The sequence below is a fragment of the Solanum pennellii genome, chromosome 8, assembly GCF_001406875.1.
Source record: "Solanum pennellii chromosome 8, SPENNV200".
In the NCBI taxonomy this organism is placed as follows: domain Eukaryota; kingdom Viridiplantae; phylum Streptophyta; class Magnoliopsida; order Solanales; family Solanaceae; genus Solanum; species Solanum pennellii.
In genome coordinates this window covers 53,688,801-53,760,889 of record NC_028644.1, presented here as the reverse complement: position 1 = coordinate 53,760,889, position 72,089 = coordinate 53,688,801, and the positions used below count along the sequence as shown (strand labels likewise).

General features: G+C 35.1%; 3 protein-coding genes across 7 annotated transcripts; 1 reads left to right on the top strand and 2 right to left on the bottom strand.

The window, feature by feature from the left end:
* Window positions 1-29,153: 29,153 nt before the first annotated feature.
* LOC107028506 (F-box/LRR-repeat protein 15) lies at window positions 29,154-38,585 on the top strand. The gene is made up of 17 exons (XM_015229594.2): window positions 29,154-30,020; window positions 30,493-30,664; window positions 30,766-30,898; window positions 31,003-31,102; window positions 31,183-31,380; window positions 31,461-31,731; window positions 31,806-31,904; window positions 32,002-32,090; window positions 32,200-32,299; window positions 32,398-32,568; window positions 34,104-34,256; window positions 34,417-34,577; window positions 34,660-34,858; window positions 36,418-36,878; window positions 36,976-37,039; window positions 38,042-38,128; window positions 38,242-38,585. The coding sequence occupies exons 1-17, from the start codon at window positions 29,614-29,616 to the stop codon at window positions 38,320-38,322; spliced, it is 2,946 nt and encodes a 981-aa protein (XP_015085080.1). The 5' UTR covers window positions 29,154-29,613; the 3' UTR covers window positions 38,323-38,585.
* A 1,114-nt stretch (window positions 38,586-39,699) lies between these two features.
* On the bottom strand, window positions 39,700-71,461 carry LOC107028600. The gene is made up of 7 exons (XM_015229729.2): window positions 71,158-71,461; window positions 70,823-70,862; window positions 65,112-65,182; window positions 41,598-41,692; window positions 40,804-40,871; window positions 40,227-40,337; window positions 39,700-40,025 (listed from the first exon to the last, which is right to left on the bottom strand). The coding sequence occupies exons 1-7, from the start codon at window positions 71,369-71,371 to the stop codon at window positions 39,890-39,892; spliced, it is 735 nt and encodes a 244-aa protein (XP_015085215.1). The 5' UTR covers window positions 71,372-71,461; the 3' UTR covers window positions 39,700-39,889.
* On the bottom strand, window positions 51,261-62,401 carry LOC107028601 (polyadenylate-binding protein 1-like). Of its 5 annotated transcripts, none has more exons than XM_027919006.1 (9): window positions 62,253-62,401; window positions 62,068-62,166; window positions 61,525-61,603; window positions 60,822-61,230; window positions 60,604-60,665; window positions 57,658-57,779; window positions 55,966-56,033; window positions 54,866-55,057; window positions 51,261-54,782 (listed from the first exon to the last, which is right to left on the bottom strand). In XM_027919006.1, the coding sequence occupies exons 6-9, from the start codon at window positions 57,719-57,721 to the stop codon at window positions 54,654-54,656; spliced, it is 453 nt and encodes a 150-aa protein (XP_027774807.1). In that variant the 5' UTR covers window positions 57,722-57,779; window positions 60,604-60,665; window positions 60,822-61,230; window positions 61,525-61,603; window positions 62,068-62,166; window positions 62,253-62,401; the 3' UTR covers window positions 51,261-54,653. The 5 variants fall into 5 exon arrangements, with proteins under 5 accessions (XP_027774807.1, XP_027774806.1, XP_027774805.1 ...); XM_027919005.1 differs by having other exon boundaries at window positions 60,604-60,662; XM_027919004.1 differs by lacking the exon at window positions 60,822-61,230 and adding an exon at window positions 57,859-57,878 and having other exon boundaries at window positions 60,604-60,662.
* Window positions 71,462-72,089: the final 628 nt, after the last annotated feature.

Genomic DNA, 72,089 nt, shown 5'->3' with positions numbered 1-72,089 from the left:
CTTGTAAAACTCAATATATGAAAATGTCATCCCACTTAATAGTGGAGAAAAGATGTGGTTAAATTTTTAAGATAACATTCGCTTCCCCTACATTAATGCTTCCATGTCATTACCCTTTTTTCCCATTGAAGTCAAACACTAAACGACATAATGTTATCCCATATAAATAATATTATATGATTTTCCCCTCACATCTAGACGACTTCCCTCAAATATCTGGTCCCCAAATCAATCTGAGACAACCTATCTTGAATTCAGAATTTCCCTAAGTAGTGGCTCAAATGTAGAACCAAGTTCTTGAGTACATTTAAATTTTTGAGACATAGAACTTTGACCTTGATTAGTCATATTATTCATAAGAATTTTACTAAATGCCTCTGTTATTTTATTAAGGATTTCTGCGTCAACAATATTACATTTCTGATTGAAAGAGGAAGTTTAATTTTGAGGGTTTCTCTAAGAAACAAGAAAGGAGAATAAGGGTTGATTTACTTCTAAGATATTGAGGTTTTTGATATTAACATATAGAAAGGTTGAAAAGGGTATACATAAGGCATTTATAGATGAAATAAGAGGACTTTAGAATTTCTGTCATTGTCGAAGAAGGAGTAGTTTGAGTGGACACATATGTTCCATCATGTAGGATGTAGACATTTTTTAAGGTGAGTTTGGCTGAGGTACCATAACAGAAGATATCACAAATATTTTTGGTGAAAGAGAGGGTATATAAAGGAGAAAGTAAGGGGACCAAATAGAAGAAAGAGTTTTGTAGAGACTTAGAGAATAGGGATTGTTACTTAATGTGATTTTCAAATTAGGAATGATTGATATTGAGTCCTTTTAAAGAAGTGATACATAGTTCATGCCAAAAGAGGACATTATGATTTAGAATAGAAGAGACATGACAACATTTCAGATAGGCAGAAAAAGAAAAGATCCTACATGGAAACCCTTTTAGGTAGATTTCAAATTTTTATAAATGCAGTTAGTGATACTAATCTAGCAAAAGGACTTGGTTCCTCTTTTGAACTTCTAGGTACTATCTTAAAATTTCCTATATGGTCTTCATTGAATTTTCTTTCTCACCATGTATGCATACTTGCAACAGTATAAATTTGAGCTAGACAAGGTTAATGAACTCTTTACTTAGATACCTATTATCAAATTTTAGAAAAATTAGTGAGATATTAAAATAAAAACTAATTATTTCATTTCAACACAACCTAGATTTCAGTGATTTTGTCCAACCTGGTCCCCATTCAATCTATAATAATCTGATCTTCTATTTCGCAAAATCTTATATATATCAACCCCTTATCCAAAGATTCTTTGGTCCAATATCTTTTAAAAATTGTTTGATTCAAAATTTCTATAAAAAGCAATAAAAGCAATCTTATAATTTGTTACAACTATAGATAATTTAACACCTCCGAGGATCCTAAGCGATCATGATGATCTTAGGAGTGAGTGTCATTCTAATGTGCTCTCTATTTTCTCCAATTGTTCAGTATGATTGAAATCTTTATAACCATCCAAGTCAAGATTGTCACTCTAGTCTGAAGAGGAGAAGAGATTATGTATCAAATAAGGTGATTTAAGATTCCCTTTAAATAGCATTATGGATTGACCAAGACTTGCATCGTGTCTTTTTCGATGACTTCATGAGATCCTTCTCTTTTTTCTAAGTCATATCTTCAGCAAAATGATTTAGGAACTTTTCCAATTTTCTACACCAATGTTGCATCCTTTCTTTTCACTCCTAAAGGAGCATATCTCCTTTGAGGGCTTTAAGTCAGAGGATTTTTTTCATTCTTCACCTCATATATTTTAATTAGTCAATACTTACGAACTAGATAGCTTTGACTAGGTGAATTTCAAAATATTTGGGAACCCCTATTAGTTTGTGTCTCCAAAAGTGAAAGAACGGAAGAATGAGACTCATTATTGTCTAAATTGATAGAGCAGTTATTCTTAATTTTTGACTAGGTGAATTTTAATTGCACTCTTCTTCAACTTCTGGACTAAGTATCCTTGATATGCTTTTCAATTTTACGTGTTTCTGAACCTTCTTTTTAGAAAAGATTCTAGCATGACATGAATTCTTGTAGTGACTATTTCAACGATATTAAGTGCTTGATCGATTGTTGGGGTTGGAAAAATACTTGCTTTGAAAATTATAGGATACACTACTCTCTTTTAGAAGCCAAATCCTCGTCCCATTTTTGACCTCACATTGGTCAAATGGGATAGTTTTTTTAAAAATTTCATCCAACAAAGAAACTTTTCAAGTTCAACCTTGATTCTGGTCATGTCCCTTTCAAGGACTCGTCTTTTCAAGAAAGACTATAAGATCATGTTTGGACTTGCTTAATTGGGTTTCAATTTCTAAATGAATATCATCCCTTTTATCTTTTCTCTCAGCTTATTTTGGAGAACTTATGTTTTGAAGACATGAACTTGATTTTCTCTTCTAGCTCAAGGATTTTTTTGAGGCACCTTAGTGTTTTTAATATTATAGTTAAAAAAATAATTTAAGTCCTCTTTCCTAGATATGGTCCTGATAAGGTATACTAACACATTTTCCAAGCACCTCAACTCATTTGGTGAGTAATCCTTGAGATGTTATTGAATGTCTAGAAAACTTACCTATTTCGACTCTTCATCATATGATTTTTTTTATAAAGGCAAATAGTAAGTCAAATCTTGTGGTTTCATCTTTAATGACCATTATGGAGTTTTCTTATAGTCCTTGATCACCATCTGATTCACTGTACAATACCCCTATAATGCTAGAGCTTGCCTGACATCATTGTTTGTACCTTGTCAGGGGTTGAGTTCCTATATTTCTTTATCAAGATTACTTTATTATGTAATCTTTATAATCTTATATGTGCAGAGAACAATCCTTCATAATGTGTCTAGGTTTTTCGTACTTGTGGCAACAATCGTTTCCCTTTGGATGTTTACTTGAGTTTCCTTTGATAAAGTGCATAGGTTTTCCATGCTTGTGGCAACAGTCGTTTTCCTTTGAATGTTTACTTGTGTTTTTTTTTAATAGTAAAACCTCTATTTCTCCTCACCATCATTTAAAAACGCCTGGTGATGTGTTTTATCTCAACATCATCTTCACTGGAGTCAATTTTTACAACTTAGAGAGTCAGACTATTCTCTCTTTTTGGATCTTGCCTTTCTTAATCTCGGTGTTTTTTGAGATCATAGGTCTTCATGGTACCTATTATTTCATCCATGGTTAGAATTTGAAGGTCTTTAGCTTTGATGATGGCATTGACTTTACTTTCTCAAAAGGAATTTTCGTAACAACTTGTTTGTCTTCGTCAGTTCAACAAGATAATTAAATTTATTAATGATGGAGGTGAATCTGGTTTGTATCTATTGATTGGATTCAACTCCTCCATTTTGAATAGTAAGCATGTCAATTTTTGACTTAGTTAGTCTTTTCATGAGTTGTTTGTAAAGCTTCTAAATTTCCTAGGCACTTTCACAAGTAGAGATTCAATTGTCTAAGTTGGGTCCGATGCCCAAAACGAGAAGCTTTTTAGCCTTAATTTTTTCTTAACATCACAAATGACATTCCATAACTCATGGTCTTTATTCATGATAAAGTCGTGCATTCTTGTATTCCACCACTCATAATGTTATTCATTGAATCAAAATGGTCTAGTTGTAGATTGACCTTATTCGAGTTTTGGTGGGGCATCCATTTTGGCTGAATCTGCTAATTGTTAACCTATTAGGAGAAAAAACTCTTCTACCAATTTATGGCTTGTATGAGTCTATAACAAGTCAAAGGATCAAGTGCATTATTGAAAACTGCTATGAACAGAAGGCAAAGAACAATGAAACAACAAGTAAAGAACATATAATATTTACGTGAAAACTTTCTTTCTCAAATAAGGATAACTCACGACCAACCTTTCGAGGATTTCACCCAAACAACTTCACTAAAACACGAGCAATGATTTGATCATGAACGTTTATAATTCTAGGAATTAAAATCATAATGTCTTCCTGTCACGACCCGAGTTTTGACCCTGCATGTGGCCGACACTCGAGAACCATTGGTTGTTCCAAGCAAACTCTTATCATGGCTGACTACAAGCGGAAGACTAACTCAACATACATAAGCTTAAAATGAATTAAATTTATTAAAGTCAAATACTGAACTTTAAAAGTCTGAAAGATACTCAATAGATAAACTTAGAGTTTGTAAAACCAACTCAAAATAAGGTAAATATTGAAAACTACTCAACTCTACCACCTATCTATGAAGTCTCTACTATTACAGAAGGATATCGGGACAAGACCCACGATATCTCAAAGGTACTAACTATAAGGTAAAGGTGAAGTTCTATGGAATATAAGAAGGCTCACAAAAGTTGATTAAAATGTCACATGACCTCACAAAATGTTGTTGATGATTATGAATACATGTATCTGCATCATAAAATGATGCAGACTAAATGACGCTAGTACATTGAATGTACGAGCATGTAAGGGGAAATCTACATGATTTCAAAAGAATTCTCAATTTGACTCAAAACCCCACTTGAACCTTCCTATTAATTTTACCTTGATTTGAAATGTGAATTTAAGATTTATTATAAGGATATAGGATCTCTCAATGATTAATGAAGACTTAGATTGTTAGGAATAAAAAAGAGAGCAAAGACACGGTTTGAAGAAGCACTGGCACGATGCGGAGAAGGATTTTACTTTTTGGCAGCGAAATAATTTTTAAGACAGAAAACTTTGTATCATCTCCCTGACGTGGAGAGGGATGGTCGACTAGATGATGAAAATCTTAAGCGCCTCCGTGATGCGGACTTGGGCACAATTATTTGCCCGATCTTTTCTTTCTATCCCAAACTCAACTCAACTCATACCTAAAAGAGTTTCATTGCCCAAATTCATAAAATTTCACAATTACAGAGCAATTTCAATAAAACCCGCACATAACTCAATCAAGAAACTCAACTATTTCGCAAAATTGTAACTTAAAGGATTCAAGGACCTCCATTATCAATTAAACTCAAGAACTCAATAAAAATCTCAATATAGACAATCTCATGGATGAATTTGAAATTGGAAACTCATGATTGGCGTGAAGGTGAACAAACTCAACACTATAAAAACTTATATACATGGAAGAGCAATATTGTTGAGGAAACTTGAAGGAGAATCTTGGAAGAAGAACCCTAGCTGTCACGCCCCGATAGCACCCCTAGATGTGACATAGCGTACTTGACCCCAAAGGGGCCTCATACAAGCCATTAGCATGATCATAACATAAGACAATAGAAAATATGGAGGAATTTTGAAACTTTAAAATATATCATCTAAGACTTTATAAAAGAATGCGGAAACTTTCTAGACTATATCACAAACCATATATTACAACTTTAGAATATAAAATTTGGGATGCATCCCATACGAAGTCTTACACATAAAAGTAAATGACGTAAAGGTAAAATGGATGTTTTCCTCGAAGCTATGAGGACTCACCAAAATCTTCAATCTTCCTTAGATCCTTGAAACCTAGCCTCCAATAGCAACTCAAGCCTCCAACCCTACATTTAGTTAGAATGTAGGCAATATGTGTCAGTACAAAGGTAATAAGTATGAAAGTTAGCACAAAATCATAAAAGCATATTAAATGTTTAGTCAATATAAGACATAAGTATAAGAAATAATATGTTCATAAGAATAATCATCATAGTCATAGCAAAGTCTCCAACATAAGCTTCATATAAACATAAGTCAACATAAGACATAGTTAATGAGCATAGAAGAGAAGTCATAATCATATCAACATAATTGACCCTTGGTCATCCATATCATGATAACACCATTCTCAAGTAACTCCAAAAGCATACATAATTCTACCATAAGAGCACCATGATCATAGTTTACATGCATGGTTAAGTCATAAGTCTTTCTACCATAAGAGCACCGTAATTCTAAGGAACCTCAAGACACACTTGTGCAATGCATGAAAGGCATCCCATAATACACTTCACACTAAGCATAGCCTTGATATAATCTTAGTCATATTCACCCTCTTTTTGGTCTTACTAAAAGCTTACTTAATAAAGACAAGCGAACTACCACCTTAGTCAATCATATTTTGGAAGGAAACTATGGCAACACCAAGCTAAGTCATACTACATAAGGGAACCATTCAAAACTAGCCTCAAGTCATACTTGTTCCATGTATGGATAACATCTCATACTACTACCCACACTAAGTACTTCTTTAGACTGTCATGAATGCTCACTAGGTGGGGTCAAATCCCTCTATTTTATTTACCCTTTACAAGGCTACCAAGGAATAACCCTCTAATATGCTAGACCATGCTATCATCACTTCTAACATAACTAGGTTAAGCTAATTTAACTACCTTGGAAGACATATTAACATGTAAGTCAATTCTATTCTAAGAAAGGCACAAAGGTCCCATCCTAACTACCACGAACTAGTCCTAAACCAACTAATTCATGCTACCCTTACAAGTGTACTAGAATATAAATTCAAGCTATCCATATGAAAGTATCATTCTCAACCCTAAGCTATCCTTAGGAGAGTATGAGTCCTCAATCCCAAGCTACCATGACTAACCTAACTCAAGATATCCTTGAAATGCACCTTGCATGCAAGTCAAGCTACCCTTAGGAGAGTATGGATCCTCAATCCTAAGCTACCCTTAGGAGAGTATAAATCTTCTATCCCAAAGCTACCATGAAATCGCCTTGGCTAAACCAAGTAAAGCTACAATGGAATGCATCCCAACAATGCTAGTTCAATCTACCGATAGGAGAGTATAAATCCTCAATCCTAGGCTACCATGACTAATACTGACTCATGCTACCATGACATGCATTCTACAATTCTATGTCAAGCTATACTTTAGGAGAGTACAGATCCTTCATCACAAACTATCAAACTTGGTCTTATCCTACTAAGCCAAGTTATACATGAAAGAAACACAAGCCTCAACTTTAAGTTATACTATCTTGGTTTTGTCTTGCCAAGTCAAGCTACACATGAAAGAATCATATATCACAACTCCAATCTATTCTAGTCTAACATGTTTTGATTCATTTTAGTTTATTAAGTCAATCTAATCCTTCTATGTGAGGGAACTTGATTCTTTTGCTTGTTCATGTCTATGTATATAAAAGAAAGAGAATACTCAATCAAGATCACCTCATATTGACTTTATACCCCCAAAATCCCTAACAACAATGTCTAAAAGCCCTCTTTTCAATACTAACTTCATTCCATCATGATCCATGTCTAAATTACAAGGTATTCAAACATATTGTTCATTAGAAAGTAATTCTAGTCATATTTGATCGTCAAGGTTCAATTCTAACTTTACGAGTCAAGATCCTTCCTATTTAATCAAGTCTAGTTTAATTCGTATTTAAATGATCCTAAATATCATCAATTAGTATTGAAGACAATTGAATTAGGAAGATCAATTTAGAACCTATAACCTTGCCTTTATTTGCATAAACTCACAAAGATTACCTTCATCAACTTAGATTAGAGTTCATCATGGAATCTACATGAAATCGTCATATAAGAATCAAACAAACATAATTCAAACATAACTGAATGTTATTCACTAGATTGGAGTCACATTCAACCCCTACCCACAATGTAATCACAACTCTAGCTACAATTTTGGGTTTGAGTTCACAATAGGGAGAAACTATGGGGGGTTCCATGGGTGGAAAAACACATGGATGAATAAGCTTCACATACCTTCAATAACAACCCTAAACCAAGCTTGAATCCAATGTAGAAACTCGACCTAAGCTATTTCCCTCTTGTCTTCTCTTCTCTTCTCTTCCTCATCTTCTTCTTCAATTCTAGAGAGATGATTTTTGGAGAGAGTTTAGGGTTTATTAAACTTATATAGGTGGTAATTCAACTCATTAACTTACCTATATTAACCCCTAATTAAAAACCTAACTAATTTCCCAAATCCCCACTTAAAACTAAACCTGCCAAAACTGGCCAATGCTACGGTTTGGCCATCCACGATCCGTAGATTGATATAATGACCACGGTTTAGTCTCGTGGTTCAGACACGAGGCTCATATTTTGCAGGGAATTGCAGGCCTGACCTAAGCCCATGACCTATGGGGTGTAGGTTAATCTACAGAGCGTAGATTGCAATTGTAGGTCACAAAATTGACAGTTTTAGGGACTATTTTTGGGGTCCCCTTCAAGGACCCCTTGGGTGGTCCTTGAGGGGATCGTACCCTGAAATTAAACCACTAAATATGTTATTATAAGTACTTAATCATTTTTACAAGTTTTATCCCTCATATAACACTCCAAGACTCAACTACAAGACTCTACAACACACTAGTTGAGCTTACTAGTTTTCAAGTTTCTTGATGTTTGACCTCCAAACTCCTCAACCAAACTTGAAAAACCATTTTACATCATTTAAACCTTACCTTGGCTCAAAACATTCTCTTTAGGCTCTAGTTTCACCTACTAGATTCAACCAAACACTAGCTAGGTCTAACAAGGTTTTACGGGGTACCGGTGTTACACTAGCCTTATTGTTTCTTGATTTTTTTAGCATAAAATTTTAGGAGTGAATGAGAGGGTTTGATTATCAAAACTGATTTTTTTCTACAGGTTTAGGGTAATTTAGATGACCTCCTAAGGGTTTTTAGTAACAAAATGCCCTTAAAGAAATAAATTAAAGAAGTTGGAATCGAAATATTTTTCCAGCGGAAAATGAGGTCCTTATTGGCTCCGTAACGCGGAGCTATTGCCAGGTCAAAGCATCGATATAAAGTCATAACTTTTTACTCAGATCTTAAAATTTAGCAAACTTGGTGTCGCTGGAAAGAGGACTCGAAGACCTTTAATTTGATAGGTCATGAGCCACTTAACTCTTTATTTATTAAAGGAAAAATTATGTTGTTAAGCAAACTTTATACTATTTATTTACTCATCATAGCTATAGTTTGCTATAATTACCACTCGCGATTAACATTATACATTAATTATGTGAGCTGAGTTTGTATAATTAGTCATGTTTGTATATGTATAATTCACCATAATATACAAATACATATGTATAATATACAACTATCTAATCGATATACATATACAATTCACCTCTCTCCCACTCTCTGCCCTCTCTCGCTCGCTTCTCTCCTCCCTCTCCCAATCTCACTTTCCATATATACAAATGCATATGTATAATACACAATTATATAACCGATATACATATACAATTCACCTCTGTCCCACTCTCTGCCCAATCTCGCTTTCCATATATGCAAATACATATGTATAATATATAATAATCTAATTGATATACATATATAATTCATCTTTCTCCCACTCTTTGCCTTCTCTCTTGCCTCTCTCCTCCCTATAACATATACCTACGAATTATAATTATTAAACTATAACTATGGAGAGTAATGAAGCTAATTTTTAGTGTCTTTATGTGAATGTTCCTCTTTACTAAATATGATAGTTTGAAGTAGATCCAACACTTAAGAAAACTGATGGGTGACATAAACGAATTTCTCTATAGTTCTTTTTGAAACTAGAAGTGTTACACCTAGTGAATTTAACACCTAGTAAATTTTAAATCACTTGAATTTTTTTTATTAACAACGAAGAATGGTTCGAGTCTTGACTTTGAAATTTTCGGGGTGTTCCACTTTCCCCTTGTAACAACTCTTTAATAAGACTTCAATGTAAAAACTTTAATATCCTCTTACTACACCATTTAGCTCTAGTTGTTACGGACTCCAAAAAAAAACACTATAAAGAAGCCACCTGCACAAACTTCATGGAGAAGATTTTGTTTACATTGTTATCACAATATACAAGACCTAACAAAAAGATACTAAATGACAACTTCAATTGGTAAAAGCAGGTCCCTTGCTATAGAGATTTTCCTTTTTATGAAAGCTAAGACAGCTTGTACCATTGAGACAAGATAAAAAAAATTAGATTTGCAAAAGCTAGATTTTTCTCTTTGTCATGTCCTATTATCTATTAGAGATAAAGGGGAAAATCTTCAACTCTTCTCATTGGTAAAGAAGGAAAAGGACATTGAGATCCTATTGCTGGCATTGTCTTGTTACACTATCACGCTATGCAAAAATAGTACTCTTTACAACTATGTTGTTGAATTTGAATGAGAGTATTCAAGGTATCAGGTCACTTCATATGATTTTTCAATCAACAAAATAAGAGTTTACAATGATAAAATTAGAAATTATGATAATCTTCTCTTTCTTCTATCCAACCTCTCATATTTTCATGAAATTTAATAAGATATATGCAGTCATCTTTTTCTAATTACTAGAAGGAGTCTATCTGCACCACCACTTATTAAATATAAGTAAGTTTAAAGAGAAAATGATCAAAAAAGTCCTTCATGTATAGGGGTTAATTTATTTTGGTCCTTACTATATATCACCTTATTCAAACAGTCCTTAATATGTATATATAAAAAGTGTATCATTTTGGTCCTTAGCCTTAAAAACTAACCGAAAAGTTTTTAAAATTGGTAAAAAAATCAACGTGGGTCCCACACTTCTCTTCCTCCCTCTTTCTTCTGTCATTTCTTTTCTCCGTCATTCTTAATTAAGGGAGCTTGTGAAAAGGGTCTTCTATTTAATGAAAAATTTGTGATGAAAATGTTAACTGATTCATAAATATTATAATGTTATTGAGATAAGAACTGAACGGACAAAGGTAGAAAAAAATTAACAACCATTTTTTGAATTTTGAAGAAAACTTTGTTTGTTTTAGAGGATTTTGGCAGTGAATAAGAAGAATAAATCAATTGCAAATTTGACAAAAATGGCGGAAGAAATAAAATGGGAAAGGAGAAAGAGGGAGGAATAAAGGATCAACCAAATGTGGGACCCACATTTAAGTTTAACACTTTTTTTTTATTTTTCAGTTAGTTTTAGGGCTAAGAACCAAAATGATTCACTTTTTATATACATTAAAGACTATTTGAATTAGGTGATATATATAAAGGACCAAAATAATTCAACCCCTATACATGGAGGACCATGTTGATCATTTAAGAAGATGAATACCAAAGCAAAATGAGGTGTTGTTTAATAAATCTCAAGATTTACTAGTTTTTAGATAGTGAGGAAATTAAACAAACAAGTGAACAAATGTTTCGTCGATAAAGTTTTGTCACCTCAATTGGGTGATGTTCATTTTAAACTCCTCATGTAGGATCTCGTTGTGTCATTCGACACTATTTTAACAATCATCCAAAAATACAAAGTGACTATAATACACTTGTCGATGACGTGTCAAAGCGACGAATTAAACAAAGACACGTGTCATATATGTAAAAAATAATTCTCAACTAACGACTTAATAACCACTCACTTGATGACATGTGACATTTAAAACTCAAATAATAAATATTTTTTTTAAAAAAAATTCAACACTTCTAATTTTCAAGAAACTCACCCTTATCTTCTTCACACACACACCCCCAAACCAACCCAGGCGTCTTCTCCACCCCACACATCCCAACCCCAACCGCTTCTCCACCCCCATTAGAGCATCCATCATCTTTACCCCACCCACCCCAACTTCAACCCGTTTTCACTCTATCAACTTTTCAAGAAACACTTCCAAAAGAATTTAATTACATTGAAAAAATTAGTATATAAAAATACACTTTTTCCTTTTCTTTACTTCTAAAAAAATCAGTTATAACTAACAATGGAAGAATTTTTTTTTCTTTCTTTTATGTGCAGAGGATTCAAATATGTGAACACGAAATAGAGTAATTATTTTGTGGCGCTGAAATTTAATTGTTAGATCTAAAGAAATAAAATGAGAAGAAGATAATGGTTATGGTGATTTTAGATCTGAAAAATTAAAAATTATTTTGATTTTAATAAGATTAATGGTGATGTTACAGTAGCATGGGTTGATGGTGTGTGGTGGATGAGATAGTCAGAAAGATTGAGGGAAGAAATGAACAATGTTTCTAAAATAATTTTTTGGCCTGAAAAAATGCTCCTCATGCGCTAACTTTGAGTGTATTACACTCACCATGTTATGTCAGCGAAAAGTATCAAAATGACACAACGAGATCCTACATGAGGAGTTTAAAATGAACATCACTCATTTGATGTGTCTAAGTGAAATTTTGTGCCAAGTTTAAGGGGTCACCGATGGATTAGGCCTTTTTTTTATTGGGTGTGATTTTACGAACGTAGAAATATTTGCGAGCTTATCTCAAAACATTTGGTGAGGCTTTGAATTGAGTTCTAAATTAAACTTTAAGTGGAAGATCAATAGTCCCATATATGTCACTTGTATATCATGTGTAGTTTAAATGTATAAATCTTGTATATCATGTATATAATATTTATAGACATAAAATACTTAAGATTTATACATGATATATATAATATATACATAAAATGAAACTGACCATTGTTCAACAAAAACCCGTTACCCCTTATTTTCATATATTATCCACTACTTTAACCACTAGTCATCCCACTGTAATAATGTAAAAATTATTTCAATACAAAAAAGTAAAAGAAGAAAATGAGTGATGTTATACAAGCACTACATTGTCATTTAGATCTGATCCATTTTTTGCATATATTGTTGCATGTTTAGAGCCTGTTTGGCTCAGCTTAAAAGCTGGTCAAACTGACTTAAAAGCTGATTTTTGACTTATTTAGCTGTTTGGCAATACTCAAAATAACTTATTTTAAGTTAAAAAAAAAACTTATTTTAAGCCAAAAGTTAAAAGCTGGGGTAGGGGTGCTTTTTTTTTATTTTAGCTTATAAGCTGTTTTAAGTTACCACATTTTTATCTTTTTGCCTTTAATATTTTTATACAATCTCCAAATTACCCACATAACCCTAACATCTCTTTCTTCCATTTTTCCCTTTTCACGTTTGGCATAGCAACTTCAGCACTTTTATCCAAACACATAACTGCTTATTTTAAAAATAAGTTTCAGCACTTTCAAAAGTACTTTTTTAAAGCTGCTTTTATTAAGCCCATCCAAACGGGCCCTTAAGTATTTCTTAAGCTTCTTGTCTTTCTTCTTCCTATAAATATATGCATACTTATATATTATATGTATAGAATTTAGAGAAAGAGATTGATTTAAAGAATATAAAAACACAATGAAGGGGGAGAGATTAATAAAAATCAAAATTCTAATGATCTTTAATTTCTTCTATCTTATCTCTCACATTCACGAAATCTAATAAGATATATGCAATCACCTCTTTCTAATCACTATAAAAAGTCCATCTACATTAATTAAATGTATGTAAGTTTAGAGAAATTGAATATTAAAGCAAATAAGGTGTTGCTCAATGTATCACAAGGCCTATTAGGTTCTAAACAATGGAGAAATTAAACGAATAAGTGAATAAATGTTTCATTGATAAACTTTGTAGACTCCAAGCTTCAAACTAAATTATGTATTAGGTTTGCAAAATTGAAATTATTTTTATAGGGTGTGATTTTAAAAAAATTGAGAATACTAGGAAGTTTATCTCAACTTGTAAATATTTGGTGAGGTTTTGGGGTTGAATTTCAAATAAACATTATGGTGGAAGAGGAATAGTCTCATATATTTTTCTTGCATATCATATGTAGATTAAATGTATATAACTCTAATATANAGCAGAAGTACTATAATTTCTACTAAGGAAATCATATAAGATGATATAAATCTGAATTTCGTAAAAAATAATTTAATGAAAACATGGATAACGAAATCACAAAGTCTCTTGAAGAATCTTTTAGAGTTGATTACTTTATACATGTAGAGAAGATCGAACTATTTTTCATTTCAAAAAATATTTGAACCAATTGAAGAATATGAAGAAAATGATTTCTTATTTAGTGGTAAAATTTTTGAGATTTCTAGATGATGAGAAAATTTAAAAAATATTGTGTTTAATTTCTGAACTTTCTTTAACACGTAACATTTATTCTGATATTGATGGTTTAAATTTATATTTTGAATTAAAAGTGTAAACAGAAATAATACAAGTAGAAAATAAGGATCCAATGAAAATACTCATTCAAATTAAAAGACTTGATTCTTTTTAAAATACACATATCGCTTATAGAATAATGTTAACAGTTCTTGTAACCGTTGCCTCATTCGAAAGAAGTTTTTTAAAAATTAAAATTGATTCAATCTTCTTTAAGATCAACAATGTCTCAACTCTCAAGAGAGATTGAATAAATTAGCTATATTATCATTTGAAAAAGAATTATTAAAACAAATTGATTATAAAACAATACTTAATGACTTCGTTGTTTGTATCTAAAATAGCTAGAAAAGAACATTCAAATAAAAGTATATATGATTTACAAGAAAAAGTATTAAGGCCCCTCTCTTAAATTTCGCTTTAGGCCTCAATATTGTCGAGTCGACCCTGATCAAAATACACAAAACTCTTCCCTTTATTTTTACATATTATACACCAATTAACCACTTGTCATTTCGCTGTAATACTGTAAAAGTCATTTCAATTAAAAAAACATAATAATACATGATTGATGTCTCAAAGCACTACGCAATCATTTGGATCTGACCCTTTTCTCGCATCTACTGCTCCATGCTTAGGTGCTTCTTAAGTTTCACCTATTTCTTCTTACCATAAACATATACATATTTATATATTATATATAGAATCTAGAGAGAGATTTATTTAAAGAATATAAAGACACGGTAAAGGGAGAGTACTTTGTTCTAACTTCATAATGAATAAGTAGTTGTTGTAATGAAATAGGATAAAGGGGAAGGGGGAGAGGAAGAGAGGGAGAGAGGGATCTTAGACAACATTATACCTTTGAGACAAGAGAAAATATTTTAGATTTGCAAAAGTTAGATTTTGCTCTTTGTTATGTCCTTTTATCTATGAGAGAGATAAAGGACAAAATTTCAAATTATTCTTATTAGTTGAGAAGGAAAAGGACATCGCGGTTCTATTGCTACATCGTCGCACTATGAAAAAATAATATACTTTATAACTGTGTTGTTAACTATACGTGACAAGGTTGGAGGTACCAGATCCTGTCATTTGATTTGTCAATTATCAAAATCAGAGTTTACCACAATAAAATTTATAAATTCTAATAATTTTTTCTTCTATCTATATTTTCTCTCATATTTTTACGAATCTAATAAGATACATACAATCATCTCATTTTGATTATTGGAAGGAGTCTATCTAAACCACCACTTATTAAATGTATCTAAGTTTAGAGAAGATCAATACGAAAGTAATATTAGGTTGTATACAATGAGAAAATTAAATAAAAAATGAAAAAAAAAATTATTGGTAAAACTTTGTAGACTCCAAATTTCAAATTAACTTATGTATTAGGTTTGCAAAATTATTTTTTTTATTGGGTGTAATTTCATAAAGTTGAGAATATTTTAAAGCTTATCTCAACTGATAAATATTTGGTGAGGTTTTGGAATGAATTTCAAATTAAATTATAATGTGGAAGATGCATAGTCTCATATAGATCACTTGTATATCATATGTAGATTAAATGTATAACTATTGTATATCATGTATATAAAATTGATGCACATAATATAGAATTTATACAAGATATGGAAAGGACATACATAACACAAATACTCACCCTTTATTCCACAAAATGTGTTTCCCTTTATATACCATAAAAATTTAAAGATACAATTATAGTGAAGGAGAAGTTCGTTGTTATAGCTTCATAATGAAAAAAGTAGGTGTTTTAAAGCAATGAGAGGGAAGGGAAGAAAGAGAGAGCGCAAGGGAGGGGAAAATAAAAAGAGGGGGGGGGGGGGTGTAATACCCCAATTTTTTTAAATGTAAGACTCGAATCACTTCATATCACCTCACAAGTCTACACTTAAAATATAAATAGTTCGTGTAATGCCTCAGACTTCGAAAAGGTCTAAAGGAAGGGTAACAGGAAAATCAATAAACCCAAAATGGACCATGTTCACGGCACTCTATACAATCCATTTAGGGGACACGACCCATTTAGGGCATGGTGGATTACCATCCAAGGTTGCCAAGGTGGGAGTCACCTAGACGAGACTCTAGTTTTCCTGTAGTGACTTGTACGATCCGTTTAGTGGTTTGTACAAGTCACCCATAAGTTTTTTAAGTTTTAAACGATTATATCTCTCAGCATAAAATAAATTAGGTAATCTCTTTTACCTATCAAATCAAAGGTCTTTGAGACCTCTTTCCAACGTCACCAAGTTTGCCTCAGTTTGAGATCGGAGCAAGAAGTTATACCCGTTTTAGTGAAGCATAGTCGGACAGGAGAAACTTCACGATTGGCTAGATGGGCTGTGAGGCCTTAAATGGTCCATGAAAATGCCTGTTTTAGGCCTCATGACAGTTTTAAAGTTGGGGTCATTTTAGTCTTTCCCCTTTGTCCTTTTAGACCCTATTGTAAGCCATTTTTCAGTATTTTAACCGAGTATATCATTCATTTAACTAGTTTTCAACAATCAATAGATTCAAGTATTTATAAATTCTATTAAAACTCACATTTGTTCCTCTTCTCCATTAAGAACTTTCATGTCAAAAATTCAAGATATTAAGAGGAGCCTTCAACCTAACGTTTTCTCAAGTTCTTCCACTCTAAGAACTTCATAAAAGAGTTTGTTTTATAAGGATAAAGCACCAGAATTCCAATATTTAAGGTTTTCCCCAAAAATATAATGGTCTCCCTAAAGCTCGAGATAAATTAAGTTTCCACCAACGTTTTGATTCTAAATTCTTCATAAGTGTAACGCCCCAAAATGAACTAAGGTGAACTAGAGCATCGTGAGTGTTTCTTGAGTAAATTTTGTTTAAAATGAGTTACTTTAGTGTTCTTAGGAAGTGTGTGAAGTTTGGTTAAGATTGGAGGTCAAACGTCCAAGAATGTCCATGACGTTCGGTAGATATGCCTTAGAAAAGCACTTGTGTGTCTTGAGGTGTTTGAGTGAGTTTTACGTGTTCGTTTTGCTTGAATTTAATGTTGGATGTTCATAAGACCTAGAAGACTTAGTTTAGGGATTTAACGTCCGGGTACGACTCCATCTAGGACCCACGAGGGGCCTAGAAGAGGACCCAAGACTTTGCACAAAAACTTCCAAATCACTGCTCTATCGACAGAGGAAGTCTACTGGTCGTAGACCTATCGACGCCCCTTCGACTGGGGGACGTAGTCCCATACTTAGTGTTAAGTGTAGCCCCCAATGAATCAGCCTCTGAAGCCATCAACGCCCAGCAGGACGGGCCGTCGACCAAACGACGCCCAGTAGCTTGGGACGTCGATTGACTCCTTCAAAAGCTGCTAAAGTTTGCTGCCAACTTGGGGTGTTTTGTGTAAATTCACCCCAATTCTTTTATAAACCTAAGTCAATATTTTTAGTGTTTTTAAGTTATATTAAGTTAGTTTTAAGTCCTAGACCTAGACAAGACCCCTCACTTCAAATATTCAAACTCCCTCTCTAAAGAAATCTCTCTCAAAGTCGCCATTGGAGCAAAGACTCAAGGAGGGCAAGAAGGGCTGGTTTGGACGTTTATCTTCATCAAAAATTAGTGGGTTTCCTTCTCTTTGAGGTATGGTATCCATCCTTGAACCCTCTTCCATTCAGGGAGTCATTTCCAAAAGATTTCAAAAAGGGTTTTCAAACACAAATTCCTTCTATCTTTGATTTTAAGCATGGGTCTTCTTGTAAAAGTGTTTTAATGATTTAAATGTGTTTATTCTAGTATTAATTGATGATTTTAATTTTAAAAACCTAATGAACTCATGTATATACATATTTCAAACTTTTGGTAAGAAATGGGCTAAATGAGCATGGTTTGGGTAAGGTATGAACTTTGGTTTTCTTATGTTGTCATTTTGGTTTAGCTACTACCCTAAGGGCCTTAGCATGGTGAGTTGCTTATATTGTGTAATCCTTTTGATAAAATTGCTCTTGAGTGGTATGGTCCACCTTCTTGGTGGGAGTGTTTATTTGATGAACTTGATATTACTTAGTATGTTTTGTGAGTGTGGCTTTGAAGTCCTAGTACATGAAATGAGGTGATATTGAAGATAAGTCTTGTCTTGTGTTTTGTGAAGTTGAATAGCATGTTTGGCTTAGATTATGCCTAAGTAAAGTATGTGACTTTGTGAAGCATGTAAAGAGTGTGAATTGATGAATGTAGGTCTAAAGCATGTATAGAAGCTAATGTGAATAAAATGATGCTTATATGCAAAATGTGATCACAATTACACACACATACTTAAATGAATATATAAAGTTAAGTTGAGTGAGTAAAGGAGTTTTGGGGTGAACACTCTTCGTGAGTTGAGATGAAGTGTTCAGTAGCAACCTCACTACATCCTAATAGCTTTCTAAGATAGGTCGGAGGATGAACGCGCTTCTTGAGTTGAGATGTGGTGTTCACTAGTTATCCTTAACCTATAGTTTAAAATGTTTAGAATCTGTAGGGGTTATGTCTAGCACTGAGAGGATATGAAGAAGAGGTGGTTACACTTCGTGAGTTGACATGTTCTACTCCAATGTACCTCTTGAGATGAGTACTCCTCGTTAGTAGAGAATGAGTTACTTAGTAGCAATTTCCTTATCCCTTAACTATGCGCCCGCATAGGTGTAGCTATTAGGAAATCCATGTAAAAGCTAAAAAGAATGACCTTACTCTAGGCAAGTGAGGATCCCTCATCCGATAGGGGTTAATGTCGGGATTCCATGTCTAGTAGTCATGGTCTATGTCGGTTAAGATAACTCCCACAAAAGAAACGAATCTGCTAAGTCTTCTAAAGAAGTGTTCTACTTAGGGTAGGTAGTTAAATGGGACGCTATTTATCCATTGCACTAAGTAGGAAATCTGAAAGGGGAGTCTTGGTGAGTCTTATTTGAATTGATTGAACTAAATCTCCTAAAAAAATGTACTACTTAGGATAGGTGGTGGTATGGGACATTATCTATGCATTGCACTAGGTAGGACCTTCCGAAAGGGGAGCCTTGGTGACAAGTCTTCTAAAAGAGTGTACTACTTAGGGTAGGTGGTGGTATGGAACTCCATCTACTCATTGTACTAAGTAGACATTTAGAAAGGGAATTCTTGGTGTGTTATTGGGTGTTATTCTATTGTATTGCCATTGAGTGGGTGCTTGTTATCCTGAGGTGAGTATGCCAAAAGGAAGGAAGTCTTGAGGGTCGCTTTGTTGTGTATTGAAGGAGGTGTATGTGTAGTTTCTTCATGTCTTACCTTAGTGAGTCTTAGGATGACCTTTGAAGGGAAACTCCTACAAAAATGATGTTTATTCCTTATGGCAATGCTTGGGAAGTTTCACCATTTTGGAGTCTAAGTAGTTCACTATAAGTGTTAAATGAACTTACTGTAATGTTTGAGATGCTTTACTGTAAAGTGCCCTTTTTAGTTTAAAATTAAGAAAATCCTCCTCTAAGTGTTAAATGATGATTCTTATGGTGTTTTACTTTTATATTGTTGAATATTTTACTTATTTGGCATGAAATGTTATTTTACTAAAATGTCCCTTTTCGCATGTTTTTGCATGTGACATACTTAGTACATTATTTATACTAACCCCGTACTTTTCTATACTATAAGCATAGGTTGGAAGCTTTTGAAGGTTTGAAGGCGAAACTTGGGAAAGTTCCTCTCAAGACAAAGTATGTCCTTATATATTCGAGGGCATAGTCCTTTCTTAGTTTTCTTTTTAAAGACTTATGATGTATTTTATTTCAATTTAAAGGGCCGTGTCCCTAAGATATTATGTCGTGTCTTTAAGATGGCTTGTGACGATGAGATTCTCTAAATGTTTACGAAATACTAGTTTTTATTAGATGTTCTTGAAAATTCCGCACTACTTTTCATGTCTTATGTAATGAACGATAGTTAAAGGGTTTGTACAAGACTCCAAAGGATCAAGTACGCCCGGTCATGAAACTAGGGTTTTCCCTAACTTCTAGGGGGTACTTTCGGGTCGTGACAATAAGCAGGTATTTAAGGTTATTCATAATATTGGACTAGTTCGCCTTCACGCCCTACATCTCAATTCAGTCAAAAATTGTTACATCAAAAGGAACTATTCATAGTTCTTGGTATTTTAATTCAATTATTTACGGTTGAGGTCTTGATTCCTATTTTTGCATGTGCATCTTTTTTAATGTTGTTCATGCTTGTAGTTCCACTTTGATTTTGGAAACTAAAGTGAGTTTAAGAGACAGGTTTAAAAGCATTATTTTGAAAAAAAAGAGTTTAAGGGAGCTTAAAGGGTTTCGAATGCATCATGATTATATTGAAAAGGAGAACACTATTTTCAGAAAAGTATAAAATTTTCAGTTTTTATATATCGATCTGGGATTAGAAAGATAAGTCCATAAAAATGCAAAGTTTTAAACATAGTCTTTAAAAAAGAAATCAAATGATTTCATATGTACTATTTGACAATTGAAAAAAAATTATGATTGATATTTTAAAAAGTATTTCAATAATGTAATAATTCCTTTCTTTGTAAAGGATGATTAAGCAAAGTGAAAGGTAAAGTACTGTAATAGTCCCTTCCTTTGAAAAGGTTGATTGAGCAAAGTGAAAAGTAAAGTGAAGTAATAGTCCTTTTCCTTGTAAAGGGTGATTGAGCATTAAGTATATTGAATATTTAGGGAGTAGTGTTAACACCAAATTGGGTCAATATTTAGGGAGTAGTGTTAAGCACCAAATTGGTAAGAGTCTTTTATGACTCAAAAGTCCCAAACAAACCATGCAACCAGCGTAGTATAGAATAACAACCGATTCTTCATGCGATTCCTTACTACCTCTGAGAAGTCCTATTAGATGGATCCATTGTTATAGGATCATCCTATACTCCAGCAAGGTATAGGATGACCCTTGCAACATGGACGAAACATTGTATCATTGTTAGGCTCATAATAATGATTGTCGCTTAGAAAAACTGCCACAAAGTAAAGTATTTTATTTTCATATTACTTTTATTGCATATCCTATTGTAAAGCTCAAATGGTTTTCAGTTCACGTTCATGTATTGATTGAGTTTCTTTTAGTCCTTTACTTCAGTAAATTGTTTATTCATCCATATTACATACTCGTACATTCAAATGTATTGATGTCATTCAATCAACATCTTTTTATGTGACAGATATAGGTGTTTAGGATCATCAGCTGACATTCCATTGAGATCACTTTACACTCTAGATAGTTTTGGTGAGCCTTTTTGCACTGCAGAGGACTTCACATTTTCTTTTAGTTTAGTCATTTTGAGGCTTCGTGGGTCTTGTACCATCACCTATCTTAAACATTATAGGCTTCATATATAGATAGATTTGAGGAGTATTTCAGTATATACTTTTCCTTGAGATATTTTTTCAAACTATTATACTTGTGTTATTGTGTATTTTACAAACAAATTGAGTTGAGTATTTATTTTGAGTTTAAGTGTTCAAAATATATATTTTAAGCCTTTTATCGCTTGAGTAAGTATTATTTTAAGTAGTCTGCTAGGTGAAGGGTTCTCTTGGGAACCAATAATGGTTCTGGAGTTTCGACCACGTCCAGGTGTAGGCTCGAAGCATGACAAACTTGGCATTAGAGCACAAAGCTCAAGTGTTCTATGGTGTCTATCAAGTCGTGTCAAGTAGGATCTTATTTATGGTTTTGAGGGACCTACTTTTATAAATGAGGGACTACATATATTTAAGAAGAGTTTCCTTGTTTCATACTCTAAATCATGCAATAAAATTGTGTCATATGGAACTTATTCAAACTCATGCATTTCTCTAATCCATTCAACTACGTCTCATACTCAAGGTGATTGAAAAAAAGAAGACTTGATCATTATCAATGAGTTACTCTGAGTAAAAGTCATGAGACTGTAGAAGGGATTGAGAGAAGCTCATGTGTGCTTAAATTTGAAACAATGAACTCTTATTCATATGAATCGTGTGTTCAATCTAAAAGCAAGATGTACTCCCAAACTGTCTTCTCTAAACCTTGTTTCAGTTAAGACTTTTATGAGAAAGTATGTTTTAGATCTTGGGTAGTATTTTCACCTTAAAAGATAGTATGAGTTACGATGTTATAATCAGTAGTAGTAAAAGTGCATAGAGTTAGAAGAATGCATCTAGAGGTGTAGTAATCTAAGAAAGGAGATAGTGATGAGGCAAATTATGTTGTTGCACTGATGCACCATGTAATTTATTAATGAGGAGTTTTCCTTATGGGTAGACAAGTAAGTGATGAGTTTGTTTAGATTTAATGATAGAAGGTGGAATAAAGTTACTAGTCAGGATGAGTTACAATATACTTTAACCCAAATAGAGCTTATGTCAATGTAACATTGTGGTAGTTAAGGTCAATTACATGTGTTGAATAAAAGAATAAAGTAGTCATAAGGTGATAGCTCTAAGCTGAATTATGATATTTAAGGGAGAGCCCCATGATATTCAGAGGGTTACAGAACTAATTAGGCAATGATGTACAATGAATGAGTAAGTATTTAAGTTGTGAAATGAAATGTGAGAATAATTTGTAAGTTTGTAGACTGAGAGATAAAGATTGACTACTTGTCATGAGGTCTTAGTGGGTGAATATTTCTTAATATTATCTCGTAGTTGTAAGTTAGAACAAAAGTGATCAATTATATTGATATTTGTGTTTGTTACTAAACACTGAGCTTGAATTTGAGATGAGTGTTGTGATAAAAAATGGCAATATAAAGGTGACCTGATGTCAGTTTTGAGATTGAATCTGGTAGTTTTGACAAAGAGTACGTGAGGAATTAAGATATTAGTTGCAATGTATGTGAATGATTCAAGTGTAATACTCTTACCTTTAGACGAGAGAAATGAAGTATGGCTCAGTCATTAGATTAACAAAAGTATCAAGAGGGTATACTCGAGATGGTATGTAGTCAAATGAGGTTCTAACTAAGTTTATGATATTTTTCATGTGTGCCTAAATAGTATAATTGAGTTGTCAATGTGCAGTAGACTAATTTAAGCATTATTTATCGGTAGACTAATGTAAGTATTATTTATTACCCTTAAGATTTCAGTCGAGCGATCCAATATAGTCCATACGGGTAATATGATCATAGACACTTCTATAAAAGCATGAAAACATTAAGAGATGCAGCTTAAAAAGAATACCTAGGAAGAATCTTAATATTTGTACATGGAGAGTTCAGTAGCCATGAGATAAGACTTTCCCGAGTATTAAAATAAAAATGAATATATACTAGTTTATAAAAGATGGAACAACTTTAAAGCATCAACTTCAACCTAAGAAGGGGATGATAAAATAATAAACAAAGTCAAGTGTTGAGAAAGTGATATATTGATCATTCATACTCTAACGTATTCCTCAAAGTTCAATCGTTACAACATATTATTGATGTTTCTAATATCAATATTGTGTCTATGACCTATATTAATACACTTCATGTAGATTCACATATATGCTCAATTCCCAGAATGAGGGGTAAAGACTTTAGCCCTTTGATCTCAATCTTACTTCATAAAGTTATGGATATCAACCTCATGATATGATCATATTTATATAAGCACTCACGTCTCATAGTATGCTCATTTTCGTAAATTCATGATTTGATATCAATGGCTAGCAAAATAATGTTATGTCATGCATATTCTTATATTATAATTCTTGAATGAATCGTGCTTATGAGCTTTCTTCCTAAAGCTCATTCAGTGATCCTTTTTAATTAATGATGATGGCAGTTGAGTGATGATCGAAGGATAACGTTGTTGTTTCTTATGTTGGTAGCAATTGTGTGCTTATTCCATCTAAGGTTATAAAAGTGGAGGAAGGATGAATAAAGTTTTACTATGGGTAATAGTTAGGTGAGAGTAATTAGTTCGCTTATTGATAGTAATGTGTTAAATTTTAATTGATATAGATAACAAGAGGAAGAGAAGTTCTTAGGAGGATTGATTAGTTGGAGTCCATGATTGACTATAGTACTAAATTGAATGCGACATTGTTATATGTTGATGAGTACATGATGCATTAGATGTTTCTTGACTAGGACTCAAAGTTTTGTCAAATGTAGTGGTAAGGAGTAGTAATATTGGGATGAGATTTCTTATAAAGGCATAAAACCTAAATCTTGTGGTTTAGATAAGTATAACTATCTCATTTTTAGCACCTTGTGAATTAGAGATTTGGCTCGAACACTGTATGAACAAGTGATTTGAATTAGATATTTGTAAGAGTAATTGTATACACTAGTGGGAGCTAGGTGTTGCAGCTAATGAAGTGTAGTAATAAAAAAAGAGAGCATAGTTGAGAAGTGTTGCTAAGCTTAAAAGCTACTAATCAAATCACTGAAGGCATAGTATTCCTATTCTTACTTTATGTCACATCCTTTTATTTCATGTAAGATTACTTCAGATGGAGTGCAACTATGTTCAAAAAAGGTATCGTTCTTGACTTATGTGCTTTGGACACTCCCAAACTCTTAGTATGAATCAATTTTGCCTATGTTAGTAGGCAGGTTCAAAAGTCAAAAAGATAGTAAGAGTAACTCCTTTCCTTTCCGTTCTCAGTACCTATCATTCGAGGATGAATGTTCCCGAGAAGGAGATATTGTAATACCCCAGAAATTTCTAAACCAAGACCAAAATTATTCTATAACACCTCACAACTCTACTCTTAAAATTTAAATCGTTTGTATAACACCTCGGACTTTGAAAAGGAATAAAGAGGGGTAACAAGCAAGTCTACAAACTCAAAATGGACCATGGACCTTTCACGACACCCTAGACGGTCCGTTTAAGGGTCCACGACCCGTTTAGAGCAGGGTGGACAATCGTCCAAGGCTGCTAAGGTGGTAGTCACCTAGACGAGACCTTAGACAGTGTGTAGTGACTTGTACGGTCTGTTTAGGGGTCCGTACAAGTCACCCATCAGTTTTGAAGTTTTTTCTCAACTTCAAACGATATCTCTCAGTACAATATGAATTAGGTGGCAGCCTATAACCTATCAATTCAATGTTCATTGAGTCTTTTTTTCAATGCCACCAAGTTTTCTTCATTTCAAGCTTAAAGTAAAAGGTTACGCCCGTTCTAGTGAAGCATTATCGGGCTAGTGAAGCTTCACGGTTGGCTAGATGGCCTGTGAAGAGTTTTAGGGACGATGAAGCCTTAAACGGTCTGTGAAAAAAACCCTTTTTAGACCCCTTGAAAGTTTTAAAGTTGGGGTCGTTTTCGTCTTTCTTCTTTGTCATTTTAGACCGTGTGCTAAGCCATTTTTGAGTGTTTTTTAACTGAGTGTATCATTTAACTAACTAGTTTTCATAGAAATTCTCCTAAGACTCACCTAGGGTTCCTCTTCTCCATCAAGAACCCTAAAACTTTCATGCCAAAAATTCAAGATACAAAAATATGTCTTCCACCCAAGGTTTTCCCAAGTTCTTCCACTCTAAAAACTTCATAAAAGAGTTTTTTTTATCAGGATAAAGCTTCAATATTCCAATATTAAAGGTTTCTCCAAAAAGCTAATGTTCCACCTCAAGCTCAGGATAAATCAAGTATCCACTAACGTTTTCATTCTAAAACCTTCATAATTAGGTATGTAATACTATTCATAGTATTGGACTAGTTCGTCCTCATTCCCTACACCTCAATTTAGTCAGAAATTGTTATATATAAAGGATTCATGGTTCTTGGTATTTGAATTCAATTCCTTAACAATTAAGGTCTTGATTCATTTTCTCCTGTGAATCTTATAATGTTTTTCATACTTGTAGTTCCTCATGAACCCTATATACATTGAGTTTTTCTGAAGGTAATTTGAGTCAGTAGTTTTCCTTACATTGATTTGGGAAACTAAAGCGAGTTGAGAGAACAGTTGAAAAACATTATTTTCTTAAAGAAAGTTTAAGGAAATTTAAAGGGTTCTGAATGTGTCATGTTTTATAAAAAAGAGAGAGACCATTTTCAGAAAAATATAAGAGTTTTAAATTTTCATATATCGATTTTGGACTTAAAAGATAAGTCTATAAGTGTACGTTTTATTTGCAAAGTTATTAACAGAGTCTTTAAAGGAGGAATCAAATGATTTTATAAATTATTTGACAATTCAGGAAAAAAAGAGTATGGTTGATGTTTCCGAAAAATACTTTAGTAATGTAATTGTCCCTTTGTTTATAAAGAGTTATTGAGAAAAGTGAGAGATAAAATACTGTAATAGTCCCTTTTCTTTGTAAAGGGTGATTGACCAAAGTGAAAAGTAAAGTAAAGTAAAGTAATAGTGTCTTTCCTTGTAAATGGTAATTGAGCATTAATTTTATTGAATATTTTGGGAGTTGTATCGAGCATGGAATTGGGTAAGAGTTTTGATGACTCAAAAGTCTCATAAAACTACGTAGCCAACGCTATATAAGATAACACTATTCTTCGTGCGACTCCTCAATGAGCCTTTGAAGGCCTATTAGATGGATCGATGGTTACTGATCATGCTATCTCGCGACAAGGTATAGGATAACCCTTCCAACGTGGGTGAAACATTGTATCATTGCTAGGCTCATAGTAATGATTGTTAGTTAGAGAAACTTCCCACAAAGTAAAGTATATTATTTTCATATTACTTTTATTGCATATCTTATTGTAAAGCTTAATGGTTTTTCACTTCATATTCATGTATTGATTCATTTGAGTTGCTTTTAAGTTGTAATCCTTCAGTTTAGTTACTTGTTTATACCACCATATTACATACTCGTACATTCAAATGTACGGATGTCATTCGACTTGTATCTTTTTATGATACCGATACATGTGTTTAGCATCATCAATTAAGTGTTCTTTTGAGATCATTTTACACTCTAAATAGTTTTGGTGAGCCTCTTTGCATTGCGGAGGACTTCACATTTTTCTTTGATTTAGTTTTCATGGCGCCATGGGTCTTGTCCCGACACATATGTTAAACATTAGAGGCTTCATAGATAGATATAGTTGAAGAGTCTTTCAGCATATACTTTTCCTTGAGATGTTTTTGCAAACCATTATACTTGTGTGATTGAATATTTACAGACAATTTGGGTTGAGTATTTATTTTGAATTTAAATGTTCAAAAGTTCTATTTTAATGCATAAATCTAGAAAGAATAATAGTTTGTACTAGCTAACCGTATTGATAATATTAGCTCATAAACCATTATAACTAAACATAATTCGAAGAAACCTCTAACTAAAAGCATCATAATCATACAATTTAAGATTAATCATGAAGAAGAAATTGAAATTCATTAAGAACCCAAGATCACATAAGTCCTAGTTCTGGAAAATCTGTAATTTAAATAGAGGTTTTTTTGGGACTCAATGGATAAAGAACAACCCATTTATGGTGTTCTCACATACCTTGAATGAAATCCTATATAACTTGAATCTTGGAAGAAGGACTTGAAGTTTGAATCACTTTTTCTTGCCTCAAAAAAAAAACTTAAGAATAAAGAAACTTGATTTTGGGAGAAGTAAGAGATAATGAGGGATTATGGTTGTTAGGAATCCTTTAATCCCACTTACAACATGCAAAATACATAATTTAAAAATGAAAAGAGTGGAAAAAAGACTAAAAGACCCCTAGTTAAAAAACTGTTAGGGGGCTTCTACGGGAGTATTCATGGGCCATGATATCCTCTACGGTCCATAAAACCCTTTCCATAGTGCTCAAAGGAAAAAATTCCAAATTTCTGAACTTTGACCTATGAAGCCCTTTACGATCCGTAGTATGTCTTATGACCTGTCCTAGTCGTTAATAGAAAATATGTATCGAAATGCTTAGTTTTTGAGGAAGTATCTACGAGACCTAAATCACGACTCGTAGTCCATTACACGATTCATACCATCAAGTTGTAAAAGTATAGTCTGGAAAATATCCTAAGGTTTTAGGACTTTGGTTCACGAGGTCTTTCCATGACACGTATATTATGACTCGAAAATCACTCGTTCGTTTCCAATCCAACTTTCCAACTTTGTGAAGTTTCAACTACGATTCGTGTTTACGACCCATACAATTTTTCACGACCCATAAACTTAATCATAAATTCTGACCCAATTTTTCTGATTTTCGAAGTCTCATACATGGATGGTTCCTACGAATCATACTACCTTTCACGACTCGTAAAATCTGTCCATAAAACTCAAAATTCTGCAAGTCTATATTTTTCTTAATTGTGCAACTTTTGATACATAAGTTTAATTAGCATTTTGAGTATCTCTAGCACAAATAACATATGGGAAGTTAGAGCTTATAAATTTTCAGAATTCAATGTGTGTTCAAACAAAAATGGTTGAAAAACAAAGAATCTTACCTCAATTTTGTCGCTTTTTAATGAATTCTCTAAAAATGAGATCTTTGCTTGGACAGTGCGTAACCAACGCTCTAAACCCCTTTGTCAAGACGTTGTTGAAGAATACAAATAATTCATATGTTGCTACCCTTGAAACATTCGAGGATCTAAATCCTATTTATTTTTGTCTATACTCATTTTTATCTTTATTTTCTTTTTGAACTGGGCTAACTCTTATTTTGAATAAAACTTGGCACATTAAATCTTTTGTTTTCCATTTTATTTATTTAATGAAAAGAGATCTCAAGGTCTCACTTTAATTTAAAATAAATTAATTTAAAATAAAATAAAAATAAAATAAAATTCACTATATTTCATTTACAAAAATAATTTAAAAATATATACAAACACAATTTCAACTTTAAATAGTATTTTTATTTTTCAAATTTTATAATTTTCACGTTGAAAGTTTTAGAGCCCGTTTGAATTGATAGCTTTAGATCAAAAATAAAAAAAATAAATTAAAATAACTTTTAAGTTAAAAAATAAAACTTATTTTTGATTTATTTTATGTTATTTTTAGCTTGTCAAACAGTTTTTAACTTTTTAATGTTATTTCTTTATATTTATCAAATAATTTTAAAAAAATTGACTTAAAAATAGGTTTGATCAACTTTTAAGTTAATATACACGAACTACTTAAAGAAAAAAGGAGGTATAAATTGATTTTTGAGAGATAAAGTGGTTAGATACAGACATATATACAAGGCAAAATGAAGTAGCTCTATTGTCTCTATTATTTTTCCCACAAATCTCCGTTTGCCGATCTTTCCAAAGCTCACATCCCAGAAAAGCGTCACCACTGCCAGCCTTCGATCCTTCGAAAGATCCGATCAGATCTCTCTCACTGCACTTCTCATACAGTTTTCTCTCTCTCTATGCATACACCTGTATCGATTGTTTTCTGCTACTCCATTCTCCGGTTTGTTGAAAATTCTTGAACAAGAATTTGTTAGACTCTGTGAACTGTGTAATTTGTGTGCTTTGTCGTGAAAAAGGAGTCGTTTGGTGTAATTTGTTGTAAAGTTAGGTTTTTTTGGGGGAAAGTTTTAGATCGTGAGCTAGGGTTTCTGAAGATCAGAAATTGATAAAAGAATTGGGTCTATTCTTTATTTTTCTTGCTTTCTTAGTGTGGTGTGAGTGAGTGTATGAGGATTTGGTGTTGTTTATGTTTTGGAGAAGAAGAAGATAGTAAGAAGGGCTACAAGAGTATGAGGGACCCGATTTTGGGGAATAACGGTGACGAATCTCCAGATGAGAATTCGGCATTTGACTGGAGGAATGTTTTTGAAGGTGTCAATGTTGCAGCAGTGGTGAGTCCACAAGCGGGCGCTGTAGGTGATCTTGGTGTTCCCAAGAATGAGGAGATTGATTTTGATAGTAACTGGATATCCAGTACAGTGGAGGTGAAGAATGAAAGTTATAGTGGTGAGAAAATGTTGGATGTTAATTTGAATTTGGGTTTGAGTGGAGAGGCTTCATCCTCAACAGTGCTGAAAGAGGATTCTGATCGCGATACCTGTAGTAAAAGGCCCAAAGTTAACTCCTTTTCGCTGTAAGACCTGCTACTGCACCTTCATTTACAATATTACACCTTCATTTACAATTTTTTTTTCAATTAGTCAAATTCTATTGAATATTAGAATGAAATTGGCCATAGTAGAGAACTAATACAGAATTCATTTAAGCAACCCAAGCCTAATTACAAGGATCAGTTGTTGTTATCAGAGTCCTGTAATTATTTCTCGTGTAGTACAGTTTTACATGTGGTCAGGAGTGTTGCACAATTCACTGAGTTTTGGAGAAAGTACATTCTTACATAATTCTTTTAGAGAAAAGAAAATAGTAATATTAACATGGAGTAGAATTATTTCTAAAGCTAGTTATATTTGGAATTTCAAAAGCTTAGCCTAATATATGTTACTCTTTAATTTGATATAAACAAATTGTCTTTTGAGTTTTGAAGTAAGCCCTAAATGTAGGCCAACAACTCAAAAATGAAGACTGGTTGATTAATATTCTTGCAGGGATTGGGACAACCACTTGTTGCAGGAAACCAGTTACCTATGTCCAATGAACGAGGGTGGTGGAGATGTGAGTTTATCTAACTTACTTGGTGCAACAGATGATGAGGGAAAAGATTCTAAAATGGAGGATTTAGATGTGCGGATGGATCTTACTGATGACTTGTTGCATATGGTATTTACTAGTTGCCACATCCGCTCCTTCTGAGTTGCTTAATCAATAAGTGTTTATACCAAGTTTCTGATAAATGGAATATATGCCTCATTTGTTGCCAGGTGTTCTCCTTTTTGGAACATATTGATCTTTGTCGAGCTGCAAGTGTTTGTAGCCAGTGGAGAGCAGCTAGCTCTCATGAAGACTTTTGGCGATATCTGAATTTTGAGAACAAACAGATATCCTCAAATCAGTGTGAGTATCTTTTCCTCATATCTGTTCCTTCCACACTACTATGATCACTTCACATAAAATTCATGTTTCAATTGATTGCAACTTTTTGTTCATGTATGATGTAGTTGAGGACATGTGTCGGCGATACCCAAATGCAACAACAATCAACTTATATGGAACTCCTAATATTCACCCACTAGCAATGAAAGCCGTTTCTTCTTTAAGGTAATACTATTTTTTATGTTGTTGTCACTACTCTTGGAATCATTATAAGTGACTAATTTGATACATTTCATTGTTTCCAGGAATCTTGAGACTCTGTCATTGGGCAGAGGTCAATTGGGGGAAACATTTTTTCAAGCCTTGACAGATTGCCATGTGTTGAGGAGTTTGACCATTAATGATGCCACTCTTGGAAATGGCATTCAAGAGATACCAATTTCTCATGATAGCTTGCGTCTTCTGCAGCTAGTGAAGTGTCGTGTGCTTCGAGTTTCTATCAGGTTGTATAATGTTAGTCAACAATGTTAATTTGTTAAAGTAGTTAGCATCCAATTGTGCTCAATTGTTGTTATTCTTACAGATGTCCGCAACTTGAAACATTGTCACTGAAGCGCAGTAGCATGCCACATGCAGTGCTTAATTGCCCTCTTTTACATGACCTTGATATAGCTTCCTGTCACAAACTTTCCGACGCTGCTATTCGTTCGGCTGCCACCGCATGCCCTCTTTTAGAATCTTTGGATATGTCAAATTGTTCATGTGTCAGTGATGAAACACTGCGTGATATAGCTCAAACTTGTGGACATCTTCGAGTTTTGGATGCTTCATACTGCCCAAACATTTCTCTTGAGGTATATTCATTAAAATTACGTAGTACCTGAAATTGACATAGTTGGTTTATACTAACACTTGTTACTTGTTGAAGTCTGTGAGGCTGGTTATGCTGACTGTTCTCAAGCTTCATAGTTGTGAGGGCATAACATCAGCTTCCATGGCTGCCATAGCCCATAGCTATATGTTAGAGGTTTGACTCTTTCCTCACCCTTTTCATACTGGTAGCCGTGCTGTAACCAGGAGTCCTTAAATTCATATTGAACAGTGAATTTCACTTTTTTTTCCAGGTTCTGGAGCTTGATAATTGCAGTTTATTGACATCAGTGTCCTTGGATCTTCCTCGCCTTCAGAGCATTAGACTAGTACATTGTCGCAAGTATGATACAGGCTTTACAGTTTCCATATCCAGTCTCAGGGGAACTTCTTTCCGTCCCTTGATTGCCGTCACTCTTTTGTGCAGTAACCTACTGTTTATATTGAAACAGGTTTATTGACCTTAACTTGCATTGTGGAATGTTATCATCAATTACTGTTTCTAATTGCCCATTGCTTCAAAGAATCAATATAACTTCAAGTGCTCTCAAAGTAAGTTTATTCCTAGATGTTATATATTGTCACCTTATTTTATTGACTAGAATTATTCTATTCATTGAATAATATTTCTCTCCTTTATCATTCCACAGAAATTAGTTTTGCAGAAGCAGGAAAGCTTGACAACAATTGCATTACAGTGTCCGAATTTGCTAGAAGTAGACCTTACTGAGTGTGAATCACTCACCAATTCTGTTTGTGAAGTTTTCAGTGATGGTGGTGGCTGTCCTGTGCTTAAATCCTTAGTTCTGGATAACTGTGAGGTTGGCAGTTTTAGTTCCTTGTTGCTAACTTGTGCATTCTTGGTTGTTATTTTTCTAAATCTATCGATATATATGATCTCCTCTTAGTTTTGCTTGTCAACGGAAGGTGGTTCACTTAAGCCGAGTACATTTTTAAGAGTTTGTTTTTGTCCTCACGTATGTCAATGTGGTTATGGACCTATGATCATAGTGCCATTTTTGCTTTTCTTGTAACAGATACTGGTGATTCTTTTTTATACATGTTTCCAAGTAAATAAATATAGTACTGAATTCTGACAATCAATAATCAGGTATCTTAATGAGTAATCATGAAAGATGATGAAAGGAAAAAAGTATGATCCAAGTGTACTGACCGTTGTCTCATCTGGTTGTGCTTTTTTGTTTGCTGTAAGCCCGGGAAGGCGTTCTACTGGGTGCGCTAAGGGCTCGTTTGATACGAGGGATAGGAGATTACTGATCCCAGGATTAGTTTTAGGATGAGTTTATCCCATGTTTGGTTGGGATAAAATCGAGGGATAACTTATCTCGGTATTGTAGTGTCATTCTTATCCCACATTGAGGATGGGATAAGAACCCTGGACAACTTGTTGCGAGACTCTCCTTCAGTAACTCAGATATTGAAATTGTTCAAGAGGTGAAGCGGGAAAGATGAAAAGTTCTAATTCCTTTGTTTTGGCATTAAGGATAGTGATTATGTATTCCTATATTTACCAGTAGTGTTTATTTTATACTCACAATTTTAAATTGGCTTGAAGTATTTTTATCTTGTCAAAAAATAACTATTAGGGTTAACGTCTTTCTTGGTATCATAAGCTCTTAGATTCTTTCAACATTTTGATTAGATACATGGGAGTTCTTAAGGGAACGGTTTAAGCTGAACTATAACATGAGAACTATTACCCAGATGGAAGAAGAAAATAGTTCACCTTTTTTTTCCTGATTCAATTAGAGCTGATGTCACGTCATTTAAAGAAAATGTCAAAGCGGAATTTTCTTTTGAAGCTTGATGAAAATATGTACTCCTCTTCCAATCAAGATTCCCTTTTATTTGATTTTTGGTGATCAAGAAAAGCAAGGCTGAATTAGGTTTGGGTTTGACATTGCAGTTTCTTAGAGATGTTCAAAATAATGAACTACATTTGTCAATATTCTGGTAGATTATTGAAGAAATTTACAAAAGATAAGTATTATATTTCGGTTATCGCCTCTCCCTCCCCCGTGTCCCCTCCCCCCTCCTGGGAAAAAGGGGGGGGGGACCGGGTGAGTAAGAGAGTAATATATTCAAGTTGCACCCTCCTGGGGAAAAGGGGGCTGAGAGAGGGAAAGGTTTCCACTGTTTTAGAGTGGGTCCTGATTAGCGTTCGCCTGTATTCTTTTTTCTGCCAGATCTGTTTAGGCTAACACCTATTCAGAAAAGATCTTTATATTGAAAGTGAATAATGATATATTTCTGCCTATTCAACTTGAAAGATCCTGCTGTATCTATGTAATGTGTTGTTATGGTCCAAATCTAATTGCGGTCTTTTTTTTTCCAGAGCTTGACACTTGTGGCTTTCTGCAGCACTTCTTTGGTTTCTCTTTCACTTGGTGGTTGCCGTGCTTTAATTTCTCTTGCACTTAGGTGCCCATATCTTGAACAAGTCTCTTTAGATGGTTGTGATCATCTTGAAGTAGCATCATTTTGCCCAGTAAGTGATCAACTCCTTCCTCTTTTCTATACATCATCTCTGGGTTTGAGACTGGAGTTGTATGTTCACCTGCTGATTTTATGATTGTTAATTTGTTACATATGCATTTTTTTCTTTATTTATATCCAAATGGTTTGATAAATGTGTGCTCTTATTCCAGGTTGGTCTTAGGTCACTTAATCTTGGTATATGCCCCAAAATGAATATGCTTCATATTGAAGCTCCACAAATGGCTTCACTTGAGCTGAAGGGCTGTGGTGTGCTCTCTGAAGCATCTATTAATTGCCCCCTGTTAACCTCTTTTGATGCTTCATTCTGCAGGTTGCTTACTTTCTCTCGGCTGTCACACGTGCATAATTTTTTAGTTCTGTCACATCTCATTAATTTTTTTCCATATATGCAGCCAACTCAAGGATGATTGTTTATCTGCCACGACTTCGTCGTGCCCCCTCATCGAGTCATTAGTATTAATGTCATGTCCATCTGTTGGCTGCGATGGACTCCTCTCTTTGCAGTCCCTCCCAAACTTGACATACCTTGATCTATCCTATACGTTTTTGGTTACCTTGCAACCTGTTTATGAATCATGCTTGCAGTTAAAGGTAACTTCTATCACCTAAGCATATTATCACTTTCTCCATTACAGTGGGAAGCTAGATGAACTTAATTTAACATACTCTATTTTGTGGAAAAAGTATGCCTATTTATCTAGTGTAGACTCTTCTAGATCTATGGGCCCTTTCCTATCTTTTTTTCTATTGGTATCAATGGGATGCGCTGGTTTAAGTTTGTGCTGGTCAAAATACCTAACTACAAAATTTACTCATGTTAATATGGGATGAACACACGGTCATAAGCCAATTACTTTAATCTCTTCTTTTCCTTTTTCTGTTCTCCTTTTTTTCCTCCTGCAGTAAAAGCTAAAACACATGGATGTAAGTAACTATTTGTGAATCAGTTCTGACTGATTGAAAGTTTATTTCAGTAGAACTGATTTTATTTTGACTATTGCAAATTTAATAATCATTGTTTGTGGCCATATTTTTCGGCAACTAGAAGTGCTTTTTTTTCCTTCAGTTTTTTGTTAGTTAAGGTGTTTGACCTGTTTCTCTGTTGTGGCTAAGAAGTCAAAATTTGAAGCTTTTCATTAAGCAGAAGCTGAAGCAGAACCAAAATTTCAATTTTTCAATACAAAATACCATTATAATTTTCTTACCAAGTTATACCACAGTACTGACAGGTGCCAACTGTATTAATTTAAAGAGGAAAGCCCGGTGCATTATGCTCTGGGTCCGGAGAAGGGCCGGATCACTAGGGTCTATTATACGCAGCCTTAGGCTTTAGCTTTTACCTGCTCTGGTGGAGCTGGAGCAACAGAAACTGTAAAGAGCAATCAGAACACTTGTAAGAGGTTTCCATTTTGCATTAAAAAGAACTCTAGTTGGAGGGCAAGGGAAGGAGAGTCAACAAAGTATAGAATAAGATTGTAGATTGTTGGACTTCTAAAATCTACAGTTATATTAGCTGTTGATGGAGTAGGATATTGTAATGCCATTCCAGGACTGATGATGTTGTCTCTGTTCTCAAATAGTTGTGTGTCACTTGGTTGGATTGTTTATAAATGCACTTGTTAAATATTATGAAACTCTAGACTAGAATTTCCACCTTAACTGTTTCATTATCGGCCCTCCTTTTTGGACCCTTGAAGATGGACGGCCTGGAATTGTGGAAGTTAAATGTGGGATCCAGTTACTGTAGGCATTCTATCATTCTTTTTCATTTTGGAGTGTAACATCTGAATATTTCTACTTTCCAACAGATGCTTTAACTTGTCCATATCCAATGTTTGCCATTGTCTTGTGCCAATTTGTTTCAGTGCAAGGGCTTGAGTTCTTCTTTGTATGCAGATTTTCTAATGCTATATCTGAAATTTTCTGATGAGACTCTAGTTTAGCAACGCAAGTGTGTTTCTCTTTCTTGCTGCACTAGGCACATCCTTATTGCTTTCGGGAAAAACTTTTTGGATCTGCATGATACATTGATGGGCTTTTTTGGCTTAATGCCCCCCACCCCACCTTTCTTTTTTAACCCCTCTCTAAGCTTTTATATATATATTTATATATATATATATATATATATATATATATATGTTATGTTGTAGGTCCTAAAGTTGCAAGCATGCAAGTATCTCACTGATACATCTTTGGAACCCCTCTATAAAGAAAATGCTCTTCCAGCCCTTTGTGAGTTGGATCTGTCGTATGGGACCTTATGCCAATCAGCCATTGAGGAATTGCTTGCTTGCTGCACACATTTGAGTCATGTCAGCTTGAATGGATGTATTAATATGCATGATTTAAATTGGGGATTTTCTGGAGATCAACTGTCACAAATACCCAGTGTTAGTATACCTCATGGATCTTCCCTGGGAGAACAGCAGTTGTCAAATGAACAACCAAAGCGTTTGCTAGAGAACCTTAACTGTGTAGGCTGCCCAAATATAAAAAAGGTGCTTATTCCAATGGCACAAGGTTTCCTTTTGTCATCATTAAACCTTTCCCTGTCTGGGAATTTGAAGGAGGTTGATATAGCTTGTTACAACTTGTGCGTTCTCAATTTGAGGTATGTTCTTTAGCAATATGATTTCGTAGGTTAATGTTGTATCAATAGCTTTATTTTCATGATCATAGTTGTTAATTAATTATATTCTCTTGTTCAGCAATTGCTGTTCATTGGAATCATTGCAACTGGAATGTCCAAGATTAAGTAGCCTCTTTCTTCAGGTATTCTTGTATCCTCAATTTGGCATTTTCTTTGCCCGATTTTTAATTCTTGTAGTGGCAGCTTTGCTGCAAAAGTGTTCTTTCTAGTTGTTTTTTATCATTTCGCTTGTGCTTTTTTTCCCCTGTTGAGGTAGTAATAGTTTTTTAACTTGGCACGAAGGATATGCAAACTGTACAACCATTACAAATGTCAGTCCCCTTCCTACCTTGTTAGGGACTTTATGAGTTCTATAAATGATTCAACTTCATTTTCAATTACCTTTTTACACAAAAGACTCCTCCATTTAGGATAGGAGGATGCTCGTTGGTATGTTTTACAAAATATTCTCGTCTGCCTCTGGTTCAGTAGGTTAGTATGGAGAACATGCATACCCTTAAGCTTGATATTCTGTAGAGAGAACTTGAGCTCCTAATCATGTCAGTAATGGGATTGTATTGTAAGATCTAATAGCTAGCTGCATATTGTCTTAGGAGTACTCAAATTAACACAGTGGTCTACTAAAATAACAAGTAATCCTAATACTCTTCATGGTCTTCCTAGGCATTCATGTGGACAGATAATAAACATTTTTCAAATTTGGAAGTGTTAGAAGTCCTTAGGGATGCAATGTAGTTTGGGGGTATCGTACCTGTATTTTTGGAGCATGTGCTTGGGCTAAAATTACTGAAAGGAGAATTTGAATTCTTAACTGGTGCTTATTTGCTGAAGAATATTAAGTTTTAGTTTGTTTTTTCTTTAGAAGTTTTTGCTTTCTCTGGGCTGTATTTCCGTTGTTGCTTTTATCATTACACGTCTCAGGCTTACCTTAAAGGCATATTACTTTCTAGTGTAGAGCTTGTGAAATCGATTGCCTTTCTTTTTCTTGTTTCGTTAAAAACTACTTTGATGATCTCCCTTCAAAAATCGTTGGCACACCCATAAGGTGCTTGTGCAATTGAAATACTTGTGATACAATTGTGATGTGGAGTTATTCCCGTACTCTTGCTTTTGTTGTCCTACAGTCCTGCAACGTTGATGAGGAATCTGTTGAAGCTGCCGTGTCACGATGTATGATGCTTGAGACGCTTGACGTTCGCTTTTGTCCCAAGGTCAGGAGTACTTTTGATGTTAAGAATATGCCCTGTATTGATTTTTATGTATCATTTTATTGATACAAGAGCTCATCTGAATTTGCTGATAATCCTTTTTTTCCACTTAACAGATTTGTCCATTGAACATGACGAGGTTGCGGGTTGCATGTCCCAGTTTGAAACGCATCTTCAGCAGCCTAGTCCCATCGTGAAGCAAAATGAAATATTTGATATGTTTGTGTAGGCTGGCTAGGGACGGACATATTTGACTACAGAGGTCATATTTTATGTATAGTTGAGCTATTTATGTTGCTGTGATTGGTGAAAACGTACAGCGAGCTTCATACATGTAACACCTTAACTTAATATTTTGACTATTTATGTTGTGATTGGTGAAACATACAGCGAGCTTCATACATGTAACACCTTAATATTTTGGTGTTGGCTTTTAAAGGGCAATATTAGTTTATAGTGGCCTTCTTGCCCTTCTCAGTAAATGAAAAAAAACAGGTACTTAGGCCAAAGTGTGTAAATTTTGGTTGCCCCTAAAACAAGGTTACAAAAAATAGAGTAGTCAGTTGGCTCATCTCTTTGGGATGCAAAAAGCAAATTAATTTTATGTCTTGTCTGCCCAAAGTAATTTCTCTGCTTTCTCTTTTTCTAGACTAAGCTCAATTTGCCTTTAGTTTGTTTGATGCCATTACAATGTTATTGATGCTCAATTTTTTTTTTTTTTTTGGCGTTTGTTATTTGATCAAGTAAATGTTGTCATAACTAATTTCCTTTATCTATACATATTTAATTTTATCTTATTAATCATATTTTTAAAATCATATTTTACAAAAGAACTACTTTTATTCTTGTAGGCTGTAGCTATACTATTATTATTTATTAATTTGAAATAATGATTTTTGGATATTATTCAAGTTTGTTTAGTATCTAATTTGTAAATATAATTTAATGAAGTGTGTATTTCCATTATATGGGAAGTTATAATCTTACTTGATAAATATTCATCTATTTTCTATTTAAATATATGTAGTATCCCGATTGCAATCCATACATTTCGCTTCAAATTAATTAAATTCTAGCTATTTCAAATTCAAAATTATTCCAATTTTAGCCAACTTAAATCAAATGTTGCCTGATTATATCTCATTTGTTCATTTTGTAAATCAGTGCTCGTGATTTAATCTCCATGCCATTACCTATTTCAACTTACTGAATCCCAAAGGATGTTTGGTTAGCCATCAACTAGTTAAAATTGATATGATTATTAGGATAGTGGTAATTATGCAGTCTAGTAATAGGATGCCCTATTTCTTTGAATATACTGTTGGATAATTGTAATCATAAAATTAAATATTAAAAAGAGAAATTAATCTTCTAAACAAACCTTGATTCAATTTTCCCCACAAATCAATGAGTCTTATTAAAGAGTTTTAATATTCTTTTATTTTATGATTTGTAAGTATTTCTATTAACTTTCTTTACATAAAAAAATAAAAATAAAAATTTAAACAGATTAATTAGTATTTAAATTAATTTTTAAATAAATATAATTTTAATTGATATGCTATAAGTAAGAATATTTTAAAAGTATGTTTATAACTCGATATATATAGCCTTAGATGTACATATGGCGTGATTTTTACATTAGTAAATATGCATATATGGAACGATTCAATAGAGATATAAAACAACACTAATTACTTTGCATACTTTGAATGAGCAATGCAAAAATATTGACCTGATCAAGAAAGAGGCTTATGTAATTTTTTACAGTATAGATTCTAGTTGCTTCAGCTCAGGGTCCAGTCTCTCAGGTGCTACGTCTTCCTCACCAGCAAAAAAATATGAATCAGCTACAGACTTTCCCTTTTCAAGCACATCAGTTGGGACAGTTTTAAGAAGACTGAAGAAAGAAAAGGGAAAAAATAACTACTAGGCAAAAGCCGCCACTCGTTTAGATAAAACTAGAAAACTATTGCAGGGATAATTGAGATTTAAAGAATCACTGAGGTTGAAAACAAGTATTTATTATTTGGATAGAGAAGAAAGGATGTAGGGAATTCATATAGGAATTATAACTGAGGCAGAATGATGGAAGTATGACCTGTCCAATGCATTTAAGGCAGTAGCAATTTGTGCCTTCATTGAGTCAATTGAGGCCCCTGGATCCTTTCTTGATGCACGCAAAAGCAACGAGTCAAGTCCTTCCAATGCACTGCGTGAAAGATTAAAAACACAAATAACATCACGCGTGACTAAAAAAACAAAGTTGACATGCAATGATGGTCCAATTTGCATTTTCGTTAAAATTAGTCCTTTTGTTTACTGATGTACATACTAAGCATGCTCCTCTCGTCATCAATTTGAAGGTGTTCCATCTGGTAGTGTAGAATAATAATATCATATTCGTGACATGATCTTTTGCAGCCAACCTTGTTCAAGAAAATAAGTCAGGAAGCTTACAGGAACAAAATCAATTATGGAACTCTCTCTGACCTAGAGAAAATCATCAGTGTTCCAAGGACATTCTAAAATTTTCTTACATCTACCCAATAGACTGATCATCCTGTGCAGGTACAACAAATTTTAATATACATCCTTAACTGCGTAGCTATAATGTTACTGTGTTACGTTATAGTTAAACATTGTTCAGGTTGACAGGTGAATGTACGACGTAGTACCTCAGACACTCATCAACATCACTGAAAGCTGATTTACCATTGCCACCATCAGCTGCGTATTGTGCTACCTGAAATTGAATGATAAAATAAGAGAATTTTTTCAGCAGTTGATCATCTATTTTGTAGAAGAAAGAAGCCTAAGTATCTCTCTGTACAACTACATAACTAAATGAAAAGAAAAAAGAACTGCCTAGAAATATAAAACATCAGTGCAACACCATTTTCAAACCAAGCAACAAGATATATTAAAAAATTTGGAGCTTTTTCTTTTTTATGTACCCAGATTTTTTTTCTTTTCTTGGTAACTAAAATTTGAGCATTCGGGATATTTTCACCTTGATTTGATAGACATATGATAAACTGTCAAAAAATGCTACTTGCAATGGTATTTTGTTTAACTGACTCTCAAATTCGAATATTTCGCTTGGACTTCTAAATGACATCAAATGTTCACATTAGCACCATGCAGCAGATATGGCATAGCAGAGCATTTGCAGATAAATGAAGAAATTCTTGCTTTTATCTTCGAATCTTTTTCAAGTTCCTCCTACTGCCTACGAGATAAAAAATTGTCTCAAAATGTTTAAAATCATTTAATATCCCTAATTTATCACTCATCCTTAGGATGTATAGCGTGCTCCAAGACCAGAATGGAACATTCACAAGTCTAAACCAAGCAAATCAGCTTCATACATTCCTAATTTTGAGAAAAGCTGTACAGATGGATAATTATCAACCGTCAGAAAATGTCATTCATAGAGTTGAGAGTGAGGTGTGGGAGAACCTTAACTTACTGCTCGAATATTGACACGAAGAGATGATGCAGGACCAGAACGCAATATATTCCGGCAATCTCCATATTTAGGTTGATCAATCTCTAAGGATTTCTCTATAAAATGCCAAAAGATAATGTTAATATCATGCTGTGAAATCTTACAATAGAACTTTTTAAGCTTAACCATACACTCCAAATATATAGCACTCAGTAAAATGTGACAACTTGTAAGAACCTAGAGTTATCTTCCAGTGACTTACACATGATTTTCCATCAGCACTGTCGACATTTAAAGAAGTGAATAAATTAATATAACAATGCCATATATTAGACAAATAATTTCAAGCACACTACTACACCTTTGGAGTTAATGTTAAGTTAGATGTGTGGAGACATACTTTGGAGGCTTAAGGGCTGAGGTTGAGCTGGACCAAGACAGAATATGTGGAGTGCAAATTCAATGATATGATGCATGAGGTAAGCATGGAAGTGAGGCTTGACACACAAAATATCCCCAAGTGAGATATATTCAAGTATCTTGGATCTATACTTCAAGGGAGCAAGGACATCGACGATGATATCACACATCGTATCGGTGTGACATGGATGGAGTGAAGGCTTGCCTCTAGAGTCTTGTGTGATAAAAGGGTACCACTGGAACTCAAAGGTAAGTAGTGTAGCATGGTGGTTCGACCAACATTTTTGTATGGGACTGAATGTTGGCTACTCAAGAACTCCCATGTCCAAGAGATGCAAGTTGCAAAGATGAGAATGTTGCGATGGATGTTTGGTCCGTGGATGTGTGGCCATACTAGGTACGGGTGGGCATAAATACCGGGACACCGAAAAATCAAACCGAACTAATTCGGTTCTTCAATTTTCGGTTCAGTGTCGGTGTTATTTTTTCAAAAGTTCGGTTCTTTATTTCGGTGTAAGGGTCTCAGAACTTCAGTGCACCGAAGAACTGAACTTTTATTGAAAAAAATACAAATTAATAATAAAAATTCAACTAACAATTAAATCATTCATGAACAAATTAAAAAAAAAAACAAATGTATAATTAATAGTTAACTTCAAATATTAGTTTCCAAAACATATTTTTATCAATGTATGTTATGTTAAGGAACCCGTCTTCGTCCTTGTTTTTCTAGAGAAATAGTTGGAGGCACAATGTTCTTGACAAAGATGAATAGTCTTTTAGTTAGCACAATAAGTGTTCCATGGAGAGACACATGATTCCTTAACATATTTTTAAATTTTAATTATCTTACACTTTGACTTTGTCCTCATTTTATTTTTCATTCAAACCGAAAAACCAATTTAAAAACACCTAACTAAACCGAATGGAACCAAATTAGTTTGGTTTGGTATATGGTGCACACTTTTCTAAAATAGAAAATCGAAAAACCGAAGTGAAATTTGATAAAACCGAACCAAAGAACTGAACGCCCACCCATAATACTAGGGAGTGATAAAGTTAGAAATGAGGATATTCAGAATAAGGTGGAATGGGCCTCAGTGGTAGATAAATGAGAGAAGCGAGACTCAGATGGTTTGGACATGTGAAGAGGAAATGCATAGATGCACCAATGAGGAGGTACAACAGGTTATTTATAGAAGGAACGAAGAGAGGCAGAGGTAGGCCGAAGAAGTATTAGGGAGAGGTGAAAGACATGATATAATGCAGTTTCAGGCTACCGATGATATGATCCTAGATAAGAGGGTGTGGAGGATACGTATTAGGGTAGAAAGTTAGTAGGTAGTGTAATGTTGTCTTGCATAGGGTGGCTGGTGTTTGCAATGGTACTAGTTGCACTATTGTACTTCTTTTGTTTTATTTTTATTTTTATAATTGTTTGTTGTTTTCTTAATAGTCTACCCTAGTGTGTTGTTTATGGAGTTTGGATTATCACATGATTAATCTCTCTGGTAAACTTTTGCATCATTTCCTCGTTATTTGCCAGATTCACCTCGATCTTCATCGTCTCCTTTATACTGGGATTTGTTGCACTTGAGCCGAGAGTCTCTCGAAAACAATATCTTTACCTGTACGAGGTAGTGATAAGGTTTGCATACATTCTGCCCTCCTCAAACCTTGTGGAGTTTCACTGGGTATGTTGTTGTTTGTTGCACCTCTCCTCAGAGTTCTCATTTTCTAAGACGTGTCCATCATAAACTCACTGGAAATATTAAAACATGTTCTTTTTCTATAAAATACCAAATAGTTACTCAAAAGCTCATCATTGAAGAAACTTGTAATTTTGAGGTTGGAAAAGACTTTTGAATATATGCTCGCTCTTCGTGTTGCATCATGATCATTCAGATGATATTTTTGAGTTGGTAAATTTTTCATAAAAGTAAAAATTAATATCAACAGGAATACTACATCACAAAATTGTTAGTCCGCCAAAAAAGTAGGCTGATTACAGAAGGATCTTATCTGTTAAAACTTAACTACTTATAAACTGTGAACATACAAAATATCTTCAGTTTGTATGAACAATTTCTGTTTACACCAAAAATAATAGAGGGGTAGGCAATTTATCACGATCTTCTGGATGTCACAATGTTTTCCCTCAAAACATCTCTGATTTCTCTTTGTCAAAACTGACCACCTAATAAAGCTGAGACGATCTTTCTATATCTCCTCCCTGTTAGTTGCATTGCCATCACTGTTCCTTAAGTTTAGCACTTCCTTTATTCTTCTTGGCATCACCCACTAAATTTTCCTCAAGTTGATCAAAATTTTCCATATTCGATATGTCCATTTACAGTGCAAAAAAAATGGGGGTTAATTGTATCTACTTGTTCATTACAAAGAGATAACATCTGAGCATAGTTGCATTCCTCTCTTGCTCAACTATTTCATTTGTCAGAACCTTTTCTGTAGTAAAAAGCCATGTGAAATAAGCTTACATTGTAAGGAATTTTCACCACCAGCTCATCTTCCATAGTGAACAACCCACTTGATTGTTGGAGCTAGTGAGATATCTGTAAGCAGACTTTACAAAAACTTCCCTTTTGCTGTGACAATGTCAAACTAAGCTATCCACCTCTTCTGAAAAACCATTTAACTGAGATAGAATGTGGAGGAAATCTGCAATCTTTTCCATCTCTCAATTATTCTAAAATTCTTCTAAATCTGAGACTCAATACTTGCCCGTTTTTCATTTCTTTTGAGTTTGGCAGATGATAAGTGTCGGTTCCCTAAATACTTTGAAATCTTATATTCCCAGGGTCAATAAGCCTTTAATCAATGCCTGTCCACATGTCAGCTATTGATGCTTGTTGAAAAAAGCTGTATAATTTTGGAAAGAGATGATTGGGTGTGTTTTCTCCAATCCAAACGTCATTCCAACAGGAAATTTTCATTCCATTCCCAATTTTGAAGCCTATTCTTTGTTGGAAAATCGGCCAAAGGTTTCGGATAGATTTCCAGATGTTGCATCCATAGAAAGTAGTCACTACCTTTGTTGTCCATAACCCCTCTTTTCCAGATTTAGCTTTAGCAACTTGTTTCCAAAGCTGGTTGTCATCTATATCAAATCTCCACAACCACTTCATAATCAGACGTCTATTGTGCATCAACATGTTCCTGACTCCCATCCCCCCTTTCTTCTTGTTTTTTTGTCAAAGTTACCCAAGCTGAATTTTTTCTTGTCATCATTGTCTTGCCAGAAGAAATTCCTCCTTAAGGCGTCTATCTTTTCTATCACATATATAGGGGCAGGAAAGATAGACATCATATATGTGGGTAAAGCATCAAACATGTTGTTCAAAGTCAATCTTCCTCCCATAGAGATATATTGACTTCTCCAGTTGGTTAGTCTTCTTTCACATTTTTCTACACCTCATTCCATATCTCACATATTTTCTCTTTGCACCAAGAGGCATACCAGAGTATTTAGTAGGAAGAGTTCATGTCTCTCCTAAAACATCAGCCAAGAATTGAATATCAGCCATTTCATTGATACGATAAATGTAGCTCTTTATCCAAATAATGTGTAAGCATATATGGATTCAGAAAGGATGACAATCACTCTCAATAATAGAATTTGTTCTTTGGAAGCCTCACAGAAAACCAGGGTGTCAACAGTATACCGCAGGTGGATGATTTCTAAGTCGTTCATTGTAATGGGAATTGCTTGGGAACCTTTGACCCATCCATTTAATTTTGCAGTCTATATCATATTGCTTATGCCTTCCATAGCTCCCTGTCTCAAGCCTATGTAGGAAGAGAAAAAAACAGTAGGGGGCTCTGTTGACCAATACTGAGAATTTGACTCTGTCGATTTAATGTTTGATCCACCTTATCCACTTGGAACCAAAGCCCATCTTCTGTAATAGTTCAAGACAGTAGTTCCAGTTAAGATGGCCAAAAGTTTTCTGGATATCTAGTGTGCATAAGATATCTGGCAAATTGCTCCTCTACATTCCTTCAACACATTCAATTGCCATCATAGTAGCTAGCATCCATGATTTGTCTTCCTGTGATGAAGGCCATCTGTTGGCACCAAGTTGTGGGTTACTTTTTTCAAGCTTTCTGCTGAGAGTATGGAAATGATCTTGTAGACACTCCCAATCAAGTTGATTGGCCTGGAATCAGTTAATTCAATAGCACCCACTTTCTTTGGAGTTGAGCTACAAATATAGCACTATATCTCTTCTGAAAGAAACCTACATTATAAAAAGTTTTGTACTACAGCTACTACATCTGAACTAATCACTGCCCAACATTGGTGGAAGAAGCCAGAGTATAACCATCTGGTCCTAGAGCAGTCCAGAATCTGTTGTGGTTCAAAGGGGGCCATCAACATCAGTTTGTCTTTTGCACTGACCATGGGACAGTTCCTGCAGGCTCCTAGCGAAGTGTGGTATCCATTCCTCTGTCTCTGAGTAGAGAATTCAAGAAAGAGATTATTTCTTTCTTGATGTTGATTGGGTCCTTCAAAGTTTCTCCTCTTCCTACTAGTTTACCAATGGTATTTATTCTCCTGTGTGCATTAGTTGTCCTGTGAAAATATTGGTATTTCTATCTCCTTAATTTAGCCCCATAGTGCCCAGGATCTTTGCCTCCAAGCAGTCTCCTCATGCCTACCGATATCTTCAAATTCCAGTGATAAAGTTAGCCTCTTGGTTATTTCTTCTTCTGTCAAAATCCTCTGTTCTTGGCTCCTCCAATTATGCTAAATGGTTTGGTATGTTCTGTTTCTGTAATTCCATATTACCCTTGACTATTTTACTCCATTCCTTCAATTTCTCCTTTCATAACTTTCAGTTTGAAAGCCAAGATATAGTCAGGCTTTCCTGTGCAGTGGAAAGACTCCCACCAGTTCTTCACTCTGTCACCAATGTCACCAAAATCTTCAGTTTGAAGCTATTCTCAAACTCGAAATAAGATTATCGAGTTCATACTCACCACATTGTAGCATCTGCGTTGTGTGATCTGAGGTCACTCTAAGAATAACGAGTTGTCTTATAGTCCTAAATGTGTGTTCCATCCTTCTGAAACTAGGAATCTATCTAGTCTAGCAGCAGTTGCCTGTCTATCCCCCTGTTTCCAGGAAAATTGACCACATGTTAAATCGAAGTCTATCAACTCCATGTCTTCAATGAATTCGGAGAAGTCTGTCATTGATTTTTTAATTCTGTTGCAATTTTTCTTTTCTGATGGATGTCTAACCATGTTGAAATCTCTAGAGACAACCCATGGACCTGAAATCAGAGACCCTAACTGATGCAATTTCCCACCATGCCTCTTCCCTTTCCATTATGTCATTTAATGCATATAATCCAGTAAGATACCAAGAGAAGTCCTGATTATTACCTGTAATCACTGTAGATAACAGGTTACAGAGTAAGAGCCTATACTGCTGATCCCCCCTTCCCAAATTCTGTTGTCCCATATTAGGATAATCCCTCCCCTAATACCACTTGCCTCCAGTTGAGTATAACTGACCCATCTAATCCCCCATAAATCTCTTACTATTTCCTTGATATCCCCCTCCATTTTAGATTCTTGGAAACAAATCACATCAGCCTTCCAGGAAAAGGATGAGATTTTTGATCAATTCCCTCTTTCTTATGTTGATTAGAGTGCGCCTTCCACATAAAGATAAATACTATTTTCCCGGGGGATCAGTTTCTTTGCACATGTCTAGAACTCATTGACCATCATTTGATCATTGTTTTTTACACTCAGAGAGGAAGTCCCAAATATACAACAAGAAATTTCTCAACGTTACATCACAATTTCAGCCAACTCTTCAATATTACCATCAATATCACCACTAAACAGGTGACTCCTCGCAAGGTAAGCTTCCAGCCCTGTGACAGCTTCAAAGGCTAAAAAATCCCTCTTTGCTGCACAAAAGAGCATTGACAGAGGAAGAGGCTACTTTGAAGGCAGAGATCTTTATGGAGTACGAAGAACTAATCAAAAATGAGGAATGTGCTTGGAGACAAAGTTCTAGAATTGTGGTTGAAGGAAGGAGATAACAATACAAAATTCTTCCATAATTCTGCAAATTCCCATAAAAGAAGCAACCATATTGACCAATTGGAAGAAGAGGGAAAGATCATCACAGAACCAGACAGAGTAAGGAGGAAATTATCAAGTTTTATGAGAAAATGTATACTGAAACATAAAGTTGGAGACCTGACGGAAATTTAGTGAATTGTCCTTCAATATCAGAGGAAGAAAGATCACAAGTACAGGCCAAATTTGAGGAGCAGGAAGTTTATAAATGCTTGAAGTTATGTGTAATTGATAAAGCCCCAGGACCTGATAGTTACACTATGGGTTTTTTCATCAAATGTTGGGAAATTCTTAAGCATGACATCATGGCGGCCTTCCATAATTTCTATGAGCAGGAAATGCTTGAGAAGAGTTTCAATGCTACCTATATTACCTTGACCCCAAAGAAGAAAGGAGCAAAGGAACTTAAAGACTTCAGACCAATAAGCTTGATAGGCAGTTTCTATGACAACTTGTCTAAAGTTTTAACAGAAAGAATCAAAAGGGCGATGTACAAGCTGGTAGACTCCCAACAGATGGCTTTCATCAAAGGAAGAAAAATCATGGATGCGGTCTTAATAGCAAATGAAGCAATAGACTCTAGAGTGGGTCAAAAGAAACCAGGCATCCTATGCAAACTGGACACCGAGAAAGCTTATGATCATGTTAACTGGGGGTTCCTTCTCAATATACTCAGGAAAATGGGATTTGGAGAAAAGTGGATTAGATGGATACGGTTTTGCATCTCAACAGTAAAGTTTTCTGTCCTCATTAACGGTGCTCCCGAAGGCCTTTTTGAAGCCCAAAGAGGAATCAGACATGGGGATCCTTTATCTCCATTCCTCTTTATTCGTGCCATGGAGGGACTTAATAACATGATCAAGACAGCTAAAACAAATAGGCGGATCGCAGGATTTGAAGTGTCCACAAACAATGAGAAGAGTTTGGAGGTAACACATCTCCAATATGCAGATGACACTTTGATTTTTTGTGATGCAGATGAGGAACAACTAAAATACCCTAGGGTAATTCTGGTGCTTTTTGAAGGTATGTCAGGTCTTCACATCAATGGGGAAAGAGCCATTTATATCCCATAAACATGGTCTCCAATATGGAGCTCTTGGCCTCAGTGCTAGAAGGCGAGGTGGGAGCACTACCTGCTATCTACCTGGGGATGCCATTGGGAGCAAAATCACAGTACAAAGAAATCAAGAATTCTGTCTTGGAGAGATGTGAGAAGAAGTTGGTCAGATGGAAAGCACAATATTTATCAAAGGGGGCAGGCTCACTCTGATAATGCAGTCTTGGATGCCCTTCCTACGTACATGCTAACTTTGTTTCCAATACCTGCAGGAGTAGGAGTAGTATAGAGATTGGATAAACTAAGAATGGATTTTTTCTGGCAAGGAAACAAGAAAAGAAAGGGATACCATCTGGTAAAATGGCAAGTTATGATCACAGGAAAAAAACGAGGATTAGGCATCAAAAACTTGAAGAACCAAAGCAAGGCTCTAAAGCTGAAATGGTTGTGGAGATATGCTCATGAACCACACTCAATGTGGAACAAGGTGATTAAACTGAAGTACGGAGAGATGGATTCATGGGTCACCAAGGAAGCAACCAATCACTATGGTGTTACTGTTTGGAGATCAATTAGGAACTGGTGGCCTTTCCTAAGGAATCATACTACTATAAGAGTACACAATGGTGTCAGGACACAATTCTGGAAAGATAGATGGCTTGGTAATCAAAATTTGTCAGAGATCTTCCCTAACATCTTTGACTTAGCACTGCATAAAGACAGAACAGTGGCTGAAATGTGGTCTCCCCAAGGTTGGGGTCTATCTATCAGAAGGAACTTAAATGAATGGGAAGTTTGTAGATTAGTTGAATTCTTTAAAAGGTTGGAATCATTTCAAGGTTTGAAGGAAGGGGAGGACTGCCTACGGTGGACAGAGCACAACAAAGGAAGATACAAAGTGAGCTCAGATTACAAGGTCGTGATCAGGACTCCTCTAACCCTCAATTGGCCTTGGAGACAAATCTGGATAACCAAAATTCCACACAAGGTGGCATGCTTCACTTGGCTTCTAGCAAAGGAGGCAGTACTATCACATGAGAATCTGAGGAAACGAAACAACATTATGGTGACACATTGTTGTTTATGTGGGGAGGCAGCTGAGACAGTTAGACATTCGTTCTTACATTGCAAAACCACTGAACAACTGTGGAAGATTTTCATCAATCTCAGAGGCATTCAATGGACAATGCCTACCATGATTGTTGACACTCTCTCAAGATGGGAGGATGCAGGAATTGAGGCAAAGAACAGAAGTTATTGGAGGACAATTCCAGCATGCATCTGGTGGACCATTTGGAGAGAAAGGAATGCTAGAAGCTTTGAGGATAGAAGTAGATCCCTACAGATGATCAAAACAGATTGTATTTTGTTATTATGTTTTTGGTGTGCAAAGAGTTCCCCTGTAGATGCAGAAGCAATCCTAGAAGTATTAGAATCATCTATTTCAAAAAAAAAAAAAAAGTATTAGAATCATGCTAGGCTTGCTGTTTTTGTTCCTAGATTTTCATACGTTTTTGTAAAGGGGCTTTCAGTACTACATATGTATTGGTTTATAATACAAATCGTTACCTTCTCAAGAAAAAAAAAGAGGCAACACATTATGGAAGTAACCGTATTCTAACTCCAACTTTTTCCACCACCCCCTGCCCACCTCCACCATAAACCACCACAACCAACTGAAAAAATATGAACTGATACGACAACATCTTGTATAATAAGAGTGAATTACTCTAACATTACAACATACTGAAGCAGTGCACAGGATGGACTTCAATCATAATGACTCAAAAACCAACTAATTTCACATGAAGTACAACTTAAAATCTATAATTGAAAAGTGCATAATGTTTCCGATATCAAAATTTAAGAAAAAACATGAATGCTCAATTAACTCTGAGAACATTTGATAATTCTACAGTTTTTTTTAAAAAAAACAACATTTCAGAATTTTGAGAGAGATTCTGACCCGCAACAGTTTTGACAGATTTGTTGAAGGAGGAGGGGGGAAGGGAAAGGTGGAAGGTGTAGAGGAGGAAGGGTGGGGAAGAAGAAGAGGAAGAGGAAGACGGGGGGGGGGTGGGGGGTTCAAAGAAAAAAAGGGAGAGGATAACGACAGGTGTAGAAAGAAAAAGGGGAGGGGGATCGAAAGAATACACTGGCTCAAACACGGAGACAAAAATACCAAGTATTTTCACAGGATGGCTACAGCTCATAAAAGATTCAACACCATTGATAAGCTGATGGTTGAAGGGGTTACAGTAACAGATTCAGAAGAAATTAAAGGAACCATAATCAGTTACTATCAAAATCTTTACAGAGAAACAGAACAATGGAGGCCAGAATTTAAAGTACAGGGAGCAGAATGCATTACACAAGAGGAAAATGTATGGCTGCAGAGGCAATTTGAGGAAGAGGAAGTTTTGAATTGCATAAAAGCATGTACTAGTTATAAGGCCCCCGGACCAGATGGCTTTCCTTAAGTTTTTTCCAAAAAAAGACATGAAATAGAGAAGAGTCTCAACGTCACCTATGTGGCTCTAATCCCAAAAAAGACAGGAGCTTTGGAACTTAGGGATTTCAGACCCATCAGTCTCATTAGTGGAGTTTACAAGGTTTTTGGCAAGCTGTTGGCAGAGAGATTAAAGAAAGTGATAAGCAAATTAGTGAATAATCACCAAATGGCCTTCATTCAAGGAAGACAAATTATGGATGCCGCAAGTGACTGTGTAGACTCGAGGATTAAAGGAGAGATCCCAGGAATCATGTGCAAGCTTGATGTAGAAAAGGCATATGATCATGTCAATTGGGAGTTTCTACTTAATATACTGAGGCAGATGGGGCTTGAGACAAATGGCTTAAATGGATAGGATTTTGCATCAAAACTGTCAGGTTCTCCATACTTGTTAATGGAGAACCTGCTGGTTTTTTTCCTTCTGAGAGAGGTTTACGACAGGGAGACCCTCTCTCGCCATTCCTTTTTATTTTAGCTATGGAGGGTCTTAACAGTATGATTAGAGTGGCCAATCAGAAGGACTGCATAAAGGGTTTCAACATTGGTAATCAGTCAGGGGTCAATTTGCAGATAAGTCACCTTTTATATGCAGATGACACACTAATATTTTGCGATGCAAAGGCTGAACAAGTTAGTTACATTAGAGTTGTTTTGGTGATTTTTGAGGCCGTCTCCGGACTGGCTGTGAACTGGGGGAAAAGCAGCATCTTCCAAGTCAAGGAAGTGGCAAATATTCAGATGTTGGCAAGCATCTTGCAATGCAAGATAGAGCACTTACCAACTACTTACCTGGGAATGCCTTTGGGGAATAATCATAAGGAGCTGGTGATTTGGGACGGAATCATTGAGAAGACGAGAAGAGGTTGGCTAATTGGAAGACAAACTATCTATCTCTGGGAGGAAGAGTCACTCTGATCAATTCGGTCCTAGATGCGTTGCCTACATATGTTAATGTCTCTTTTCCCTCTACCAGCAAAGGTAGAAGAGAGGTTGGATAAATTGAGGCGGGATTTCCTATAGTCGGGGAACAAAGAAGAAAAAAAAATACACTTCAGTTAAATGGCAGACAGCCTTACTAAGCAAGAAGACAGGGGGTCTTGGCATAAAAAATCTGAGGGTCCAGAACAAAAGTCTACTTTCTAAATGGCTTTGGAGATTTGTGGTTGAAGATCAGGCATTATGGAGAAGAGCAATTCTCAACAAGTATGGGCAGACCGAGGAGTGGATGTCTAATGTAGTAGATAGCACATATGGGGTATCAGTTTGGAGATCAATCAGAAATTTATAGGATAGTCTAAAGAAGAATTTGGTGGTCAAGGTGGGAGAGGGCAACAAAGTATTTTTTGGGAAGGACAAGTGGATTGGACAAGAGTGTCTAAACACGGTTTTCCCTGATCTCTTCTCGTTCTGCACCAATCCTGAGGCTAAAATTTCTGAGATTTGGTCCCCTCAGGGATGGAACCTCACCTTCAGGAGAAATCTAAATGATTGGGAAGTGGATAGAATTGCTGAACTGCTACTCAAATTGGGTGAATTCACGGGCCTTACTACGGAAGCAGATGGTATAAGATGGAAACATGACTCTGATGTGAAGTTCTCTGTACGTAGACTGTATAGGAGAGAGGTCATGACTCACTCTGGGGGAATTCATGGTCCATGGAAACAAATATGGGAGGGCAACACTCCAACCAGGGTGAAATGCTTCACCTGGTTGGTCACCAGAAGGGCATGTCTCACTCAGGAGAAACTCAGAAAAAGAGGCTTCCAGATTGTCTCCAAATGTTTTTTTTGTCATGAGAAGGAAGAAACGAACAACCACTTATTCCTACACTGTAGGGTTACTGTTCAGGTGTGACGCATGGTCTACAGCATTTCTGATGCCAGAACATACTGCTGATCTTTTGAGCTGCTGGATGAGGAGGGGGGGAGCAAGACATAAAACAAATGGTGGTCTATAGTACCAGCTTGTGTCTGGTGGGCTATTTGGAGAGAAAGAAATCTTAGGTGTCATGAGAATATTACTAACACTATGCAGAAAGTTAAAGAAAATTACATGTTGATTTTTTGGTGTAAAGAAGAGGGTATAGAAGTAGCAGAACAGTTGGTAGATTTCCTAGGATCAATGTAATTATGGTTTTAGCTTGTAATTTTTTGGAGGTAGCCAGCATACCCTTAATGCTGAAGAATACAACTTTAACTTAATTAAAAAAAATAAAATACTGGTACTTGAATGAAATTCGAAGAGTAAGGGGATAAGCTAAGCTTTAGCCCAATGTTTGTAGAAGTAACAAAGGCCAGGATAATATTATTGGTAGGCCGGAAACTACTCTGAGCTATTTTTCCCCAGCACCTCTTTGCTCCTGATACAGTGATACTAGAGATCAGACAAAGATGTCTAGCCCCAAAAGAATGGACAAGCAAAAATCCACTTTGTTTTCGACAAGTAACAATTTGATACCTCTTCTTTTTGGGTTGGGGTAGAGAAGGGGAGGTCGTACTTCAAAGATAGATCATGATTGACAGAGACAAAGTTGTAAGCCTTTTACTTTTCTTTTGCAACACATTTTTAGCCTTTTCCCCAAATACAAAACCACTGACCCTACTAGTCACATACTGTCGGAAAGTCCTTGACCTTTTTTCATAATTTTTTGTAGCTCATCGAGCATCTAGGGTGGCAAGTTGTACTATGGACTGCTCATATCTTGATATACCTTTTAAGCACCTCCATACCTTTTCAGAATAAGCAGTTCATAGTACAACTTGCCACCCTAGATGCTAGATGAGCTACAAAATAATGAAAAAAGGTCAAGGAAGTTTCGACAGTATGTGACGAGTAGGGCTGGTGGTTTTATATTTGAGGAAAAAGCTAAAAGTATCTATAAAAATGTGTTGTAAAAGAAAATATCTATATCTATATCTATATATCACCAAAATAAGGTTCTGCAGAGGATAGCGTCATTGTTAATTACCCAAAAGGTGGAATGACTGGAGCACCAGGCACAAACGCACGTCGAGGACGGAATCCAGCATAAGGATTAAATCGCCCTCCTCGAAATTGATTCATACCAGGAACATTTGTCCGCTTGGCAGATACCTATACATAACAAAAGAACATAGTAGTAGAAGGTCTAGAAGGTGAAACAGAGTCGGTAAATCATCAAGATGATTGTTATGGACCTTCAACTTCCGCCCGAGAAGCTCTGATTCGTTCAGCAGAAGTGCATTCTTAACAGACTCCCTTTCAAAGAACTCCACATACGCAAAGCCTTTTGGCTGGCCAAACTTGTCGGTCAGGATAGTTACCCTGTTAACAGTGCCACACACTTGAAAGTGCTGCTGCAATTCCCCAGGCTTGCAAGCATAATCAACCTGAAGTTGAAATGCAAAAAAATAACACAAAACAAAAAAACAATTCAAGTGACAGTTACGCTAAGCATTTTCACAAGAGATGGGTCAGCATTTTTTTTGTGGGATGGGGGTCTTTGGCTGGCCTCATTTCAGATAGTGTTACAAGTATCAAACCACATCCAAAGACTAACAATGAGGGGTGCCTTAAATGTCTTTTACTAATACAATATGGTGTTACTTTGGTAATACGTGCAGGGAACAATATCTTGTTATTTTGCTAGTTCGTGATTTAATGTGAGGTTAGCTCTATCAATACAGCAACTCAACCTAGCGGCAAAATGCAGCAACTAAACCCATAAATGGAACATCCAGACCGAGCAACCTATGAAGCTTCCCTATCCTGTCATGTATTTCTGAACAAACTTATCCCAAGTATACATTCTTCTGCACACAACCAATTGCAAGCTAAGGCTACAAGAGCAAAGCTGAGAAAGTAAAACAGAAAACAACAGTAAAAAAGCAACGAACCAATTTTCTGGGTCCATAATGAAAAAAAAATAATCTAAAAGTACAGCAATTAGACAACTGATACGCAAAATAAGTTTTGTTCTAGAAAGTTGAACACTATTATTGCTTTCTAGGTGAGTTCATGTTAAAGTTGCGTCTACAGTGTTGAAGAACAAAAAATAATATAAAATAGAAGGGGGCAAAAACTACAGGCAACAAATTTTTGAGCAATAAAGCAATCTGCAGTTACATTGGATTAAAATGTGAAAGCAAATAAACAGATAAGGCTGAATGATAAATTAATTCCTGTCAGTGATTAACACAATACAAGTCTTATGAAGAGCAGGATGATGCAATTAGTAGAAACATGTCACGTAGGGAAAAACAAATTAACATGTTGAGGTAAAGGCGACAAATCTCACATTACCGACATATATGGATCGCGAATCCACCTCCTCCTTTTCATCCTGAGTAGAAGAAGCAGTTGGATCTGCACATAAGCACAATTATGAACAACCAAATACCCCATAAGCGGTCTATCACCTTGCTTACATTTAAGACAAGAAATCACATAAGATTGTTTGAATTTCCCTTGTTTTCTGGGAGGATGGGTTTGCTATCAAAGGAAAAGATTCCTCACACACACAAAGAAAGACACTCTCATAAAAAACAGAAGTCCAAAACCTAAGATAACTTAAACGCATTCACTCCTCTTCTAAGTGTCAGATAATTGAGAGACCTTCTGAAGCACCCTAAAGTTTCACTCACGTTATAAAAAAGCTACCATTAACTTGTGTTTCTTTCTCTCTCTTTATATTATATATATACACACACACGTACCTAGTGTAGTCCGGGGAGAGTGGTGTGAACGCAGCCCTACCCCTCTCTTGAAGTTAGAAAGGGGTAAGGCTGTGTATATGAGAAATTCAGTATTATTGGAAGTCAATATTTTGTTGCTTAATGTGACGAGTACCTGTAGGCAATGCGTTATCCCTCGTGGGTGAAACATTGTTTCTATATATAGAGGCACAGAGTGATCACAACTAGAAGCAGTTGAGTCTGACTATAGAAAAGAACAGACAAATATGAGGAAACTAGTATGCTACTACGCTCTTAAGATTTTTCATCGTTTTCTTCTTCTCGAGGTTTAACACCTGCTCTACTGCTGTGATGAAAGAGTAAATGTTATTTTTAAATCCATCACAACGGTAGAGCAGATATTAAACCTCGAGAAGAAGAAAACAATGAAAAAACTTAAGAGCGTAGCAACAGACTAGTTTAATTATCTTTGTTATTCTTTTCTTCCTATAGTCAGATTCAAAGACTCAACGGCTTCTAGCTACGATCACTCTATGCCTCTATAGATAGAAACAATGCTTCACCCTTGAGGGGATAACCCATTGCCTAACAGTACTCGTCACGTAAAGCAACAAAATACTGACTTCCAATAATATTGAATTTCTCATATAATCATCATGAAACTAGTGACAAATTAATATCATTAGTTATAATAAAAGGGTCCTCCTTTTCCCCATTTTCCTAATTTTAATGGACAGCTAATGCAAGCCAAATGTGTCACTTATTGTCAACCACCATTTGGTCTAATTCAGTTTCTTCGAGAACCCAATTGATTTTTAGCCAATTTCACACTTACACTCGACCAGAATCACATTTTATCTACAAGAAACAGATGAGTAATCAACTATAACCAAATTCATGGGCCAAATAATAGTATTTTTTTCCTTTGACAAGTTAAATGACAAGCTAGTCTGTCCAACAAGAAATAAGTACCTAAAAGTATTATCATACAAGGATGTTCTAGATCTAGAAAATCATTATGATCACAGGAAGGACATAGCAAACACAAAAAAGTAGAAAGGTAAAAAGAAATCGGAGAAAATGACAAGCTACAGTGTGTCCAAGAAAAAATTAGTAACTAAAGGAATTTCTAAAAGTGGATGAGATCTAGACAATCATCTCGATTACAGGATGGATATAGCTAGCAGAAAGAGGAACAAACAAACAACCATTGTCACCTAGAAATAGATTTCTTTTTCTACATATATCTGAGATTAAAAGGACAGAGCGCAAAAAGGGAAAGAAAAAAAGCTCACTCTTAGGTGCTGGAATCGGCCACAAAGATCGCCTAGGTTCAAAGCAGCGAACTTCTCCAGTCATCTTCCTTCAAGATACCTTGTCTTAATGGTGATTGGAGGAACAGATGAAGAAAGCCAACCTAGAGAAGAAGATTTAGCTTAACCCAGAAGAAAATCTAATTTAAATAGGGGACAGAAATGAAGATGTAACGGCGGAACCTTTTAGAAGAAAAATCTAACTTCTCCGAAGAAGACAAGTGGTCAAATCCATTTAGCAATAGAAAGGAGACAAATCGAAATTAATTAGGTACGAAAGCTCCAAAGAATATCAAGGACACACGAGAAAATTGCAATAAACACTTATTAATTCAAATAGATAACTTATGTACCGGAAGATAAACTAGGGATTTATGTAAAGAGATTCACACTAATGTATTTCACATTAGCCAAATAATAACGGAGAAATGGAATCCCTGTACACAAATGACAATTTTTCAACAAATGCAAGAATAAATAGTCCCTCCATTGAAATGCAGGAGAAAATCTGAAACTAGTTATTGTAAAAATTTCATAGCAATGATGGTGCTAACTAGATCTACCTGGTCAGGAATCATGAGTCCCAAACAACAAAAATTGCAGTTTTGGCATTCGTCTAATGGTATCCCGTATCTCATTTAGATAATCCCAAGTTTGAGAAGAAAAGAACTCTGAGTTTCGTAGTAAGAAGCAACTAAAACAAACTTCATGACAAGAAAGATTTGAAAAACTCGATCATAGATACAACCCCTCAGACTCCTGGAAATTGGGTAAAAGAACGTCTAGAAACACTCTAAACTTGCAATAGAAAGAGAGTCTAATCTGAAGCTACGTGGAATTTATTCTCAATTAGGAAAGAAGATCAAGCATTAATGAGGAAAGCCACTCTTTTCATTTGTTTCTATAAGAAATTCTAGAGATCTAAAATGATGGAACCAAAGCAAAATAATCATTTCTTACACTGGTAACATTGTATTTCAGTCAGTACTCCTAAGTACTGAAAAACCATATCTACAAAAAGAAGAAAAAGATTTAAAGTCCTTCCAATGCTAAACCAGGAACTAGATGGCCCTAAACCAAAGAAAATAATCTTAGTACATCTTATAGATTGATTAGGAAAATACTTAATATAGTAGCATTAGGAAGTAGAAACACACTTCTCCAACCATGTAACTCTTTTTTGTGAAGATCTAAGCACATATATCACTTGACTAATAAAAAGACCAAGAAAAGGTAACCTAAAATGATCCTTCCAGCAGCATTTAGCCAGATGTTTCGGTTGAAAAGACTTTTGAAGGTGAAACAGACACATGCCATTTGGGATAAGAGAAAGCTGTTGTTGTACAACGTCCTTTGTTTGCTCTTTTCACGTTTCAAGCAATAATTATATTCTTTTATACTGGACATATTTTTGCAACTACAGAGCTTTCTCCTGATGGAGTCATTGATATGCCTCTCTTTAATAGCATCAGAAGCTGGTTAACACCTTGAGGTTTGGGAATAAAATTAATCAACACCCATATTGAGCTTCTAAATTATGGTGATCACATTATCAGAACCAAAAATGTTTCTGCCCATAATTGATTCTCTCATAGGTTCCTAAGGAGAATTCCAGAATAACATGCATAATCAAATCGATTTTTCTGTTGCATTCAACAAATCCAACTAAAAGAAAGATAAATCCAACAAAAAATTTAACTGCAAATTTCACATTTGACAAAACTCTTGTCATAAGAAAAGATGTCAATGATGACGTATTACTGACACCCGACGTGGACTCATCATTATCTTGTCTTCCATTTCTACTATAAATACTATTTATTAGCTAACAATTGGTATCAGAGTTGTATCTGTGTGTGCTGTGTGGTTACTCTGGTACCAATTTGTTAAATTTGACAAAATTTTATATGAACTAGTGTGAATATTTGGAAGGAAGATAATTTTTCATTGGCACAAAATGTCAAGGTATTGAACTTGTAGTAGAAATTTTGGAAAACCATTAATCTTGACATTTGCATTCTAGTGATATCATTGATGACATTAAGAGGAAGAATTCATTTCCTATAAATATGTAGTTAGTTGTTCATTTCTGACACATTTCTCACTTGCCTTCTCATTTTTTAAGGCATTTGAGTCATCTTTCTGCCTTTTAGTATTTCACTTGTATTCTTATGGACTCAAATAAATTTTGGTTGATTACTAGGCAAAAAAAAAAACTTTGCGAACTTCGTTAATTTTTTTGCATTTTTATTATGGTCTCATTAACTATTTATTAGCTGCCTTCCAATATAGCAGTTGTGATTCATCACACTCTAAAGATTCGACTTTGCAACAAGAATGACAATACATGTTAGATAAAAACAACTAGGTTCCAACTTAGGTCATGTACCATTGATAGATTCAAAAAATGATATGTAAGATCTGAGCAACATCATGACACTGTGTGTTTGGTCATGGTGGAAAATACTCTTCCCATTTATCATAGATGATAGGCAAATATTCCTAAACTTGGACCACATTGGAGAAGCTAATCCTTCATTTTTCATCAAAATTTGAAGTTCACAAGTTAATATGGTGATTGGAATAACTTCTTCACTCCATTGATAACCCTAGAAGAGGTGACAAGTAGGCTGCATCCTTCATGTTTTGGTTACTTGGTTTCAGGAAAAAAAAAATATTTTTTACTATAAATTTGATCCCAGAGAACCTAACAAAAATGTGTGGTTGAACTCTCACAAAACTTAAGCACTATATTTTCTGACATAAGAAAGAAATTACAGGTCATTGATAGTGCTTGAGACTTGGGCAGCACTCTAAAATTCGATAAAAAAAATCACACTCTTAATATGATTTCAAAAATGCATTTGCCAAATAGGGAACTGCAACACTAATTCTGAAAATGAAATCATGGGGTGCAAAATGTATTACCTTAATTCATGAATCTATTGGTTGGATGTCTGTGTTATGAGTAAAAGAATCCGTCTTTCCTGCTAAAACCAAATTTTTACCAAGTCATTAACTTTGTTAGAAAGATCAAGTAATATATCTAACCCTGAAATACGAAAACATAACAAGAGGGAGCATGCAGCAACAAGCTTAGACAACGTTTTCACGGTTAGAGAAAAGTAAAAGACGAGAGAAAATACTTTCTCTTTCTTTGATCAACAGAAGCATTCCTTAGGTCAGTTTTAGCAAGACCAAATCCAGGAGGGATGGCATACTTCATCAGAAAAGAGCTGCAGCTGTAACAGGTGTAGGAGCAGGAGGTGGAGGGGCTGCAGGGGCTACACTTGATGGTAGTGATGCAGGAGGAGCAGAACTTGGTTCAATTGCAGCCTCAGGAAGAGGCAGTGGATAAATATGCTTCAAACAGTTATTTATGTAGTTCTTCCAGAAGCAAAATTACTGCCTATGTGCTACTTCCTACTAATTGTTCCAAACATGTAAATTGGATCTTATCACAGATTTATGTGCCTGAACTCTAGGTTGGCAAACATAGTGCAATAGACGATAAAAAGTGAAATGAGATGAGAAGTCCTTGGGGCAAGGATTAACCTGGACAAGACGATCAAATAATTATAAGTTTTCTATCTAGATATAATTTTATATCTAGAAACTATGAGTAAGTTAAGAAAGTGAAATAAGGCTAATGGCTAAGAGCCTAAGACAATGAAGTAACATGTATCATAAAGTGCTTTGGCTGCATGTTTTGTCCATGAAAAGTGAAACCGTGTGAACACAAAGTGAGACGAACTTTCTTTATTGTGGCTGACAATCTTGACTCTTAACTAACTAAAGGGAATGGCAAAAGTGGAGAAGGAAACCAGAACACATAATATAACTTTTTACCTTGTTGGCGGTATGCACCATTGCATTAAGAAATGATGGATTTTGGAGAAGCTCAAGAAAGAACAGGCAGTGTGGAAACCTGTGTTGACATCAAAAAAGGGAAGAGAAACACAGTTAGTAGTTACCTATAGTCAACAGCAAACAGAGAAGGAACAAGGACCATCAACCAAATAAAGCATAAAATCCAACTACATCTAAAAAGTTACGTAATAAACTTTATGTACTCAACTCGTTGCCAGTATTGAAGGTATTTCAAGTACCCAATTAAATTTTAATCTTCAAAATATCTATTCTAAGCCAAATCAGCATCAATACAAAGTCAAGCACAAAAAATAAATCACAAAGGAATAGGAAAATTGAAGCTTTTGCACCCAAATTTGACTTGTATCCTATTGAAACACATTGCATTTCACACACTTAAAACATAATGAAGAAGAATGAACCATCCAACAACATATATAACATAAAACTAACAATAATCGGTCTTTTGAGAAATACTCAGAAATTATTATGTTTAAATAGCTGAAGGGAATAGATAGATACAGTGAATATAAGTTGGGATAGCGAGGCATTGAATGAATTTCGAGTTCCAGTAAGAAACGCTGGCGCCCATCATCCGGATCTTTATAGCCACTTTTCTGCCTGCAAATTGAAACAGAAAAAACAATTGATGATTCTGGGATTGGGAAGATGCAGATTCATTTGAGGAAACATTAGATATTGCATACATGATTCATGGGTGTCTGGATTTGATGTAGAATCCATTTGATAAACCCTAACTGAATCTCCTTGTTCTCAACTCTCTTTTGCAGTTCCCACACACGAAATATCTGAAAATTTCTAATGCATATGCCAAAGGAAAATACTTTCCAAATATTTTTTTGGGTGTTTGACTATAAATTTTTGTAAAAGATATTTGACTTTTAAAAAAAATATATATAATTAATATTTACATTTTACAAGTTCTAAAATTTATTAAAATATTCATAAATTGAGATTATCTTTTCATTTTATAATATTAATAAACTAGAAATGAAATCTAGTCCAAAAATATATATCATATACGGTGTTTTATAAAATATTAAAGTTTAGATTAATTTTTTAAAAAATTCCAAAGAACTTTGGAATGTTTGTAAGTAATAACAAATTTCATGAGCGAACGTTATTTCTCAATTTTTTCTTAAGTTTTCCCAAATATATTTGTGACCAAAGAAATCTTAGAATACAATGTTAATATATATTACAGGAAATAGTTTATAATACATATCACACATATAATACAAATTTAATTAATGGATAATGTATTTATCACACACTTCAAAACACTTGCAATATATTGTATTAATTTTTTGTGAAACAAGCATAATATATTTTAAAACACTAATAATACATGCATAATTCACTTTTTAAATGATGCATATTTATTTTAGTATTGATATAAAAGATAATAAATAAAATATACCACTAAGAACAATAACTACTTGTTAAAAATATTCACCCAAATAATTTTACCTTTTCTTAATGGGTTGAGGGTTGGGCCGAACACCCATTTCTCCTACCCAACCCGCCCCTTAATCCAATCTACTAAACTATGGCTCTACTCATAAAAGTACTAACTCGACCCCAACCTAGTAGGGCCACACTTCAATGGGCCAAATTGATTCGCGGTCTAGCCTTGTTCACACCATTACATGACAAATATAATATAGGAAAAATAACTTAAATACACAACTTTAATTTTTATATTCTCCAATTTTCCCTACTTTTTTTGATCGGAGGTTCAGTTCTGAAACATTTTGATGAAAGAAATTAGAGGAACAAAGTGTTTTTCTCATATTTACTGGAGAGCCCGTGCAAACACATGCTCAATATGTGTTACTCTATTTATCTCAATTTTATACCGCATGGATGGAATTAGGAGAGTCAACTAAATTGTTATATGATTTTTAAATATTTTGAATTATTAATTATTGAGATTTATAGTACTTTTAGCTTAATTTTCAGATAATACATGTGGCACTAATAGAATTCGAGAGTCAATTCGATTTTTTTGCCTTTTAAATATTATAAGTTGATAATTATTCTGATTAATGATATTTTTTATGAAAATTTTTAAATATTTAGCTAATTAAAAAAATACAAACAAATAAGTCAAGAATTCTTTTAAGAACACCTGAATGGATTTGAGCTCCACCAAATGCGTCTCAGTACCTGCCAAATGTTACCCCTTTCAATATTATGTAACCACATGTGTTTTAGTGTCATTGTAATTTAAGTTTCTACCTTGTTTTATAGCCAGTCATGTTATTGAATCTTATTTAAAATAACCCAGCTAACTTTACATGTCAAAGAAGACATGTTGACCTGCTACCTGCTTTGGCATGTAAACTCCCTCTTATAATACACAATTTTCAAATAATTAAAAAAAATACAAACAAATAACTCAAGAATTTTTTTGAAATCACCTAAATGAATTTGAGCTCCAGCAAATGCATCTCAGTAGCTGCCAAATCTTACCTTTTTCAAGATTCTGTAACCACCTCTGTTTTAGTGACATTATCATTTAAGTTTCTAACTTGTTTTTAAGCCAATCATGTTATTTAATTTTATTTAAAATCACCAAACTACCTTACATGCCAAAGTAGACATGTTGACCCACTGCCTGCTTTGGCATGTAAACTCCATCTTATAGTATAGTTCTTTTTTTTTTTTTTTGATAAAGTTAAAGTTGTATTCTTCAGCATTAAGGGTATGCTGGCTACCTCCAAAAAGTTACAAGCTAGAACCATAATTACATTGATCCTAGGAAATCTACCATCTTATAGTATAGGTAAATAAATAAAATTTGTATTTTATAAGTTATTCTAATTCTATTTTTATTAAAAAAAATAGATTACAGATGTCATTATTTCATTTGACCATCTGATATCAGCAAAGAGTGAGTCTCAAGCGGGTGATCTCACAGATAGATGTTCATGATACAAATTTCTATCAAGAAAAGGTGTCTAATGATCACTAGCACATTTAAAGTGTCTATCTGACCGTGGTGCCAACTTCGGGTGTCTATCCATTGTTACTCCTTTAAATCTAGTATATCTCTGTATCGCTTTAAAGATCATTGAAATACTCGATCTAAATAGACACACTGATTGCAGCATGATGTTATGGTTTCCTGATATGGATCTGGTTATGGGGCACTGTAGTATGAAACCGAATGTTTTCTTCCTACAACCTATGGCGTTGGTTCGTTAGAGAGAACCTGCAATCTCTTGAGTTTGAAGTACTCAAAGACTTAGTAAGTTTCTGCTTTTTCATTTCCTCAGACACACAATAGTTTAAGTACAACACTTACAAAATAACTACCTCTACAAACTAGGACATGACTTCCTAACTTAACTGAAATAAAAAACTGCACTATTACATGAAAATAACAGTACTATTACAGAAAATTAACTACTACTGAAAAGAAAGAATTACTGTTGTAACTATTGGATAACTAAGGAGTGATAACACATGATTGGAGGATATTTTCTAAAAGTTTTTCACATTAGGAAATGAAAAAAGTGAAAGTGGGAAACGAGTGTCACCTAATTCCTTAATCTGCACCCCAGCTAGCAGCACAGCTGGTACATAAGCCTCCAGTGGATCAAGCTGTTTCCTAGTTATCAAAACAAAAATTAAAATAATAAAATGAACACGACAACTCAATTTAAAGACTAAACAAAATCGCAAAGTATCGCAGGCTTATAAAACTAAAGTGAGAACACATATGACAATGACTTGAGCAAAAGATAATTTTACCAATCACAGTAGCTAAGTAAAGCAGATTGGCAGATGTGAAGTTAGGAAGACAGGGTGATGGAAATTAATGAAGATTGCGGAACATTATGGCACAGAGTCACCTGACATCACTAAGTTATACAAGCTATTTGAGCCTATGTTCTGACATGAATACCAATAGTTGTGAAAACACAAAAAGTTGGCAATCCTGTAATTCACTTGAGGAAAGAACAAAAACTGTTTTTTTCTGATGTGGGGACAAAATTTTGCCACATACAAGTTTCATCTTTGCTAGCAGGCAACAACGCTTTGAACCCAAAGCTTAGCACATTTTAAATAGTCAACGCCACTTGGGAAATTAGTTTACTTCACAAAGCAGATTGCCCAAGATAAATTTGACTTGAGAATTGAGAGGGGCACAGAAGAAAGAAAATAAATTAACTTCATTCAAATTGCGGGCTAAATGAAACCAGGGAAAACTTGCTTGAACTAAATAAAATCACTATCGATGCTTCGCCTCTTTCATTATCATACTAAAAAGATACCTTCTTTTTTATTTTATTTTCACTAAAATATTCCTAGTGCAAACTACTTTAATAAAAAAAAAGACCCAAGTGCAAACTCAAGTCATTAAATACATCATCAAATTTATTATTATTAAATAAAACCAGATAACTCTATTGGGCTGGAACTGACTAACGCACATGGCATGGTGAGGAATGGACACTATGCGACAGGGTACAATTAAAAAAGTAAGTTTTGTGAAGATCAACCCGCCGGAGAGGTATCCTCAGAAAAGAGAGAAGGACCATGCTGAAGACAAGGTAAAGGACCAACCCCGATGACGTGGACAAAGAGACAAAGGGAACAAAGACAGTTACATTCTGGTACAGATGCACAATCAGAGAGAAATTGGTCACATCAGAGGATGGAATGAGTTGTACAATGCGATCAATAAAGTTTGGAAGCTTCATCCCAGTAAGATTTCATTAATTGTTCAGGATAAAGGAGAGGACTCCAACTCTTCATCCTCTATCCAACTGGAGCCATATGGGGGTGAACAAACGGTACTCAACTGGCAGCCTGCTAGCTACAATTATCTGAAGCTGGTACTTCATCTGGCAGAGAAAAAAGATTATGAGGGCAATAGGAGTGTGAAGGAAGATTAGACACTAAGACGCTATCCTATGTTCCTCCTAGCTCTAAGGATGGTAATAGTGTGTTGTATAGGGGTGAAGAGGAGTGGAAGTTGAGTTTCAGAAGACTTTAAATGATTGGGAAATCGATAGGCTAGCAAGCTTTTTCAGAACTTTAGAACAGCTCAAAGGAACATCAACTGAGGTAGATTGCTTCATATGGCTAAGAAATAAGCAGAACAAAAGCAGCATACAGAGTATTCACAACCTCAAACAATTAGAGTGGTACTTGGACTGGGAAGATCATCTGGAGGGTTGAGATCCCCCACAAAGTTGCATGCTTCTCTTGGTTACTAGCTAGAGAAGCTGTACTCACACAAGATAAACTCATGAGGATAGGTTTCAATTTTTGCTCAAGGTGTTTCCTATGCGGTAAGGAAGTAGAGACAATCTCTCATATCTCTTTCTTCATTGCAGCTGGACTGATCAGTTGTGGAAGATTTTTATTAACTTGAGACGCATTAGCTGGACTATGCTGGGAAGAGTATCTGAGGTACTGATATGTTGGGCCAGTGATACCAATCCCTCCAACTAGAAAGAGAGATGGAAAATTTCCCAGCTTGCATTTGGTGGACTGTGTGGGAAGAAAGAAACCAAGTGTGTTTTGAAGACAGCCATTAGGACTCAGACACCATTTGTGTAGTTTGTTATTAATACACAAACATGTTACATGTTCAAAGAAAAATCCCCCTTTGGATCACGCTACCACGGATTCCGGTGGCCTATTGGTCTAATGAAGTATTGAGTAAGGTTGCGAGTGACACTGGGAAACCCCTCTCACTGACAGTTTCACTGCTTCAATGGCACGAAAATCATACGCTAGAGTACTAGTTGAAGCTGATCATGGCCACTCTTGGAGTCTATTGAAGTAATGATACCAACTGGATCTTTTCATAATTGAGTATGATTGGCATCCAAAACTTTGTTCAAAGTGTATGAATTATGATATTTGTCCAAAAAGTTGAAGCATGCTGGAATTCTGAAGTGGAAGCACAGGAAGAGCCTAAGCCCTAGGAAGTCAACAAGATGAGGCCCAGGAACCGAAAACCTAACAACCTAGATATAACTGGAAAACAAAAAGGTGTAGCCTCCCGAAGTTCTACAAATAGAGGAGCATGTGAAATGTGAAGGATGCAAATGGCTATGAAGCTCTTCAAGATGTGAGCATCACTCACACTGGAGACCCGAGGGATACCCATCTCCCTCGGTGATTATCACCATATGGAACATACGAAAGCTTAGCCAACCTTTGAAAGAGAAGAGTTGAAGCTCTTTCTGCAGAGAAAAGATAAAAGATAGAAATTATGGGAGTAATTGAAACTAGAACTAAAATGCAAAAGTCTGGGAATATACTGACTGCAAACATTCTCTCAACTACCCTATGGCTTTTCATAATAGGGTATGACTACTATGGAGGGTTCATATACAAGTGTAGGTACTGGTGGTTCATCAACAATATACTCTTCTTTTTTCTTTTTTCTTTTTGAAATAGGTAAGTTTGTATTCTTCAGCATTAAGGATATGCTGGCCACCACCAAAAAGTTAAATTACAGACTCCCTATCAGATCTATAATCTGATCAGTATCTTCTATACATAATTGTTTACACCAAAAGAGTAAAGATACAACACAATTCCATTTGACTTTATGAATGGGATTGGACCTATCTTTGAAACATCTGGCATTTCTCTCCCTCCATACTGACCACCATATACATGAGGGAATCAATCTCCACCATCTCTTTGCCTCTTACTTCCCCCTATTCTGATCCAGCAACAAAGAAGGTCTGGTGTATGCTCAGGCATGGCCTAGCTATAGCCAGTATGTTGAGAAACAAATTCCACAACTGAGCAGTGTACTTGCAGTGCAAAAAAAGGTGCTTGTTTGTCTCCTTAGTCACCATACACAGAAAACACCTAGAAACCAATTGTCTCTTTCTTTACTCATTCTAGTGTCTGATGCAAATGATACTTTTTCAATCTACCTAACTATTTTCTATGCCAAGAAAGGAAGTCAGAATAGAGAGGAGTTGTGGAGGGACATAATTCAAATTGGGAGTGACGTCTAGAAGGCTTGGTATGTGGGGACTTTTTTTTTTGAGAAGGTAAAAACTTGTATTCTGTTTCTAAAAGAACAGAATCCTGCCACAACAAGTTACAGGTTTCCTAATTACAATTGAGGAGGAGTATCCAGAAGATCTTCAACCATTTTAACAAAAACTTACAAAGATCTTAAGACATCCATAATTGATTCTAGATCTTCCCTATACTCCTGTTTACACCAAAAATGAAACAGAACTAAGCATTTCATCTTCATCTTCTGGATATTGTTGCTCTTGTTCTGATAGCACCTGAGGTTTCTTTCTGTCCAAGCAGCTCATCTATGTAGGGACTTTAACAATGCTTTGGCTACTGAATACAGAACTGGATCCCATGTTGTGCCAGGAGAGAATCAAGCTTTTCAGGGTTGCTTTGACACTTAGCAGTTAACAGCTTTAAGACAAACCGGGAGACACTTCACTTTTAGCAATAGACATGAAGATGGGATTAGAGTATACTCCAAACTAGACTGGGCATTGGGCAACTTTAAGTGGACAGTGGAGGCATGTGGAGGTTGAGTTTTTGAGCCCAGGAGTATCTGAACACTCACCAATCCAAATCCAAGTGAACACAAAACGGCCCTCCTGACCAAAATCATTCAGATTACTCAAAATTGTTTTAGAGCACCCTGAGTTTGAAGGAATTCTAACAACTATTTGGAATAGAAGGTACACTAATACAAGAATGTTTCAATTGTGAAGTAAAAGTATTGAAAATTGGACCGAAGGATCTTAATGTGTAGTCATCTTTTTTTTTTTCCCTTTTCAAGCCGCCTCTCAAAGAAGAAGCTATGGCGAAGCTTGATGATGATGAAGACATGGAAAAGTCAAAAGGAAAAAGATGGAACAAGAACAAAGAACAGCGAAAACAAATTGAGAGTAATAGATCCAAGGATTGCATAAAGAGTTGGAGGAAAAACGTGGAGAAACTGAATGGTTTGGGGAATCCCCAAAATTATAGACATCTGAAGAAGGTTGTTGAGTCGCTTGGGACTATGTGTTGTAGATAGGTCAAATACATGGCAAGAAGGTTTAATGAGGTGGGACCAACATCTTTTCATGTTGAAGAAAAATGGATGATAAGGGTTTGCGTGAGTTTTCTCCTTCTGCCTCCCGGCCATGACTGACACCAAGACTGGAAAGTGGAGGGAGAATCTGTATTGGGGTATAACTGACTAACAATTGTGGCATGTGGAGGAATGAACACTTGGCGAAACAGTACGACTAAAAGCGAAGTTTCAAAAAGATCAACCCGTTGGAGAGATCTCCTTGGGAACGAGAGAAGGATCATGCTGATGACAGGGCACAAGACCAGTCCCAAGACGTGGACAAGGAGACAAAGATGACTAAGTGTCAGAGAGGAGAGGTGAGCAGACGAGCCTGTACGGACCTGAGCAATACAAAAGTTATAGTTGGCTCCCCTAACGGCATCACCACGTGGCCCACGATCATTGATCTTAGAAATTTAGGGATTGAATGGGGCTTTTTTATTGGATGATGCCTCACTATTGTAATATATAGATGGTATGTTTCCTCCACTTGTAAGTTCATACAGAATTCTAACAGTACACTATTTTCTTGTGCTCCAAGTTAACGTTGTTCCATTCAGTTCTTAACCTAGAAGCATATTCACCCAAAGATATCACCTATTCAAAAGGCTATTAGTCTCGGATTCATAACCCTCCAATGACATCTTAGTCTCAGCTTTATCTCCTTTACGCTTTTACTCGTTTCATTTCATTTTGTTCGTTAATCCGGCAATATTCAAACTGCTAACCATCGGACCTAAAAAGAGTTAAACCAAGATGCATGCTCTTGACCTCATATAAATTTACATGTACGATTTTACTGGTAAACAATAATCAAGGGAGATTAATAGAGCTAAACATGATACAAAATCTTCCTCATTCAACTACATAGATGTGGCAATCAAACCTAATTCTACCTCTTGATATTATGGTCAACAACTTACAAGTTATAAGAGCGCCCAATAGTATAGGGGACCGAGGATTTAAATGCTTTGGGTGTACCTTTCAATATATATACATATATTAGTGATCTTTCTTTAAAAATTTTCACACAGATTATACACTTTGATGAGTTGGTGTATGTGCACTTCACTGCTTATAAGCTGAACCCACTTCTGTAAATTAGCCATATTTTCATCAACTATATAAAAATTATATAGGTAACCTATTACAAATACCCACAACTTTTGTGCTCACCTTTTCACATACTTGTCAAAAGGGCTAGCTCCTACTGCATCTGCAAATGAAAAAGTTCCAACACAACTTTCTTAAGTCGCTTGTAAGATTTTCCATTAATCCAAAACAAATTTTCAGAAGGACAAGAAAAGTAGACAGACAGAGAGCAATGAATATAACTACAATTTCATTTTTTGCATATATAATACCAATTTCGATCACTATCTCACTTGTATGATAACCTATGGCAGCCAAAAGTGGCTTTAGACATGAGCAGATGATTACAAATGTAATTAGTAAGGCGCACTGCATTAAACAGTGGCGCAGGTTAGCATTGCTAGAATGAAGGGAATCACCTTTAGGTAGAGCTAGCCATTGAAGCAAGACCCCAAGGGCTATGTTGACCAATCGTCTGCTTTCCCGCCTTGTCTCCGGTATTAACACGCAAGTTAAGCAAAAATTGCGGTGATATCTCGCCGGCGACAATGTTCGTCGCGGCGGAGAGCGGAGGAGCCGGGAATTTAAGACGCTGGTGGTAACATGCGCAGGGGTGTACACGGTAATTGTCATCTGATCGGAATGTTTGGCAACAGAGAGGAGCAGTCTAATGATAAGACTTATCCAGTACAACCTCCGAAAATACAATTCTACCCTATTTAATTAGGAAAAAGTGTTTTGGGAGATTTAAACCTCTCGATCTTTTTTTTTTTTAAGGGAAAGATAATAGATTATCTCCGGAAGGAATTAAAGGGTTATATTTATCCTTCGTTAATTTTTTTTTAATATATTTATCTTTATCATTCAATTTTAGGCATATATTTAGTCTTGTACAATTAAGTATTGTATCATCGTTTTCATTAGTTTATGTGGCGCTTACATAGCACCTATGTGGCTTCATGTTTATTATTTTTATTATAAAATTTTATCATATATTTAGTACTCAATACTATCCATTGAGTAAAATCCGATCCAACTAAAATATAGACTCATTAACCTGATTTCAATATCCATTAATTCTAATATCTGTACTCATCATTCTTGTGACACTTCATATAAGAGAGAAAAGTCATTCTATTATTTTTTTCGTGCACTAATTTAATTTATGTTATCTAAATGTTTTGGATCCATATGAATGAGGTATTTAAGAAAATTGTCCCATGAAGCACTCTCTGAATTCATTCCAGGACCGATGCACTTGGACAACAACATATTTGTTGTGAAGAGTTAATTCATTCCAGGACCGATGCACTTGGACAACAACATATTTGTTGTGAAGAGTTAGCAGTTG

Bases quoted from the DNA above. Each gene is read 5' to 3' on its own strand.
- LOC107028506 (XM_015229594.2), top strand. From the start codon at position 29,614: ATGAGGATTTGGTGTTGTTTATGTTTTGGAGAAGAAGAAGATAGTAAG. The intron at 31,732-31,805 runs GTATATTCATTA...TACTTGTTGAAG, and splicing joins GCCCAAACATTTCTCTTGAG to TCTGTGAGGCTGGTTATGCT. The intron at 36,879-36,975 runs GTATGTTCTTTA...TCTCTTGTTCAG, and splicing joins TTGTGCGTTCTCAATTTGAG to CAATTGCTGTTCATTGGAAT.
- LOC107028601 (XM_027919006.1), bottom strand. From the start codon at position 57,721: ATGACTGGAGAAGTTCGCTGCTTTGAACCTAGGCGATCTTTGTGGCCG. The intron at 56,034-57,657 runs GTGAGCTTTTTT...GCTTATGTGCAG, and splicing joins GCCGATTCCAGCACCTAAGA to ATCCAACTGCTTCTTCTACT. The intron at 55,058-55,965 runs GTGAGATTTGTC...TTTCAACTTCAG, and splicing joins GATCCATATATGTCGGTAAT to GTTGATTATGCTTGCAAGCC.
- LOC107028600 (XM_015229729.2), bottom strand. From the start codon at position 71,371: ATGACAATTACCGTGTACACCCCTGCGCATGTTACCACCAGCGTCTTA. The intron at 40,872-41,597 runs GTAAGTTAAGGT...ATTCAATTTCAG, and splicing joins TTCGTGTCAATATTCGAGCA to GTAGCACAATACGCAGCTGA. The intron at 40,026-40,226 runs GTCATACTTCCA...TTCTTTCTTCAG, and splicing joins GCCTTAAATGCATTGGACAG to TCTTCTTAAAACTGTCCCAA.